The sequence below is a fragment of the Pelodiscus sinensis genome, chromosome 5 (genome assembly GCF_052426305.1).
Source record: "Pelodiscus sinensis isolate ZL-2025 chromosome 5, ASM5242630v1, whole genome shotgun sequence".
Lineage (NCBI taxonomy): Eukaryota > Metazoa > Chordata > Testudines > Trionychidae > Pelodiscus > Pelodiscus sinensis.
Genome location: NC_143056.1, coordinates 8,114,491 through 8,186,579, shown reverse-complemented (window position 1 = coordinate 8,186,579; position 72,089 = coordinate 8,114,491). Strand labels below are relative to the sequence as shown.

General features: G+C 44.5%; 1 long non-coding RNA gene across 1 annotated transcript; it reads left to right on the top strand.

The window, feature by feature from the left end:
• The first annotated feature begins 29,793 nt into the window (after nucleotides 1–29,793).
• LOC142829050 (uncharacterized) lies at nucleotides 29,794–57,963 on the top strand. Its single transcript, XR_012903247.2, has 4 exons — nucleotides 29,794–30,339; nucleotides 31,765–31,957; nucleotides 33,776–33,888; nucleotides 50,253–57,963. It is a non-coding gene; the product is annotated as an uncharacterized LOC142829050 (long non-coding RNA).
• The last annotated feature ends 14,126 nt before the right edge of the window (nucleotides 57,964–72,089 follow it).

Below are 72,089 nucleotides of genomic sequence, written 5' to 3'. Positions count from 1 at the left end.
CTCAAAGTAATGAAGCTTCTCTACTTGATTAATGTTGGTCACGTTCTAATGCTACATAATCAGCTGTGGGTAGTATGTACAAAGATCATTAGAAGCATCACCAAAAAGTCCTTTTTTATCACGTTTTTTATTGTATTGGATTCTAAATCTAGGGCCAGATTTTCATGGCTGACCATATACAAATACCTGGTTTAGCAATGCACATTGGATAACTCCCTATGAGTATGTCTACACTACCCCCCTAGTTCGAACTAGGGCAGGTAAAATAGTCATACGGAGTTGCAAATGAAGCCCGGGATTTGAATTTCCCGGGCTTCATTTGCATAAAGCCGGCCGGCACCATTTTTAAATGCCAGCTAGTTCGGACCCCGTGCCGCGCGGCTACACGCGGCACGAACTAGCTAGTTCGGATTAGGCTTCCTAATATGAACTAGCTGTATGCCTCGTGGAACGAGGAAGCCTAATCCGAACTAGCTAGTCCATGCCGCGTGTAGCTGCGCAGCACGGGGTCCAAACTAGCCGGCATTTAAAAAAGGCGCCGGCCGACTTTATGCAAATGAAGCCCGGGAAATTCAAATCCCAGGCTTCATTTGCAACTCCGTATGACTACATTACCCCCCCTAGTTCGAACTAGGGGGATAATGTAGACAGACCCTATGTCACATTGATTTTCACAAACAGATATGTGCAGTTCCATTCACTTGACTCTGCAAATGGTCCATCTTCATCTTTGTTGCCATAGAGCTAATTTGTGGCTATGAGCAGATCCATGAGGAAAGGGCAGTCCGAAGGCTCCACTAGCCCAGGAGTCATCTCAAGAGGCACTACTCCTGAGATACACCCCTCTTACTCAAATCATATTTCTCCTGTTTCCTCCTTGGCTTTGGGTGGAAGGGCTGGTGACAATTTGTCCCTGGCCTGTACCAACCGTATATATTAGCAGTCCCCACAATAGATTAGCAAGCAATGCCTGAAACACAAATCTCACCTTTTTCTCCATCTCATTCCATTCCACCCTCACCTGCTCTAGAGAGAGAATCAGCGGCTATGTCGCCCCACTTCTTCTTGCATTCTCAGAGCCAAAATAAGTCATTTTACAGGAAAGGAGACTCTTATGTTGGGAAGCAGTGACTATGAAAACCATTTGGATGTCATGGTGAATCATCAGCTGAACCTGAGCTCCCAGTGTGACACTGCGGCCAAAAGTACCAGGGCAATTCTGGGATGCACGGAGAGAAGAATCCAGAGAATGAGCAGATAGGTGGCTTTACCTCTGTATTTGGCAGTGGTGCAACTGCAAGTGGAATAGGGTGTCCAGTTCTGGTGCTCACAATTTAAGAAGAACAGATAAAGTTGAGACACTGAAGAGGGTTAAGAGGAGAGCCATGAAAATGATCAAAAATTAGAACATTTGCCTTATGGTGATAGAGTCAAAAAGCTCAATTTTTAACAAAGGGAAAGTTAAGAGGTGACGATTACAGTCTATCAGTACCTACTGGGCTCTTCAGTCTAGAAGAGAAAGATTCCAATGGCTCAAAGTTGAAGCTAGACCAATTCAGAGTGGAAATCAGGCACATTTGTTAAATAGTGAGAATAATTAGCCATCAAAACAACTAACCACAGATCATGGTGGATTCTCCATCACTGGCAATTTTAAAACCAAGGACATAAAAACATCAGAACAGCCACAGTGAGTCAGACCAAAGGCCCATCTAGCGCAGTCTCCTGTCCTCCAACAGTGACCAGTGCCAGGTGCCCCAGAGGGAATGTAATCATCAAATGATCCATCCCTTATCGCCTGTTCCCCCCTTTTGGCAAACAGAGGCTAGGAATATTATTCCGAATAGCCATCAATGGACCTATCCTCCATTAATTTATCAGGCTCTTTTTTGAACCCTGTTATAGTCTTGGCCTTCACAACATCCTCTGGCAGGGAGTTCCACATGTGGACTGTACATTGTATGAAAAAGTGCTTGCTTTTGTTTGTTTTAAATCTGCTGCCTATTCATTTCATTTGGTGATCCCCTCGTTCTTGTGTTCTAAGAAGGAGTAAATAACAATTCCTTATTTACTTTCTCCACACAGGTCATGATTTTATAGACCTCTATCATATTAGTCCTTAATTGTCTCTTTTCCAAACTGAAATGTCCCAGTCTTATTAATCTTTCCTCATGAAAAGCTGTTCCATACCCTTAATCATTTTTGTTGCCTTTTTCTGAACCTTTTTCCAATTCCAATGTATCTTTTATGAGACGAGACAACCACATATGCACACATATTGAAGATATGTGTAGCACAAATTGCGTATCTTATTTTCGTGTTTAGGGTGATGTACAGACGCAGCCTCAGTAACAGTTAGTCAAACAACAAAAAACACTGTTTGTACGTCAATTATTTGAGGGTAAAAATTCCCCAATTCATCAGATACATTAAGAATCCAGCCAACTAGCCCTCTACCAGTTAGACAGGCAGATGGAATGCTGGTTTTTAGTAAGATTTCCCCGTAGCTCGCTGTATTTCTTCTGTCATATGACCAGTTCTTGGAGGTTGTTGAGTTGAATTGTGATTTGATACTGGGTCCTGGGATTGTAGGAATGAGCAATTGCTAGCCGTGATTGATTGCTTTACTGCTAAATTCTGATTGATGTTTCCTTCAAAACCTTTCTCTGCCATTGTGATATGCTATCCATCAGCTTGTGCCATGTCTTGTTATGATAGTCTTCTTAGTGTCTACTGGTTCTTGCTAGGATAGGAGCTGGGTAATTAGAGTTATCTAAATGTGTGAATAATTGAGAGGTTGTGCTATATTACATGCCTCATCAAGTTTCCTATTCAAGTCTCGGGAACATATTTAAAGCTCAATACTGTGTCTCAATTATGTTTGAACTTCTGGCAGAAACAAGCCACATTAAGAAAGCTGTCAAAACCACACTCTGCCTAAAGTTTCCTGGGACAAGGTGACAATGGATCTTGTTCATTTGTTCAAGGCTTTACTTCATATGGTGCACATTCTGCTATAAAAAGGACCTTGAATTTATTAAGTTTCTTTCTTGCATGCTCCCAGAAAGTAGGGCAGAAACTTGATCTTGATAACATTAGATTGCAAAACTAGTTATATGTATTACATGTATATAATAAATTCAGTAACACTGATACAGGGAGAATAGTGATAGAAATGTAGCCGTGTTAGTCTGGTTGTTTCTGATTCAGGGAGAATAATTGTGATACCTACTGAGCACAGCCTACAGGGGCCTCTGTAAATTACAAAGGTCTGCAATAAATATTTGGTACGGTGAATAAAATGCAATATTGTAGTTAGTGAATTCTAGTCCTTTAACAGCAGTGTAGAGCCACGGATAGGACTCCAAATCGTACCCTCCTGAGATATTGTATAAAATGTAGAACACATACTTTTTGCCACAAAAACGTTGTCGTCTAGATCTACCCAAAGAGAGAAAGACCTGGCTTCTTTCTTGGAGAGGGGAAATAAGCTGTTACAAAATCCTGCAATGACAAGTATGTGGTGAACCAGTGAAGTTGTCTCTGTGATTCATCTGGGAGCTCTTTCTGTTTGCATCTGGGCTTGAAAGAAAAACAAGAAGCCTCCGATCCTTAAGATGTGATTCTCTTTTGAGGCGAGGGGCTGTGCAGTTGATAATTCACAGATTCGTAGATTCCCAGGCCAGAAGGGATCATCTGGTCTGACCTCCTGTCCAACACAGGTCATAGATTTCCCTCTAAACACCTCCTAGAGCAGAGCTTTCAGAAAAACATCCAATCTCGATTTTAAAATGGTCACTGATGGACATGAGTGCCGACAGCTTCCACAGGCCCATTGGCAAGGGAGGGGGACTCCAGCTCCGCCCTCCTGGAAGGGGCGGAGCCTTGGGTAGAAGGGGCAGGAACAAGGCAGCCAGCCCTCCGTGCCACCAGGAGCGCAGCGTCCCTTCTTCCCAGCCTTCGAAGCCCCATGAAGCGTGGCTTTTAACAACTCTGTTGTTAAAAATGTTATGCCTTGTTTCCAGTCAGAATTAGGGTTGTAATAGTATGGTCAATGAACCAATTAACTGATAAGCAAAAGCTTATAGGTTGATGCTATAGACTATGTGCATTTCTCCCCCTCCCCCACGAGTAAAGTTTTTAGCAGGCTGGCCAGCAGCCTGGCTCAGTCCTGGCTTGCAATGGGTCTGGGACCTGTGCATTTAAAGTGTTTTAGGAGCTAGGTGGGCAGGCAGCCTGGCTCAGTTCTGGCTCGTGTTGTGTCTGGGAGCTCTGACCCCCTCTCCCCGTCTACCCCAGACAGGGGCTGCCGCCACTCCATGCTGCTGCCTCTGTATCAGAGGCAGCAGCATAGGATGACAGGCAGACAGTCCACAAGGGGAGCTGGTTTTTAAACTGGCTGCTGCCCCTGCCTCCGGGGACTATAGAATAGTCGAGTAAGCAATAAGAATTCATGAGGTTACTCGACTATTCAATTAACCGATATCTAACATCCCTAGTCTGAATTTTTCTAGCTGCAGCACCCAGCTATTGGATTGCAATAGACCTTTCTCTGCTATTACTTCTTTCTTGCATGATGAAATGTTTGTTCCCTGTGTAAATACGCAGGTTGTGATCAAGTCGCTCCTTAATCTTTTTGGTAAGCTAAATAGACTCTGGGCGTTCTGTCTGTCACTATGCAAAGAAGGAAAAGGGCTAGGGGAATAATAGACAGCTCTTACACAGTGTTTTCCCTCAAGAGAGCTCAAAAGTGCTTTACAAAGGAAGTCAATATCGTTAGCCCTATTAAACACATGTGGAAACTGAGGCACGGAGACATGAAATAATTTACCGAAGGTCACAGACAGGAATAGAACCTAATTCTCCTCATTATTTAAGAGTCTAGAAATGTTGGACAGGGCTATTGAACTTGCAAAGTGACCCCCCAACAGCCCACCTGATTCACTGGCACCAATATAAATCAGAAGCAATTCCACTCAAGTCGATGGTGTTACATTGGTGCAGGTTGAAAGTAGCATAAGGCCACCTCAGTATAAGAAAATAAGCATGGCACTGATTATCATTGCTGTTTAACTGCTTGTATTGGGTTTCATAGACTCTATAGGGCTAGAAGGGACAGCTTGGTTTCTTTGTGGGGCCTTTATCGACCTATGCAGACTGTTAACACTCCTTGATAACCAATGATTAATAGTTTAGCATGCACTTAAGTGCTGTCCTATGCAAGGGATTAGATTTAAGCACATGCTTAATTGCTTTCCTGAATCATGGCCTATATCACTACCTTCCAGGGAGATCTGGTTAAGCCAAGACAAATTATTTACCACCCTTTGGCTTTCTGGTGGCTTATATAAGAGACAGAACTGGCCTCATTCCAATTTCTAGTGGAGAGATGTTCCATTGGCATCTTTTCTGTGGGTAAATGGAGAACTTCACTGTTGTTGGTTTTGGCCCCCTTCACTCACATTAAGAAAAACAGTAGGATAAAGAGAGGCCAACACCAAGGTGTATCTAAAATTAGGCAGCTAAGTAAGTTATCTCATTGTCAGCATCCCTGACAACCAGGAATATTACTAAGGTAAGTAGACAACAAGATCCACGTTTTAACATTAAGTACCTAGCTTTCAAAACATCAGTCATAGTTCATGTTATTTTCAGCGAACTCCATGGAAAATGAAATTACTTTGCTTATCTTACTGGACTAAAACTTGCACATGGCTCATATTTGCTGCTATCTTTTTTGTTTTTATCTTTGAATCAAAACATTAGGAATGGTGTAGCAATAGTTCTTTATTATAATCAGAGGCTGATGTAGGGATGTTGGTTGTCCCAAAACCAATGTAAGGTTATTGTTCTCTCTTTTCTAGTAGATATATATTGAAATAACTTGCATGCAACTTAAATATTTCTCCCTATTTTGGGAAAAGACCATGCCCCTTTGTTGCTCTAATATGTATATTTACCAGTAATTTAGACTACTGCTTATTGAGATAAAGTCCTGGAATTAAACTGAATTATCTGTATTAAAATGCAAAATCAAAATGCTGTTCAAGATATAAAGTCAATACAAACGCCTTCCGTTTTGTTTAGTAATGGAATATCTTGCAACTCTTCCTCAGAAAAGTCAAAAACCATGTGTGTCTTGTAATTGGATCTAAATGATTATGAAATTTCGGGAAATTGGTGTTTATGACACCTGCTGGGGTAGGCTTCCTTCTCCAGCTGTGAGAAGACATTGCGCTAGCCTAAACCATCTGACCTCCTCCTGACCCATGACAGAACCACTCAGGACAATGAACTTAAAAAAGTGATGGGCTCCCAGTTGTTTGTTGAACTGGAGAAAATCTGTTGGACTTTCAAGTACTAATCTGCATTGTTTTGTGGTTTACTTTTGGGAAAAATCTGGGGTGGCTGTGAAGTCACAGGTGATGTGACCCATTGAAACCTGGATTTAAACATTGATTTTATGCAGCAGATGGATAAGCTATCAGTCACTTGCCTGTAGGTGGAAAATCTTTGCTTAAACCATTAACACTCCCAAGAGTAATACTACCTGTATTAAGCACAGGGAAATCTGTTTTCTTGCTGTGATTTGATATTGAGAAATAACAGGCAGAGATAAGCTTTATAACAGCACTGAAAAAAATCTTTGCCCTAACAAAGGAGGCACACGGAGCAAAACTGGCCAAGCTGTTTGGGCGGTGACAGGTCAAGATGTCTGACAGGTCGGTCCCAGCAGGCCATGTCCCCTTCACCTCCTAAGAGCAAGAGGGCAAGATAGAAAGAAGACGAAAGAAGCTGGAAACAGGATGGGGCTAGAGAGCAGAGGAATAAGTAGCATATCTGACTAGATTCTTCCTCTGCTCTTACGTTCCTATGGTATTCCTGTTATTCCCGTGCTCAGTAAGGAGTCCCCCCTCCCCAACTAATGGGGCAATGTCATATTTTGCAAAGGCAACAATAGTGATTGCATTAATAGTACTTGCCTTTCATGGAGAACTCAGCCGTAGCTCTCAAATATCATTAAGGTGAATGCTGTTTTACTGGAAAAACTGTGCCTTTCGATGGCCTCTTTGTTTTCAGTGGAATATGAATGTTCCAAGAGGAGAATTTGTTTCAAGGAGAGGATACACAGATGCTGGGAAAATCCAGAGATGGGGGTCATTATAAATATTGCAGCTATGTAGGTAGACGTCTTATTCAATAAACTTATGCTTCTGGTCTGTAGGCTTGATCCAATATTCACTGAAGTCAGTGGAAAGTCTCAAGATTTTTATGAGCTTTGGATCAAATATATGCTTTGACTGAGGAAAAAGCCGTTTCTGTTTCCTTGAAATGCACTTGCTTAAGAAGACCTTGGTCAGCCCATCCACAACGCAATCCAATCTCTTCTTAGTTTTCCACAGTTTGTGGCTGCCATTCTTTAAACAATGCCATACTTAAAAGATTAGATTACGTGGTTCATTTTAGTTGTCACTTGCTAGAAATTATTAATTCCTTTTTTAGTAACTTGTGGACATAATGGTTTATTTTCTGGTTTTCTCTGCTGTTTCCCTGTCCTGTCTCCCCCAACCTACCCCGTAACTATGCTACATTTAACACCATGCTTTGCTCTTCGATTCAAATGTGCAGTCCATGCTTAAATGAATGGAACCTGTGCACACAGAACAAAAGACTTTGGTCGTGTATTTGATTGTTTACCTTTCAAATAGAGGGCCATTCCAACCCCACTTGTTTTTTCCACTGGACTGGCTGCTTAACTATTTTCTCTACTACTCTCAATTCACAAAATTGTTCCTCCAAGGAACAATAAAAAACCCTTCTTGGTTTCTCTCTTTCCTTATGGCACATCTGTATTAAAGATTTCCTTAAAGGAATCGTGAGTACGGTTCCCCAGTTCATGGCTGAATCCTACCTTCAGTAGGACTTTTGCCACTGATTTAAATAGAAGCAGGATTGCTCTCTTCGGGTATGTCTACACAGCAGCGTTATTTCAGAATAACTGACGTTTATTTCGAAGTAACAAAATGCGCGTTCACACAGCAAGCCGTTATTTCAAAATAATGTCGAGCTGGAGGACTTCTTACTCTGACTCCTGTAACCCTCATTTCACGAGGAGTAAGAGAAGTTCTCTTGAAATGGACTTCCACTGTTTGTGGAAACAGCACCAAAAGTCGAATGAAGCTATTTCGACTTCAGCTATGCAATTGATGTAGCTGAAGTTGCATATCTTAATTTGACTTTTGCCCTGCTGTGTAGATGTGGCCTTACAGAACTTCCTTACTTGAAAGGATCTAGGACACTGAACCAGCAACCTTTACATGAATCCTCCCATTGGCTTTAAAAGTGCTGCTCTCAGAAGGTCTGCAGGATAAGGCCCGTAACTGATTGCTTTTGCACAAAGAAAAACGTATTCAATATTCATGTGCACGTGCAATCATGAAGCCCATCCAAGACGTTTATATATTTCAGCTGAAGCTGCCAACGTTGGATGCAATGCTGTGGCTTCTTCTTTCCTCTTGTGAGATATACTTTCACTTCCTTATGGGCAAGCCTGCAGTGAGATGCTCAACGTGGCTGTAGTTGTCTGTATATATATGGCTTGCCCCTTGCATTCTGAGCCCCAATGGTTCAGGACTCTCCCCCAACCCAGATGGCCACACAGGTGGAAACTTTCTGTCTGTGCCACAGGCGAATTGCCTACATACGCATGACTGGACTTGCGGATCTGGGCACCGATTGTGATATATTCCTCAAAGGCAGAATATGTGCGTGCACAGTCATGATCCTCAGCAGAGAGAATAGACACGTAGGTAAGTTACAAGGAACAGGAGGTTAGATTGTAATTTAAGACTATGTGCCTACCCAGAAAGGGAGTAAGTGCTAGGGGAGTGCTAAGCAAAAGAGATAGAGCTATGCAGAGTGCCATCTACTGGCCTATAACATATAGTGTCGTTTTATGTTGGTAGGTTCAATAAAGTTGTTATTACACCCTGCAAACGGATTCCAGATTCCACCCTTTAACCCTAAGAGCTGCCTGACACTTATAATAGGTCCAGAGCCAGCATACAAGAGTAAGTGGGACTATCGGTCTGGTTCCTATCTCCCTGCAACAGGGCTGGGAGTGAGGAAGGGGTGAGGAATGGCCATAATCTTGGACTATTTGACATATTCGGTGGCCAGCATAGATGGGCTGGGTTAGCAAATCACTGCTGGGCCAGGCCAGTAGCAAACGACTACCCTGCATTTCAGCCCCAGAGCAAGGAAGAGAGCAAGGAGGGAGGAGTACCTCAGTGCCTCCCCTTCCTCGGGGCTATCCCTAAAGGCAAAAATCAAACCCAGACCTAAGACGCCAAAGCTCATTCCTCTTAGCCCAAATAATATTTACATTGACTTATACGGAGTTACCTACATTTATACATTATAGCAAACTGGGATCAAATAGCAACACCAAGCACTCAAACAGCCCTTCTCTCTTGCAGACCAGTGTGTTGTACTAAGGGGAGTAAGTTGCCTCATTCCTATTCCACAGATGGGGAAACCCAGGGAGTTTCAGAGCAAATGTGGTGACTGATTTTAGACAGCTGGGTTTTGGTTTTGGTTTTTGTGGGTTTTTTTGTTTTTGGCACCCAAATTTCCAAGTGGCTGAGCATCCATGCACTCCACTGCAGTATCCACTGCAGCTGCATGCACTCATCCCCCACCCTTTAAGGATCCATCCCAATGCATCTTCAGTTGGGCGCCCAACAACGGAAGGGCCCTGAACGGGTGGTTACTTATGAAAATATCGGCCTAAGTTACTTCCTGAAAGTCTCTCTCACACAGCTCAGACTAGAGATGGGCCCTCCCGACTCCCACTTCCATGCTTATTCACTGTATCTGTGGGCCACAACATCTCTAAGGCTACATCTACATGGCAGTGCTATTTCGGGATACATCTGGTAGCCCAAAATAGCTATTCCACGTCTTTTGAGAGTACCCATTATTTCAAAATATAACGGGTTCACTATTCTGATGTCCCTGTAAACCTCATTCCACGAGGAGTAAGGGACATTTCGAAATAGCGCTTTATTTCAAAATAAGTGCTGTGTAGACAGCGCCAAATTTTGAAATAAGCTATTTTGAAATCGACCGAAATTAGCGGCGCAATTTGCGTAGCTCAGATGGTGTTGCTTATTTTGAGCTATGGGTGCAGTGTAGATGCACCCTAAGTGAATAGCTTCCTTGGCACTGGGAGGCATGATCCTCAACTCACGTAGAAATACCCATACAAGCTATGCTTGAGCTAGTGCACCAAAAATAGCTGTGTAGCCAGGGTATCATGGGGTGGCCCAGGCTTGTCACCTGAGTATATGTCCGAGAGATCAAGGTGGCTATGTACTTGGACAGCTAGGTCAAGCCTCTGCTTTGGTTACCCTGGCTCGCTAGCTTGAGCTGGAGCAGAATTAGCGCAGGTGCATCTATGCAAGCCGGGAATCACACCTCTCTCCCAGCTCCAGCGGAGATGTACCCCGGCGTTCTAACTACACAGCAATCAGAGGTGCAGCTGCTGAACATGTCGCCATCTCAGAGCTAGTGCTGATCTAGGTAGCTCGAATAATAGCAATGTAGCATATAGCCAGGGTCCTAAGTGGGCTTGTACATCCCACGCTGATGGGGCTTCACTGATTGTTTTCTGAGCTTGCTAGATCAAAACTGGTTCATATATATTTACATATGTTGCAGTTACATGTTTGGTTTCCATGTAGACATACCCTAAGATACATATTTGGTATGTTACTAACATGTGTCATCATAGGTGTTGGAACAAGGGGTTCTGAAAGTACTATAGCACCCCCAGGGTATACTGGTTTCTGTACAGTTTCACAGGGTTCACAGTTTGGTTCAATGGCACTCGGCACCCCTACTAGAGAAATTGTTCCAGCACCTCTGCAAAGTTGTTCTTGGTCTTGACTGCAACTGTTATTAAGTATGCATGTTTCTTAATCTTAAAAGGAATATTTCTGACATAATTGGCAAAAGAAACAGTTCTGAAAGCCAGATGCACTAGAAAGAGGTCACACTCAATGCTCACAGACTCAGATTTAACTCTTTCCCTAAATATTACTTTTTTCCAACCACAGTTCCCTCGACACTGTAGAAAGATTACGAGCCTCCACAATCTGCAGTAAGAAAGCACATTTTGCCCACAGACAGAGCCCCAGCTGGAGACTGGCACTTGGTTAGAGCATCTGGATTTCTAGTGTTGGAACCTATAGCTGTGTAATTAGTTGATAAGGACAGTTAGTTGACCTTTTTGTCTGCTCCTGCTTTGGGAGAGCACCGTAAGGGTACATCTACACAGCAACATTATTTCAAAATAACTAGCGTTATTTAGAAATAACTCAGTCCACCTCTGCACAGCAGGCAGTTATTTCGAAATAATGTCGAAATGCTGTCAAGCTGGACGACTTCTTACGCCAACTCCTGTAGATGCACCCTCAGGGCTTACCCCGAAATAAGCTACAAAAATTGAGCTACGTCGATTGTGTAGCTTATTTCGAAATAGCTTATTTCAAAGTTGGGAGCATCTACACAGCACTTATTTCAAAGTAGAGCACTCTTCCTCCAACTTCTCTTACTCCCCCTACAATGAGGGTTACAGGAATCAGAGTAAGAAGCCCTCCAGCTTGACAGCATTTCAACATTATTTCAAAATAACTGCCTGCTGTGTAGACGCACACTGAGTTATTTCAAAACAATGTTGCTGTGTAGACGCACCCAAACTGACTAGTAAGACGTCTGATGCCGCCTTCCTTCTTGCTCACACACTTGCACACAGCATGTTCTTCTATTCCACCCCTCTGCATTTGAGTGGTGAATATCCTTCTTACTGCCCCCCCTCATTGGGGTGAACCCTTCTTTGAGCATGGATTGTTTTTAATAGATCCCTTACCAATGGATTGAATTTTTGGGGAGAGTGGGACTGGGATTTAGAAAAAGTGGCTGCCATCCAGCACTCATGAGCAACCCCGAATTAAAAAAGCAGCAGAAACACTATGCATGGTGGACCAGACCGAGGAGGGTGTATTTACAATGGAATAACAGACTTATGTCATGGCCCTGGCTAGCTTGCTCAGACTTTCAGGCTCTGGCTGGATCCCAGACACTAGGACCCTCCCTCCTCACAGTATCCCACAGCTCAGGGTCCAGACTAAGCCTGAACCTCTCTATACAGCAGTTTTATAGCCCAACAGCCCAAGCTCTGCAAGTCCAGGTTTGACCCTGGCCTGTTGCAGGTATTTAATTGCTGGGTGGACATAACCCTGAGAGGCTGTGCTAGGGGACTCTGTTCTCTATGCACAACCGAGATTTGCTCTACAGCAATGCAATTGACCCCAGCAGAGGCGGGGGCTGATGGAGGCGGTTTGGCCCAGTGTAGGCAGAGAAGTGAAGAAGCAAGTATGAAAAGCCACAGTACGTGGGGGACACCGAGATTGCAGAGTCTGGTGCTTTGGTCCTTAGCACAGAATTGTGAGTGGGAATGTTTCCATGCGCCCTCCAGGTCCATGTAACCAGCCCTGTGTAAAACCTGTTTATTAAGGCTTTACTGGAAGAACTGGTCTTTGGCCTTGGAGTGACTATAAAGAAAACGAATCCCTTTATTCAAGGAGATGGATTTCAGTAGTGTGCCCCCAAAGCACCCCTAGACTAAGCAGTTAGCATGCTCACACTACACCCCACCATGCGCCTCTGGACACTACGCCAGGTGTTTCACATCAGCCTGCTCACGCTGCTCTGCAGAGTTAAATCATTCAATGACAGGACTAGGGAGTAACCACAGAGGGAGAGGCACAAGGCAGGGACAGGACATATCTGTTGAGCTGAGATATGAAAAAAGCTGCCAGGCTGTGTCAGAGCTCAGCTGGGTGCACCTCTGTAGTTGAGGATGGCAAAGATGGCTCTAAGGGTTTGTCTGCTCTGCAGTGTAAGGCCACGGTTAGTAGAATTTGAGTTAGTAGATACTGGGTTTGTTCACCTAGGGCTTGAGCTTCTATACTTATTTGTAACCCCAAGTTAGGAACGATTGAATGCTGGGTTACCAGGGTCCCCACTGTAGTATGCTGGCCTTCGTGCACTCTAGATTTCTCAGTATCCGCTCAAAATGTGGCTGCTCTAGACATGGTGCAGTGTGGGAAAACCTGGCTGCCCAGAGGATGAACAAAGTCAGCTCAGGGGATTGTGGGACACTTGGTGGACTCTCAGAGCACATGGGACTGTGTTTACATTGCAAAGCAATAGGACTTCAACCCTGGGTCCCAGCATGACTCAGGCTTGGATCTTCTACCGTGGTGGCTCTGGGTCAGCCCGATTTGTGCATAGACAGAAGGGCGGTTTGGCTTGAGCCTGAATTCAAGCCCTGGGCTTACATTGCAGTGTGGACATACACTAAGCCATATTTGTGCTTTCTCCGGGGCTGAGGCTGAACTGGTCCCTGACACAAACCCCAGTCACCCAAAAGCTGCCCTGGTGAAGTACAGGGGCTGTTAATGCACCACACTTGGCCACAGAACAATGTCCCAGTGTAGACACAGTCTATGGGCCACCTCTACTGACTAGATGCTGGCCCCAGCTAAGCCTAATGGGTGAAGTGGGCATGAGTTCATAGTTAAGAGAATCAGGGAAAATTCAGATTGGAAGAGACCTCAGGGGGGTCATTGTGTCCAACCCCCTGCCCAAAGCAGAACCAATCCCAACAAATTCATCCCAGCCAGGGCTTTGTCAAGGTGCCTTTAAAAACCTCTAAGGATGGAGATTCCACCTCCTCCCTAGGGAACCCATCCCAGTGCTTCACCACCCTCCTAGGGAAATAGTTTTCCCCTAATATCCCATTTAGACCTTCCCCTCTGCAACTTAGAATCATAGAACTGGAAGGGACCTCGAGAAATCATCAAGTTCAGTCCCCTGCCCTCACAGCAGGACCAAGCACCGTCTAGATCATCCCTGACACATCAGGGTCTAACCTGCTCTGAAATATCTCCAGTGATGGAGATTCCACAACACCCCTAGGCAATTTATTCCCGTGCTTAACCACCCCGACAGTTAGAAAGTTTTTCCTAACGTCCAACCTAAACCTCCCTTGCTGCAATTTAAGCCCATTGCTTCTTGTCCTATCCTCAGAGGCCAAGGAGAACAATTTTGCTCCCTCCTCCTTGTAACACCCTTTTAGATATTTGAAAACCGCTCTCACGTCCCCTCTCAGTCTTCTCTTTTCTACACTAAACAAGCCCAATTCTTTCAGTCTTCCCTCATAGGTCATGTTCTCTAGACCTTTCATCTTTTTTGTTGCTCTTCTCTGGACCCTCTCCAATTTCTCCAGTCTTTCTTGAAATGTGGTGCCCAGAACTGGACACAATACTCCAACTGAGGCCTAACCAGTGCAGAGTAGAGTGGAAGAATGACTTCCCTTGTCTTGCTCACAACACTCCTCTTAATAACTTGAGACCATTGCTCCTCATTCTGTCGTCTGCCAGCACTGAGAACAGCCTCTCTCCATCCTCTTTGGAACCTCCCCTGCAGGTAGTTGAAGGCTGCTATCGAATCCTCCCCTCATGGCTCAGAGATATCTGGGCTGCAGTACATCCTTTATTAGGGTACCTAGGGAACTGAGATTTAGCAGTGAGGGGCAGCTCTTCTTTAAACCATGGGCCGTTTTGACCTAGGAGCAGTCCAGAATCTATCCTTCTGTTTGTACCAGGTTCAGGTTGGCAGGCCTTCTGGGGCTGTGGGCTGTGCGGTTTCTCTATCTCAGGGACAGAAGTGCACAGCAGTGCTACTGGGTGTAGCTTTTCCAATTGCAGTGCAAACATTCTGAATCACTGCCCACTGGTACACTGGTTCCTTCACCACACTGGGGGCCAAATCCATAGCTGGGGTATATCAGCACAGCTACACTGTAGCCAATGGAGCTATCCTGGTTTACTCGCTACATCTACACTGGCATGAATTTCCGGAAATGCTTAAAACGGAATAGTTTTCCGTTATAAGTATTTCCGGAAAAAGAGCGTCTACATTGGCAAGATGCTTTTCCGGAAAAGCCCTTTTTCCGGAAAAGCGTCTGTGGCCAATGTAGACGCGCTTTTCCGGAAAAAAGCCCCGATTGTCATTTTCGCGATCGGGGCTTTTTTCCAGAAAAGACTACTGGGCTGTCTACACTTGCCCTTTTCCGAAACAGTTTTCCGGAAAAAGGACTTTTGCCCAAGCGGGAGCAGCATAGTTTTTCCAGAAAAGCAGCTGATTTCTTACAGTAAATCATCAGTGCTTTTCCGGAAATTCAAGGGGCCAGTGTAGACAGCTCACAGCTTATTCCGGAAAAGCGGCTGCTTTTCCGGAATAAGTGGCCCAGTGTAGACACAGCCCAGCTGAAGATCTGACCCAATGATCCATAATGCACTGTATTGATATATATGGACTTTCTATATTTTGGAAAAATGTGGCCCTGGACTTCTGCATAAGGATGTTCTCACGGTCCTTTTGTAGGCAAACAAGGAGGGCCCAGATGTGTCTTTCTGATTATCTGTCTTCTTAGCAAAGACCTTATCTCTCTGCTTGGTAAGACTGCACATGTGATACTGCAATTGTCCTGTACAGATTACACATGCTGGACCATGACACATATTCATCGGAGGTGTCCCCAAAGTAGATCACAAGTTTACTCTCTCTCTCTTTCTCCCCTTTTCCACCCCTGTTTTCAGTCATGCATTGCCTGGGCAATGTAGTGGTCAGGCAAGAACTGGAGTCAAGATTTATGGGAATTAGATGTAACCAGGCGTCTCCCGGAGGTTTGGGGAAAACAGCTGGAGTCTGGCACTTTGCATCAGGACAAGCACTATTAAAAATTAAGAGTTGAACCAAAAAGGAGACTGGGGATGGAGGAGTGAATATTTAGGGTTAAAATGCAAAACAAGCCTGTGTAATATGCAAGGCATCTGCACGGGGGAGGGTATGGGGGCAGATCTGAGAGCAAACAGCGTTCACAGCTGCTTCTTAGTTCAGAAACCTCTTCAGAAACAAGCGGTTAAAAAAAATGATTTTAGTGCGAGGGCTGTGCTAGGATTCAAAGTCCGGAATGGAGGGAATCTGTTCTCCTTCTGTGCTGTCTGGAGGCGATTCTACCCTGCTCGCCCCACCCGGTGCTGATGTAATGCACACCCGCCGGCTGTGTTTGTTGAGATTCCTACACCGTGCAAACGAGCATCCCTCCTGAGCCTGGCAGGGAAGGCACTCTGAGAGGGAGGGAGGGAGGGGGACAGAAATGATGCAGGGAAATTTGAAAGCTGGGAGTGCCTCTTCCAGGCCAGAAATGCTGAGCAAAAGGTAAACTGTGGGATTTGATCGCCCCCTGTTCTGGGAGAGAAATAGGATTCAGCTAAAGGAATCACCCCAGTCTGGATTTTCTGTTCCCAGCCTCACTCTAGGGGGCGCTGCAGAGCCAGGTCATTCTAAGAGATGCTGCCGGACCCTTCAGGTCCTGAGGCCGTTCACATGCTGTATCCCATGTCTGAGGATGGTGCTCTGTAGGCCCTTCGTTCCTATGCTATAGAGCAGAGCTTCAGTGCAACTTGGAGGCTTTTGGGGGGTAGGGGCTAAGTGCTTCCCTGGCAGCATGTAGAAGCTGCAAGTGCACCAGCCCCTGTTGTTAGGGGTGTAAGGCTGTGGTCCCCGTTTGTGCACCCGCAGAATGGTCAAGCACGGCTCAGCTTCTGGTTGGCGCTTCCCCTCTTGAGTTTAAAATTTGTCTTGTTTAGGTTCTGGCATAGGTGCATAGAGAGGACGACGCCGCTGGGAGTACTTCTCCCCAGGACAGAGTTCCCATCATGATCTGACTGCCTCATTTCATCCTGTTTTCCCCCTGTCAACATACGTCATCCTTTTAAAAAACATTTGCAAACATTCTCCACCTTCATCATGTCTTCCGCTGTTGCGCAAAGAGCCCAGGAGATGGGAGCCGCGCAGGAATAGAAGGAAAAAGGGGCAACTCCTTTAATGAGCACTGTCAGTGCCCATCACAAAGATGAGGCAACAAGATTTCCTTTCTCCCCTTCTCTCTGGGCTCAGTGCAGGGCGGGCCCAGGGACATCTCAGCTTTCCGTGCTGGCTGGAGACTAAAACTCGGTTTCCAAGTTCTCAATGTCTGCACCAAATCACGGCTGGGTGAAGATGCAACATGTTCTGCTGTTCTGTCTTGCCACAAAGGATGGGATTTCTGAAAGCACACAGTGTTGGTCTGTCTCTGCTCCCGGTGCCAGTTTTAAATTCCTGCCCTAGATACTATGTAATTATTGGAGCTTGCTGTGTTCCTGCTAACTAAGACCAGACCAGACCTCTCCTGCCTACTTGAGGCCACATCTATACTTACCATGCTAGAGATTGATCTTCTGGCACTCAATTTAGCGGGTCTAGTAAGGACCCACTAAATCAAATGCTGAGGGTCAGTGACAGTACTCCCCAATTCATGAGGAGTATGAGATGTTGATGGGTGCTTTTTCTCCTGTTGACCTCCTGCTGTGGCGCCAAGCTTAGCGTAAGGTACTTCGACTGCAGCTACATTACTTATGCAGCTGGATTTGTGTGTCTTAAGCTGACATTCCAGGTCTGGTATAGACCTGGCCTGAGAGAAATAGACTTGCTAGGCCTCCAGACCACTTCTCCTGTTTTGTCTCTCCATTTCTGCTTCCTGCACTTGTGTGTTGCTCTCACTTCACCTACAATGGCAGACGGAGAGAAAAACTGACTTAGTGCAGGCTCTGAAGCAGAAAAATAAAGATGGTGGTGCTTTCCTATGCTCCACCCACAAAATAAACTCCATCCACAAGTCTCCAGAAAGAGATTCCTCTCCATCATGCAATTGTTCAAAACAATCTCATGTCTCTCCAAGGTCCAATGCACCCTATGAACTTAGCTCTCCCTCCTCGACAGGGCTCAGATATCTTGCAGGACTTTGCAGGCTCTGGGACTTTGCTACACCTTGATGGAGTGCAGATACTCTGCTTGGCTCCTGGTTGATTAGAGGGAAAGTATGTGATGGTATCTCCCAAAACCCATTCATTCATGGTACTACAATGAGATATCATGCAAAATGAATTGTGCACCACTGTAACCCTCCCTCTCCTTTCTTACATGCTTTCATGTGGAATGATGCACTGATCAAAGTTAGCATATGAATGAGCCTCTCTGGGTATCTGAGTTGCAACCTCCCTGAAATGAACTGGGCAGTTTTCATAGCACCGAGTTGCTGTTGCAGATTCAAAGGGGTTGCAGCATTCCTCACACATTTAGGATTCGTCTACGCTACAAGCGCTACTGGGGTTCAGCTGTAGCTCTGTAGTGTAGACACTTGCTGCAATGAAGAAAGGGTATTTTCCATCAATGCTGCAGTGACTGAAGGATTTTTTCATCACTGTTAACTTTTTTTAAGAGGCAGTAGCAAGGAAGGCAGAAGAATTCTTCTGTCCGCCGAACTGCACCTACAATAAGAATTAGATTGAATCCACAGGTACTGATTCTGGGGGTGCTCCAGAGCTGGAGAACCCACAGGGAAAAAATAGTAGGTGCTTAGCACCCATTGGCAACCAGCTTTCCCCTCCCTCGCAACCTTCATACATGCTGCTATCAGCTGATCCACAGCGTGTGGGAGGTGCTGCAGGGGGGAGGAAGGGGCAGAAGTAAGTGGGAAGAGTCAGGGTGGGGGTGAGGCTTGGGAGAAGAGATGGAGTGGGGCCAGGGTCTGGGGCAGAGCAGGAATTGAGTGCCCTCTGGGGAAGATGGAAGCCATTGCCTGAGGTTGACTAAATCATGTCACACAAGGCAGGAAACTTTTCACAATCCCGAGCGACATAGCTGGGTTGCCCCAGGTTTTAGTGGTAGACCAGGCCTTTGTTCACATTTTCAATTCTTTCGTTGCTACCATAACTGCTAGAGAATGACTTTTTTTAGCTGTGAAAGCTGGGATTCTGGGCAATACGATAGCCGCTTAGGAGAGGCGTTGGCATGCCAGACTAACGATATCAGCCCAATCCAAGCTCTGACTATTGGACATTAACTCAGATTGGTGGATGCAGCCCCAGAATAGGAGGCAGAAGCTGTGAGGCTGTGGGAATGAGGGGTATGGCCTCAGTGTGCCTTGGTTTCCCCATCCATAGGGTGGGATGACAGTACGTACCACCTATCTTCAGTATTGTGATGCCCTTGGATTAAAAAGTCCTCATACAAACACAAAGTAGCACTGGAAATAACTAGTGCTGCCTGCCCAAAGAATATGTGTAGTGCTTGTGTTGCCATGCCAAGGTTACTAAGGCTATGCGTAGACTGCAGGCTTCTTTTAGAAGAAGCTTTTCTGGAAGAGATCTTCCAAAAAAAACTTCTTCCGAAAGAGAGCATCCACACTGCCAAAGCACATCGAAAAAGCAATCTGCTTTTTCAACAGATAGCGTCCATTCAGTGTGGATGCTATCTCACATGTAAGCTGTGATTACTATGGACAGAGTGGCCACCAGGGCACCTGTGCTTTTTCCTCGTTCCTCTTCTTTTGAAAGAAATCCCTCTTCCCCGTCCACACACCTCTTTTTCCAAAAGAGCTCTTTCGGAAAAAGGCTTCTTCCTTGTAGAAAGAGGTTTACCAGTGTCGGGAAAAACCCCTCTGTTCTTTCAATTATTTTTCAAAAGAACGCGGTTGTAGTGTGGATGTAAGTGAAGTTTTTTGGAAAAAAACAGCCCTTTTTCCAAAAAATTCTCTGTAGTGTAGACATAGCCTACGTGATACCATAGTAACCTCAGTGAATTGTAATGGACCGGGTTGCTCGACATGGTGAAGCATCTTGTTAAGTGACACAAGCTACTGAAAAGCTCCTAGTACCTGCAAGCAGTCTGGGCCCAAGTGGTGACAAATCTTAGCTGTGCAGTGGGTACAGATATCCAACTATCCCCAGGCTTGTTATAAGTTCCCTGATTTCCTCCCTCTCTCCACAGTGACCAGATGGCTTTTGGCCATGGCCTTTTAGAGCTGTAAATTTTTAATTTGCAGGAAAAACCATTCCTCTTATCTGCTGCGCTGCTAGCAGGCCTGTTGTATCAGCCACATTTACTATAGTAATAATTTATTGTGCAGAATGGAATCATGCACAAGCTAAGAATCCCCCTTCCAACCTTTTCTCCTGGTGATGTTTTGGAATCACGCTGTTAAAATGCCAAAATTTGTCCATTGCTTGGTCTCGTTCTGACAAATTTTTGAACGGGAGTTAATCAGTTTTGATAACAGCCCTCAACTTCCTGAAGGGAGGTTCCAAAGAGGCTGTAGAGAGGCTGTTCACAGTAGTGACAGATGGCAGAACAAGGAACAATGGTCTCAAGTTGTGGTGGGAGAGGTCCAGGTTGGATATTAGGAAAAACTATTCCATTAGGAGGGTAGTGAAGCACTGGAATGGGTTACCTCAAGAAGTAGTGGAGTCTCCATCCTTAGAGGTGTTTAAGTCTCAGCTTGACAAAGCCCTGGCTGGGTTGATTTAATTGGGATTGGTCCTGCCTAGAACAGGGGGCTGGAATTGATGGCCTTCTAAGGTCTCTCCCAACTCTATGGTTCTATGATTCTATGAGTTACAGGTGGAGAAGATAACAAATTAAAATATTATGGACCAAATCCTCATTGCCTAGATGTGTAAATCAGTGCAGCATTTATCCTTTTGTGCACTCTGTGTTAATTGCTACCTTGTGGCAAATGAAATTAAATGAAGTCCCTTGCAGATGAGTTATATTATTGCTGACGCATGCTCTTCTATAGGGACCTATTTCATAGTTTCATAGATTTTAAGGCCAGAAGGTGGCATTACACCATTAAGTCTGGGCATTAAATTGCATGCGGGGACCCCTGTGTTAAGCCCAATGGCTTTAGTTAGACCAATACATTTCAGTCCTTGGTAGACGAAATCGTTGTGTACCACAGAAAGGGAACCAGGGGGCCAAAGCGCCACCAAGACTGAGGCCCCTGCAGTGGCAGGGAATTGATTAGGGGAGATTTGTCTGGATGATCCCACACACTATGGCTACATCTAGACTGGCATGATTTTCCGCAAATGCTTTTAACGGAAAAGTTTTCCGTTAAAAGCCTTTGCGGAAAAGAGCGTCTAGATCGGCACGGACGCTTTTCCGCAAAAGCACTTTTTGCAGAAAAGTGTCCGTGCCAATCTAGACGCGGTTTTGCACAAGAAAGCCCCAATCTCCATTTTCGTGATTGGGGCTTTTTTGCGCAAAACAATACCACGTTGTCTACACTGGCACTCTTGTGCATTTGCACAAGAGGGTTTTTGCCTGAACGGGAGCAGCATAGCATTTCCGCAAGAAGCACTGATTTCAGACAGTAGGTAGTCAGTGTTCTTGCGGAAATTCAAGCAGCCAGTGTAGACAGCTGGCAAGTTTTTCCGCAAAAGCAACTGCTTTTGCGGAAAAACTTGCCAGTCTAGACGCAGCCTATGCTTCAGAGGAAGATGAAAAAACTCCAAAGTCCCTACCGGTCTGACCAAGGGAAACATTCCTTCTTCCATCCATCGACAAGGACTGCATGCATAAATTTCAAAGCACCCACCTGGGATGTAGTGCTCTGTACCTCAAACCAGCCAGCTATATAACCCTCCCACCTGCTGGAGAGAAGCACAACTGGAGCCCTTTATATAGAGTTAATGACATCACCCAATGTTCTGTTTTCCTTTCTCCAGCTGTTGGATAGAAGGGGGCATTACTCAGGTTAAGTATCAGAGAAATCTTTCTATCGGGATAGATAAACACTGGCACCGATTATCTAAAGGGGCTGTGGACTCCCTGTAATTGGAGGCTTTCTAAGAACAGGCAAGACAAACACCTGCCAGGAATAATGTGAGTATATTTAATTCAGCCTCAGCACAGGGAGGATGGACTAGATCGGTGGTTCTCAACCAGGAGTCTTCCATGGGTACATCAACTCATCTAGATATTTGCCTAGTTCAGTCCATTGACTTTCTTGGTTTTGGGGAGATAATTTGCCCCTGTGTGATTAAGACCAAGAGAAATTCTTCCTCCCAGTAAGAATGCCTGGGTCTCCATGTGTGTGGGATACAGCCTGCTGGCCCCTCCCACGCTCTCCAAGACAAAACCCAGAGCCAAGATTGATAGCGCTAAAAAGTAGCAAAAATACAAAAGTAAAATAAATAAGTGAGTCATCAATCAAGGCTCCCAACAATGTAATAGAAGAGAACAAGAATCCCAGACTGGATAATTAAACACAGGGTCCCAAATGAGAGGGTAAGCAGTAAGCGGGAGAGAGAGAATTCAGGCTTCATCTTCTAAAAAAAAAACCCACACAAAATAAAAAGAGGAATACCTCCCACCCCATTTTTAAGCAGAGTTATAACCCTGAGTTTCAATCATTCTCCCCAGTCAAGGCCTGGCTGGCTTGTAAAATTTCCGTTTCATGAAAAAAATAACAAAAAGAGATCTTTTAGAAATACACTGAGTTTTAAATAAAGTATTTCTAGAGCAGTGTTTTTATTAGAGGAACAGCTAGAGACCACTACTCTAAAATAACTGGAGAGAGATGTTATTTGGGGCCATACATGCATTCAGCGCCCACACCAACAAATACAGTGCAGCATCAAGCCAAGTATAGGCTAGGAAATGTTGCCAGTAGAGCAATATCGCTAAGGGAAGTGATTTCTTTTGCTAGCAGAAGTAAGCCATAGTGTAGGCAGTTATATCAATAAAACCATGATTCTGCTGGTACAATATATTTCACTGAGGCACTGAAGTAAGTTATATTGGTAAAAGAACATGTTTTCCTTGGGTAATCTGTGTCTATACTGTGAGGCTACATCTACATTGGCATGATCTTGTGCAAATACTCTTTAACACAAGAGTTCTTGCATTAAAATATTTGCGCAAGAGAGCATCTACACTGGCATGTGCCTTTGCGCAATAGATGTGCTTTTGCGCAAGAGCATCTGTGCCAGTGTAGACACTCTCTTGCGCAAGAAAGCTCCAACAGCCATTTTAGCCATCGGACTTTCTTGCTCAAGAAATTCATGTTGCCTGTCTACGCTGGCCTCTTGCGCAAGAACAGGTGCGCAAGAGGGCTTATTCCTGAGCAGGAGCATCATAGTTCTTGCGCAAGAAGCACTGATTTCACACATTAGAACATCGGTGTTCTTGCGCAAGAACTCCCCGCCAGTGTAGACAGGCAGCATGTTTTTGCGCAAAAGCGGCTGCTTTTGCGCAAGATCATGCCAATGTAGACACCACCTGAGAGTATACTGGTACTGCTATGCCATCCAACGTTCTCTAGGTAGACTCAAGCCTCTGTTTAATGTCTGCTAAGTTATCTAATGGAGATATACATTGGTCACCCAAGGGAGTTGGTCTTATAGAACTTTATCTCCAGCTATTATGATCCTAGCAAGGATGTACTTCTGCATGAGTTTGGGTATGTCTACACTACCCCGCTAGTTCGAACTAGCGGGGTAATGTATGCATACCGCACTTGCTAATGAAGCCCGGGATTTGAATTTCCCGGGCTTCATTAGCATAAGCGGGGAGCCGCCATTTTTAAATCCCCGCTGCTTCGAACCCCGTGTAGCGCGGCTACACGGGGCTCGAACTAGGTAGTTCGGACTAGGGTGCCTATTCCGAACTACCGGTACACCTCGTTTCACGAGGAGTACCGGTAGTTCGGAATAGGCACCCTAGTCCGAACTACCTAGTTCGAGCCCCGTGTAACCGCGCTACACGGGGTTCGAAGCAGCGGGGATTTAAAAATGGCGGCTCCCCGCTTATGCTAATGAAGCCCGGGAAATTCAAATCCCGGGCTTCATTAGCAAGTGCGGTATGCATACATTACCCCGCTAGTTCGAACTAGCGGGGTAGTGTAGACATACCCCGAGTGACAGTATCTCCCAAATCAGAATGAAGAATTAAACTGTGTGCATCTTTTTGAGATTTAGTTTTATTTTCAAAGGGCTAATCTATGCTCTCACACCTTACAGTAATATATTGCTGTGATCACTCAGAATAGCTCTCAATGGGTAGCACTACAGCTGGCTGAAAAATGGAAACATGATTTTCATGAAAAATCTTGACATGTTTTCCATTTCACAGAATGGAACTTGTTTCCAATTTTTTGTGATTTCTGTCTGCGTGTGTTTTCTAAATCAAAACCATTTTTGGAACTTTAATTTTCTCGAAGTCTCTTTCAATAACTAAAATTGGGAATCCAATAAATTTATTTTTTTATAATTTTTGTTAAAATCTAGAAAATTTATTGAAAATATATAATTTCAAGAACTTTACCAAAAAAAAGTGTTGACTACCTTTCATTTGGAAGGTGAGCTATTTGTTGGCAAAACTTTTCTCAGGGACAGTTTTGAATAGTACTAGACATATCTTAGGTTGGATCCCAAAGAATATGCCCAGTTCTTTAAGAGAAAGGTTATGCACCACAATCATACTTGCTCTGAGTTGGACTTTCTCCATGGGTTTTGCAATATGAGGTATTGCTCAGTGTGTGACAATGAGGCAGAATGAGGCCAATTGGACTTTCATGAAAACTTTTAGCTTGATACTAATGTCATTGTGTGTGTTGAGCAATGCTGACAAAGAAAGGATGCTTTGTGGTGAAGAAATACAAGGAGCACATGTTTGGTCAAAACAGTGGGAAAAATGTTTCTTAATTGTCAAGACTGGACATGCTTAGGTATACTCAGGAAATCTCTGTGGGATACTAGAAAAGCCTGATTTAAACCTGGGTGATTAAAACAAGCTGGTGCCTTATGTAAATATTTCCATTATTAGCCAATATTTCAAGTTAATGACTCAGAATCATTTTGGATAAGAGGTTTGATGTCAGTAATCTCATCTCAACTACGAGGCTCCTAGTATACCTCCAACCTCTATTAGATGAGGGTTACGATATACAGGCAGTCCCCGGGTTACGTACAAGATAGGAACTGTAGGTTTGTTCTTAAGTTGAATCTGTATGTAAGTCGGAACTGGCGTCAGCCGCTGCTGAAACTGATCAGTTTCAACCGCGGCTGAATCTGGACACCAGTTCTGACTTACATACAGATTCAACTTAAGAAACCCAGGCGTCCCCAAGTCAGCTGCTGCTGAAACTGATCAGCGGCTGATTCCAGGACGCCTGGGGCAGAGCAGCTGGGGTGCTGCTGAGTTGCTCCAGTAGCGCGGCTCCTCGGCGCTACTGGAGCAACCCAGCAGCAACCCAGCTGCTCTGCCCCAGGCGTCCTGATTCAGCCGCTGCTGAAACTGACCAGCAGCGGCTGAATCAGGACGCCTGGGGCAGAGCAGCTGGGGTGCTGCCGGGTTGGTCCGGAGTGGCGCTGCGGACCCAACCCGGCAGCCCCCAGCTGCTCTACCCCAGGGGTAGGCAAGAAAAGCCTGGTCTGGTGGGGGGGGGCACTAGCTGCACTCCCCCCCCAGCAGACCAGGGAGACGGGGGTGGTGGGACCACCCAAGTCCTCCACGGCTTTGCTCCATCTCCCTGGTTTGCTGACCTGGGAGACGTGGAGCAAAGCCGCGGAGCACGCCCGCAGCGGGACAGCCCAAGCGCGCCTGGGCTGTCCTGCTGCGGGTGTGCTCCAAGGTTTTGCTCCCCATCTCCCTGCAGACCAAGGAGACGGGGAGCAGCTTTTCTTGCCCCGGAGGACGGGGGCGGTGGACCGCGGCGCATCTGGGCATCCCACCACTCCCGTCCTCCGGGGCAAGAAAAGCCCCGTTCGTAACTGCGAATCCGACATAAGTCGGATCCGCGTAACTCGGGGACTGCCTGTACTGCAGTATGGATTTGCCTGGGTAATTTCATAAAACATTCAGGTTAAATGATACATGAGGAAAGGAATAAGGGAACAAGCTGCAATGGGATTTTCACCTGTTCTCATTTGGATCCAGTGTGATGCTTATGAAATTGCATTATTCCAGTCCTGTGCCAATGGCAGAAAAACTCTCGACGGTGGTTTTGTACTGGAGACAAATTCACCCTAGGGGCAAGACCGCCACATTAATTGTCATGCAGGTTTGGCGTGTGATTTAAAACTAAGGTATTTGGATATAATAGGCTTGTGCATTTAACTCTGTGCAGCATCAAGTTCATTGTGAAGTATTGGTTGTTTTGGTTAAGATTGGGATTTTGAGTCACTGCCAGCATTGAGGGAGAGATGAGAGGGGTCTGCACACCAGTGGGTTATCTGAAATAGGTGCAGTGTCCTACCTGGCTAACTTTTCTGCATGGCTGCGAGGGGGTCACTCACCACCGTAGCGAGGGTCCCGTCGTCTGTCCCCGGAATCAGTCCATTCCGCCCGTCCGGGCCTCCGCTCACGTGGCGTTTCCCCTCCAGAATCCTTCGGTCACGTCGTTCTCTTCACCACACTGCCCTCCGGCAGTGCTCAAGTCACTCGCTCTGAGCCCCCCTTCCGGGGGTTGGTGTCTCTCCAGCAGGCCTTGCCACAGGCCTAGCAGGCTGGCCGGTTGGCTGTCCGAGCGCCCTGGCCCAGCCTGACTCTCTAGCCCTGCCCTAGCTCCAGGGAGCGTCCTGCTCCCTCGGCAGCCAGGCTCATGGCCTTGCCGCAGACCTAGCAGGCTGGCCGGTTGGCTGTCCGAGCGCCCTGGCCCAGCCTGACTCTCTAGCCCTGCCCTAGCTCCAGGAAGCGTCCTGCTCTCTCGGCAGCCAGGCTCACACTACCTTTGCTGAAGCAGCCCTTCCCTTTTATGGCTCCCAGCTGGGCCTTAATTGGCCAACACCGCCCAGCTGGGCTGAACTCCCCGGGCCTGCTCCAGGCTGGGGTTTGGGCTCTTAAAGGGCAGTACAGGGCAATTGCCCTGTTACAATGGCACACCCATGCCAATTGCAGTCTGCTGGTTACCGATCTGTATTAGAAAACTCTGGACTTTACATGCCTATAAAACACAGGTATTTGGATGTGAGATGTCTGATTGGTCTTCCTGTGCTGAAGACTACAGCCTCATTTCTTTACTTCAGTGTTTTATAACTCCCTTCCCCTCCCAAAATAAAGAGGAGATTGTGTGTAAAGTAAGCCAAGGTAAAGTGCATTAGGGAATTATTACAAAATCAAGGAATTTGAGGTAGAGAGGTGTCATACAAATGAAGCAATGAAAAAAAAAGTGATATTCAACAGGCTTGAAGCCCCGAACAGCTTAATTAAACTCTGGCCTTATCAAATAATTCAAGCTGAGGAGAGCCCCATGCAAAGACATAAGATGATGACTGATGGTGGCTGCGGCCTATAGGTGCTCCACAATGCTTTTGCGGAGGACAGCTGAGGAGTCCCTTGATGATGTCATTTGGGAAAGAAGAGAGCTGCATGTGATTCAGAGATCCAGGTAAGTAGATGATATTTCAGTGATGGATAATGGGTGGGATGTCTCTTTCTATTCCTCCTCACGAGCAATGATGGCGGTCCTCGATGATGAGTGTGATTTAAAATTGGAAAAAAGACCCATGCTCTTGCTACCTCTGGGGTGGACAGCAGTGACTGACATCCCACACAGTCTTATATAAGCTTCTTGGCGGGAAACCTGAGGTGAGTGGAACTCTCGCCAAGGCGGGAAAATCTGGTTAGAACCAGTTCTCCAACAGTCTCTGAATGTTCCAGAGGGAGAGGGCAAAGCCCAAGATGGAGCCCAGGAGTTAAAGGTGTCCGACTCCATTTTGTTACACATAAAATTACTGTTTTAACATTAAAATCATGAACATATGATCATAAACATACAGTACAATTATGTATTCCAGATTGACCATTAACAGGTAGAAGGTAGTAATAAGGTTCCTTATCTTCACTGTGCACCATACCATAGCAGGCAGGAACACTCAGTCATGGACACTGTGCCTGCATGGAGCATGCTGCAGGTTTGGGGACAAAGATAAGAACACAAGAGTTGTGCCTGGGTCTTTGTATCTGCACTTTATGCCTTCTACTTGTGCAGCATATAGGCAAGGTGTTGCTAAATACCCCCTTCTACTTCAGTTTGTGAACATTCTTGGTTAAAGTCCTACTTCAGCCCCATTTCTACAAATCGTGTTTTATCCATTTAAGTGGCAGTGGGGCGCTCTTTGTAAGAGGTCATCTTTGGAGAAGCCATGCAAAATAGATAATTTCTGCCTTTCCCTGATGGCTGTCCAATGAGTAGCTGAAGCTCTTTACTGCCATTTTCAAAGCTCCTCTTTGGATAACACAGCTTCCAATGTTCAAGGTTATTGCCAAGTGATATATTTATTTCTTCCATACAGAGTCCTTGCAATGTAATTATCTAGTATATAATTTTGAAAAGCACAATGATAAATTTCAATATTAAGAAGCACTTTTTAAAAGACTGAATTATAATCTACTTTTTTTTAATTCTTTTGAATAACTTTAAAAGCAAATTAATGTATCAAAGCAAAAAAACAAAAAATTGTATTGCAGTTATAAAAAGTCTTCCTAGATACTTGTTCCATTTCAAAAATTATTTGTAGCATATCCCAGATTTTTTTGTCTGGTCTCTCCTTTTAAAGATTTTTGCCTTTTCACATGTGAACTGTAAACAGACTGACAGATGGAATTCTTTTGTATAAACCATTTCAGATACACTATTCCTCCATGGCTGTGTCAGTTGTTTACAGTATCAAAAAGCCACAGATATGCCTAAAAGTAAGGCAAGTCAGTATTTCTGCCAGACATTTGCACACCATCCATCCCATAGTTTGTAGCCCGGGTGCAACAGAGTGTTACTGATAAATTTCATTTCTAAAGTCTTATTCATGAGACATGTGTGTGAGGAAGAGCAATGAAAGTTGTCTCTTCTAAAGAAAGAAGCTGTTTCTTCTTTGTGTCACCACGACGGCTAGTGAATATCTTCCTGTGCATTGGCCACAACATTTCACAAGAGACAGACGATTGAGAGGACATACCGGTAATTTCTAGAGTGCTCCAGTTTGGGTGGTAGAAGAAACAGTCATCTTCAGTCTTTCTACGACTATGTCTACACTACAAAGATAAATCAGAAAAAGAAATGTATCTTTTTCCGATTTACTTCTGAAAAAGGCTTTTCTGAAATTTGGCCGGTCTACACTGGGCCAAATCTCAGAAAAACCCCGCCTTTGGAACATCCCTTCTTTCTCATAAAATTAGGTTTACAGGGATGCCGAAAAAATATGTCCACTTTTCCAACTTTTTTTTTTCGGAAAAGCAGATGCGGTATCCCGGAAAAGCTCTGCAGTCTAGACACAGCCTATGTGTGATAAGGTGACTCTGGAGGAAGAAAAGAAAGAGAGAGAGAGAGAGAGAGAGAGAGAGAGAGAGAGAGAGAGAGAGAGCATTAAACAAAGCACAAAGAGGAGACAAGGTGAAAAGAGAAAAAATGGAGAAGAGGCAAGAGAAAGAATAGAGAAATAGAGGGGTGGGAAAAAAGAAAGGCAAATGCACACACCCACAGTCATTAGGGAAAGGGAAGCAAAGAAAGCAAAGCACAGTTATGTCATCGATGTGGAGGAAGCTGCAATCTTCTCCCAAAACAGTGCCACAGAACACCTGAGGTGCGATTACACTGCACCTTTAGCTCAAAATAAGCGACACGGTTATGCAAATTGCACAGCTTATTTTGAGTTAATTTTGAAATAGCTTGTTTCGTCATTTGGCATTTTCTACAAAGTGCCAAATTTTGAAATAAACCGCTATTCCAAAACGTCCCTTAATCCTCATGGAATGAAGTTTACAGAGACGTCGGAATAGTGAGTCTGTTATATTTCAAAATAATGGGCTTGCTTAAAAGATGCAGAATAGCTATTTTGGGATACCAGAAGTATCCCAAAATAGAGCCACAATGTAGACCTACTCCTGGAGTGAGACATTCTGGGTCCAGAAATGATCAGGGAAAGTATTGGGCATAAGTAGAAGTTATATTGACTCACACAAACTCTGTCAATCTCAACATGGCCCAATCTGGGTGCCTATTTTTGTCTCCAGGAACATACCTACCATGCAGAACACTGTGTATTATTAGATGAACATGCATGTCTGAGGAGATCCTGCCAAAGTACTTGAGAGAGAAGCAAAGAGTTCACTCCATGAGACAGGCGTACGATGAGCAGACCCTTCATGGCATATTGGAAACAGGTTTCTTCTTTGCAACCATGCCCAGACATGATTTCTTTGGAAAGACAGCCTTTGACTGCATCGAAGAAATTGCTTTTGTAAAGGGTTTCCACTGAGCTGCAGTAAGGAAAGAAATTATGCAGCAGAGCAGCTGATAGGATCTTTTGCATTACTTTATAAATGGTGAGTGTTTAGTGCTTTTTTTATTAAACTGATTTTCACAAGAATTTCGGGTTACTTTCAGTTTTCTGACAAAAAGATCAAAGTGGCCATTTTCGGGGAGGGGACTTACCCTTAACAACGTCTTATTTCCTTCAGTTCAATTTTTTAATGGAAAATAAAATACATTTCCTGAGTAGCCACATACAGGCAGTCCCCGACTTATGTCGGATCCGCACTTACGAACAGGGCTTTTCTCGCCCCGGAGCTCGCAGGCGGCGGGACCGCCCAGAGCGCAGTGGTCCCGCCACCGCGTCCTCTGGGGCGAGAAAAGCTGCTCCGGGTCTCCCTGGTATGCTGGGGGAGGACTCCCCCCCCAGCACAGCAGGGAGACCCGAGCAAAGCCGCAGAGGTGGCGGGGTTCCCCGCCTCTGCGGCTTTGCTCCTGTCTCCCTGCTGTGTTGGGGGGGACCCCGCTGCCCGTGCGGCTTTGCTCCTTTGCCCTGGATGGGCACCTGATGTGGCCAAAGATGCTGTCGGTTGATGGGCACCTGATGTGGCCAAAAAGCCCCTAACACGTTTTCTTAAAGGAGCAGAGCTTTTTTTTTTTTTTTTGCTTGACCAAATGCGACTGGGGACTCCTTTTAAAGGGGCAAAAGGGTCTTCCTTTTTTTTTTCCCTCAACAACTTTGCCTCAGCTCTTCACACTGGATCCACTGATATCTTGGCTCTTTGCCCAGAATGGGTTGGCCACCCCTGAACTTGAGTGTTCCCTGACCACCTCATACAAACCTTTATTTCATTAGCTTGTGTAAAAGCCTCCCAAATATGTGGTGATACCCCTTCATCTCTGATAAACCCACACAGAGTAATAACTAAGCCACGAGTCAAGCCTCAGTTTTCATCGTTCATCACAGGCAGCACCGAAGGTAAAGTCCCTGTGTGAACAGAAAGGGATACAATGACTATGCACTGGGACATACACTGTGTTCCCTGTAAACTGTGCACGTGGGCAGCCATTCAGGAGGGATTCAAATGCCACTCTGCTGATTAGCGGAGCCCCCACGGCTGGCAGCAGTCGGCAACATGTGTTTCTATTGCTGGTTTTGCTTTTTGGAGTGAGGGGGACCTAAAACCAGAACACATTTGGGCTTTTTTGGTTCATATCCAGACCTTTCCACAACATTGGTGATTTAAGCCAGGCCTTGACAATGAATTGGTCTCTAATATTTTGGCTTTACAGGGTTACAGTGATCAATTTGCTGACATACTGTATCATATATACAGACTTTTGCCTTGGCCGCACGACTCTCCCTCTCACGTAGACATCTTGTTGATTAGGACGGAGATTTGAAGTGGACAGATATCATTCTGTCCTTCTGGTTAATGCTGTAAATCTGGGAAACAAATGGAATTTAATTTAAAATCTTGACTTACTTCCTTGCACAGGGAAAGAAGAATCCAAGCAGCTATTGCTGCCAGAGAACCCTATCTGGAAATCTTTATTCCAGCACAACACAATGGACCCCAACAGAAATTTGGCCCTCGTGGATACAAACCAAGCCCCAGCAGCTCGTGAAGTTCTAGGACTGTTTTGTGCATAGTAGAGTTGCTATCCCTTGGAGAGGAGTCAGGCTCGATGGTGAGGAGTGGGGAAAACCACCAGGGAGATGGTAAAATGTGTACTCCTACGGATTTGGGTATAGAATCATAGAACTGGAAGGGACCTCGAGAGGTCATCGAGTCCAGTCCCCTGCCCCCATGGCAGGACCAAATACCGTCTAGACCATCCCTGATAGACATTTATCTAACCTGCTCTTAAACATCTCCAGAGATGGGGATTCCACAACCTCCCTGGGCAATTTATTCCAGTGTTTAATCACCCTGACAGTTAGGAACTTTTTCCTAATGTCCAACCTAAACCTCCCTTGCTGCAGTTTAAGCCCATTGCTTCTTGTTCTATCCTCAGAGGCCAAGATGAACAAGTTTTCTCCCTCCTCCTTATGACACCCTTTTAGATACCTGAAAACGGCTATCGTGTCCCCCCCCTCCCCCCCGTCTTCTCTTTTCTAAACTAAACAAACCCAGTTCTTTCAGCCTTCCTTCATAGGTCATGTTTTCTAGACCTTTCATCATTCTCGTTGCTCTTCTCTGGACCCTCTCCAATTTCTCCACTATAGAGGAGAACAAGATCACAAGAGCATGGATCATGGGTCTGGGGTGTGTAGCAAAAGAGACAGGGCATGGTTGCAAGGTGATACCTGAAAGCTGGGTGTCCCACAGACTTCACCAGGCCCTGGACAAGGAGGGAGGCAGCTCTGGCCTTCCAGAAGGGGCAGAGCCTCAGGTAGAAGGGTGGAGCCTCAGGAGGAAGGGGCAGGTCTGGGGTAGCCTCCCCCAGCCAGTCCTTCAGCACTGCCTGGGCTTCCGGTGGCAATTTAAAGGGCCAGAGACTCCAGTTACTGCAGTAGTGGTGGTGGCTGGAAGCCCCAGGCCCTTTTAAATTGCTAGGCTCTGGAGAAGCTGGCCTCTTGGCCCCACCCCATTACCGTCCCTGCCTGAAAGCTGTATAATGGGGTATCTCCCCAAAGAAATCCAGCTGAATATTGCCAGGCCATGTTTGCCTGGGTCAGGAGCTTGCAGGGAAAACGGTCCTGAGCCTGCAATCGGATCGGCGCCCGTCCATGAAGAATCAGTGTGCTGCCTGTCAGTTCATGCAGTTGCAGTTACAGAAGGAATTCCATATGCTGTCTACAACTGTACAGGGAATGCAATCAAAGCTGAAAGGCTCTCTGCCCCTCCATCCCTTCTCCCGCTTCATGCAACACTCACCCACTCCCCAATAAATCCCATTCGATTTTAAATACATTCCATCATGCATTAAAACTCCTACAATCCCGAAGAAACAGTATATGCGCTACTTCTTCACTTTGGTCTCTCTGAAGGGCTATTAAGTGCTGCAGTGTGGCCACAGACGGGTACCTGCAAATAACAGGATCAAGGCAACAGTACAAAGCTTTGTCTCACAGTCTTAACCCAGGTGTGAGAGAGACAAACCAGGTGGCTAAAAGGCTTCTTTGTTTGAAGCTGTCAGGAAGAGAAGCTGATTAATCTCATGCCCCATCCCTAAACTCTCTTTTAACCGTGGCAGGACATCTCCTCCCATCAGGAAGTCTGCAATGACATGGCTATGTGCTAAGCTCTGTTAATGTGGTCCGAGGTTTAAACACTTCAGGTCGAAAGTGGATAATTGGCAGGAGTGGATTCTGAAAGCTCACACAGGTGTCTTTGAAAAGAGGTCAGAAGTCAAGTGCGCCTCTCCTGTGCGCGATGGTGAGCCTTTCCTGAGGAGATCAAAATTCTTTTCCACGGAGCCCCAGGGCCTTGTAAGAACTGTTATTAATTTAGTTCTGTATGTTCCAAATAATAGGAAAACGATACCACATGTGTCTCTTCCTAGGAACCTGGGCATGTTCGCTCCAGAGAGATAGATTTTCACCTGGCACTTCTGGAGCGGCAGTGAAGTAATCCACTTTCAGTTGAAACAGAAACGGAACAAGAGTTCATGTGAGGGTAAGAGATTTTGCAAACCGGGGGCAACTAACTGAGGAAAAACAAGCATTAATTAGTAGCTTGCTGCAGGGGGAGGGAGAGAGGACTTCTGTTAAAACAGAGGCCGTAGAGCTGGGGTGAAGTCTTGGCCTCAGTGACAGGAGTGTGGATTTTGTCATTGAGGTCAGCGGTCTAGAGACTGCATCCATGGAATTTTATTTAGTTTGAGATTTTCAAAGGGAACTAAGGGAGTTAGGCACAGATTCCATAGGAATTCAGTGCTTCCCCCCAGAGGCACTTTTGAAAAGCCCTTGCCAGCGTGCTTTTATCATTTTCAAACCCGTGCCCAATGCTCTATGCATTGTCATTGCCAGGTGGCAAGTTCCTTGGGGCCAGGGCTGTATTCCCTATTGTAAAGTTAAGAGCAATTCAATGACCTGGCCTCAGCTGCAGACGTAGGCCCGGATCCTTCAAACGATGAGGCACATGCTTACCTTTCGATATGCGCGTAGGCCTACTGAATTGCTTGTGGCTACTCACACCCACCACTGTGAGCTGGATCGGGGCCTTTCTCACTAACCTTATCGGCACAAATGCCAAACAGAAAGGCACTTTGAACAAATCTACATTAAGAAAACGTGGAATCAAATGAAACTTAACCACTTCAAGTCCTTGTTGATGGCAACTCTCTTGCTCTCATAGAATGACAGACACAAATATATATGGGACATACAGGCCCACCGACAGGCAGGCAAAGTTGCCCAGGCTCTTTAAATCACCACCAGAGCACCATGCTAAGTGCTCCATGCAGCTCTGAGGGCTGGGAGGCGCACTGCGTTCTGTAACATATGGACAGACGGCTGCCCCAAGCCCTGCCCCTTCTGCCCGAGGTCCTGCCCCTTCTGGGAGCACGAAGCTGCTCCCCACCTCCCCACATATCTTGCCCGGGGCCTACCGAAGCTGTTGGCTCCCCTGGAGACATGCATCTAGATCATAGAAATTTTGCAGCAATGCTATCGAGTTCCAAGCAAAGGCCCTGATCTTGCAGTAGCGGGGGCATCCTGAGAGGGGAGGGAAGAGCTGTGCATGACAGCCACGTACAGCCACGCTGAGTGGGCCAGAGGTGCTGGTGGAGCGGGCTGTGGCTCTTGCAGCAGGGGGAGTTGTGTTACTTGGCCCCAGCGGTGCTCCTGGGCAAGGGGACACTAGGGCAGAAAGCCTGGGTGGGAGGGGTTTGAGGCAGGGAGTGCACTTACCTGGGCCAGTGGCCGATAAGATGGCAAGCCTCATCCACAGCTGGCAACTCCCTTCCTGGTGCAGCTGCCCCCCAGTGGTCACTCTGCAATATAGCTATCCCCCACACTCACTGCAGCCACTGGTCATTCTGAAGTATCACAGTCAGACCCCTCCTTTTCCATGTTATGGAAAACAATTACATTCCACACACACCCTATTTTCCTGGCACAATCAACCCCTGACCTTGCTTTAAGTTAGGACATGCAGAAGCTGTCTGCAAAATGTGATGGTCCTAGCAGTTTCCACTTAGGAGGAGTTCTTGAACAAACAGACTCACAGACAGACAAATGGACGCACAGATGGACAGAGGTACAAATCTCTAAAATATATAGAGAAAGCTTGTTTGTTGGTCATGCTGTTTTCATGGCACAGAAGTCAATTGGCACATTAGGGGAAACGTTGTTTCCCTTCTTGAACAAATGTAGTGACTGGCATGACTTCAGAATAACCCTATTGTCTGTCATCTTCTCCAAATACACTGTAAAAGCACTATTAGAAGGGAAGATAACATTTTCTAAGCATACGTCAAATGCCGAACTCCCCTTTTTAAAGCTGGTTGCCGTGAATTAATGGTGTCAGATCTCCTGTTTTAAACACATTTAGCCAGGTTTTCTATAGGCACCTCATTTATCTTGCAACTCTTTCATCTATTATCTAACCGTAAGCTTGTTCGTAGCTCATCAGCCATACTGATTTTGACAGAGGATCCTGATGATGTGCAGCCAACAGCACACTGTGTCAGATGTATAAGTATCTTTGGAACTAATGGGATGGGAAACAGCTAACCTTCTGCAACTCCTCGTTGCACTCACTGAAAACAAAAATAGAGCCTCATGTCATCGCACATCCAGCACTGAGGCATGTCATTGCGGGGCTTTTATGGAGTTCGCACTTCCAGCAAAAAGCACTGCTTGACAAGTCCTTGGTGTCTGGAGCTTCCAACACCAATTCACCTGTTGGAGTGAGTATCCACCCACCACTCATGGTTATTTGTAAGAAATACCACGTCTTGGGCCCAGAGTTGGATCTCACTTTTATCCATGTCAATCTGGAGTAAGTCCTCTCAAACAAGGGGTTTAATCCAGTCAGTAGTGGCATGGGACATCAGATTTGTGGTTTCGGTATCACCCTGAACATAATTATTGGTCATGGTGTATGTTTGCATTCCAGGATCCTGTCCCATTTTGTAATCCAAAGGGATTGTGTGTACTCCGATCTCCCCACTACTGCACATAAGCAGGGCTCAGCTGCCTCTGTTCCCTAGAATGTCCCTCTATGGAGCTGGGTTGGGTTGGGGCTTGGGGCTAGATAGGGGGCAGGTTGGAGAGAGGGGGATGGGGAGCAGGAAGTGCATCAGGAGAGGACAAGACAGGCCAGAGGTGATGTATGTTGTTCCCTCTCCAACCCCATGAAGCATTCCTGGAAAAGATAATGCAGAGACATACTGTACTGCCCTTTCCATAGGGCTGCCTCAGCCAGCGATGTCCACAGAATGGAGTCTGGAGGGCCGGGACATACCAGGGCCACTGCTTGGGCAGAGATACAGAACCTCCTTGTGAACGGCCCTTTCCTTTCAGGGCTACAGTATGCATTAAGACTAGGGTTTGAGCCCAGGCCCCCTTCCAGCAGCACACTAATCAGTCTGTTTAGTGCAGTTGGGCTTGGAAACTGAGCCCACAAGGTGAAGCCTGCAGGATCCAAATTTACAATGCAGTGTAGACATATCCTTACAGATGTGACAGGATCATTCAGATGTAAGGCCTGTTTGGTCATGGGGCTATTGTGTGTGTGAAGGGGGAAACTCTACAAATAATAATCTTTTGAGGGAGGTTAGGGAGACTCCTGTGGAGAATTGCTCCTTCCCTCATCCCTCCCCCCCCTCAGCATCTCCTCATAAGTCATGTGCTCCAGCACCTTAATCTTTTTTGTTGCCCTCTGCAGGACTCTCGCCAATGCAACCACATCCTTTCTGTAATGGGGAGGGGAAGGGGGGCAGAATTGGATGCGATACTCCAGATGTATCCTCACCAGTGCCAAATAAAGGGGAATAATCACTTACCTAGATCTGCTGGCAATGCTCCTATTAATGCACCCCAATATGCCATTAGCCTTCTTGGCTAGAAGGACACACTGTTGACTCATATCCAGTTTCTCGTCCACTGTAACCCCCAGGTCCTTTTCTGCAGAACTACTACTTAGCCAGTCGGTAGCAGTGTTTGGGATCCTTCTGTCCCAAGTGCAGGACTCTGCACTTGTCCTTGTTCAACCTCTTCAGATTTCTTTTCACCCAATCCTCCAATTTGTCTAGATCCCTCTGGACCCTATCTCTGCCCTCCAATGTATCTACCTCTCCCCCTATCTTAGTGTCATCTGCAAACTTGCTGAGGGTGCCATCCATTCCCTCATCCAGATCATTAATATAGATGTTGAACAAAACCAATCTTTGATACTGACCGCCAACCAGACATCCAGCCGTTGATCATGATCCCGCGGAGCCCAGTATTCTAGCAGGCTTTCTATCCACCTAAGAATTTCTGTTGCTGAGTGTTTTAACACTACAAACATTGTGAGGTGTCACTTTTGTTAATGACATCTTTATCCAAAGTGAGAAGAGGGGCCGGGTGTGAAATAAAGATGTCCTTGTCTAGAAAGGACAGGATATGAAGGACCAGCTTTACACAGAATTTGGCCCACTATCCATGTGTAACCCACACACCTGGTGGGTGTGGCCTACTGTCCCATGTAGTGGCATTTTGATCACTTACAGAGACAAAGAATGAGTTTGCTCTACTGCCTTATCTGAGCACCAGCTGGCTTTTAGCTCATACGCTATAGGCTCATGCACTAAACTTCCCAGGTTCAGTTCCGTCTGTCAGTGTTATGCATGTAGAGGAAGCATTTTGGAATTCTGATCCAAAGCAACCCTCTGTTTGAGCAGTGAGGTTTCTGCAAATGTTAAAACCTTCCATCTTCCAGTTTAGACATACTAGAATATTTTGAATAACTGTAAGAGCTCTTGGAAAGTTTGTCACAATAACACTGGCAGTTTATACATTTTGAGAATAAAACAGAAGCTTTATTCAATTAGACTTTGCACATTAGTTGGCAAGACGTTACTGATTGTCAAGAATTAAGCAGTCCCAAGTGGTCTAACATGGGCAGCCTATCAGAGACTCGTTTACCATTCAGCTAATTATTATTGGTTAGAATAAGAAAACAAGCCTATTGAAATAGAAGCTTTAGCTTGCAAATATAAGCACAGCTGTGAAGTCAAAGGGTCTTATTGATTTCAATGGGTTTGTGAATATGCTCTACACAATCACTTTAAATATCTCGCTCACATTTATATGACTATCTTTGGAGTCTCTCTCTCCTCCTTCCCACTCCATGCGAAGAGTTGACATAATAATTGCTAGTGTATAAAGAAAAGATCCAACCTTTTATTTAAGTCTAATAGTGCATCAGGGCAGTAATACTCAGACCAAGGCAAGTGGCTCTTTAATATGTCTCATTTGGCTCTTTGCAGCACACGATATTAAAACACTGTGTGATTTAATTATTAACTAGTTATTATCTCTTTGCATGTGTTCATACAGGCTACGTCTAGACTACATGGCTCCGTCGACGGAGCCATGTAAAATAGTTTATTCGGCATAGTCAAAGAAGTGGGGATTTAAATAATCCCCGCTTCATTAAAATAAAAATGACCGCCGTGCTGTGCCGACGATCAGCTGATCCGGCACAGTGCGGCAATCTAGTTGCGGCACAGTCGACAAAGGAAGCCTTTGTTGACCGCTCCGGTATGCCTCGGAGCAGTCAATAAAGGCTTCCTTTGTTGACCGCGCTGCGTCTAGACTGCCCCGCTCTGCCGGATCAGCTGATCGTCGGCACAGCACGGCAGATATTTTTATTTTAATGAAGTGGGGATTATTTAAATCCACGCTTCTTTGACTATGCCGAATAAACTATTTTACATGGCTCCATCGACAGAGCCATGTAGTCTAGACGTAGCCACAGTAAATAGCATAGTGGGGTCTTGATCCCAATTTTGGACCATGGGTGCTACTGTAATAAATGCTGAATAACTGTTATAATTAATTAGTGAGGAAAAGCTAGTCTTGGGTTGCAGCCTGTAGACTAGGATTCGGGACATCATCATGGTTCATCTTCCAGCTCGGTATGTATCCCAAAGTTTAACATATATGGCTACTGCTACACTGCCGTTTTTTTGTGGAAGGCGGTATGCAAATGGTGCTCTCATTTGCATATCTTCTTCCGATTTTTGCAGACGAGGTTTTGCCAATAAAAAGCCCCGTGCAGATGGGGCCATTTCTAGGGAAAAAACCCTTTTTTGCAAGATCCCTTATTCCTCAAAAATCGAGGTTTACAGGATCTTGCGAAAAAGGGTTTTTTCCTGACAAATGTGGCCCCGTTTACACAAGGCTTTTAATCAGTAAAAACTTTTCTGCAAAAGAATCGGAAGAAGATATGCAAATGAGAGCACCATTTGCATAGCCACTTCTGCAAAAAAACAGCAGTGTAGCCGTAGCCATAGAGACTCAGAGTTTTTGAAATCTCATGATGTTGGGAGGAGCAGGGGGAGCTGATGCATGATTTTTTTTTTCTAAATGCTCACAGTTGGGCAGTATTGACTCCTGTTATAAATGATGAGCAGCATCTTACTCCATGTGTGGACAGCTGAAATGAACGGAACTGCTAACAGAAGGTGCTGCTATTTAACATTCATTATATGAAAATCTGGCTCATGACATTTGGGAGTAAAAATTTGACTTTTGGATCTGGTTCCTATGTAGGTTTTTTTCCTTTTTATAGAATTTGGTTTCTATGTGGCTGTTGTTGTATTTATGTTCAGCATGGAAGGCAAAGTGCTCTTGGCTATTCTTTTTCTTAGGGGCAAAAGTTGCTCATTCATAACTGGACTAGTCTCATTCTGCTTTAGTACCAGATAATGTTCATTATGAGCCAGGAAGGGGAGGCTGGTCCAGTGGTTAGGGCACTCATCTAGGGCTTACAAGATCTGTCTTCAATTCCTTTCTGCCACAGATTTGAGTGTAACCATAAGTAAGTATCTGAATTCCCCCATTCGTGGGCTCTGTGAGGACAGGAGCCGTAGAAATAGATAGGTTCATTGGGTCAGATGCATATCCCAGAAATGAAGGCAGCCCTAGCTAATAAAATGCAATTGCTTCATAATGCTAAGATAGCGATGCAGAAAAATGCTTAAAAGAGAGATGCTCAGATCTCAGTAGTTCAGGAGCCAAATTAGCAATCAATGTTAACCAAAAGAATCACAGTAGTGTGAATTCATTGATTCATTTACTGAAATACTATATATTCTGATATAAACAGTATGATGGAGAATATTAGGTTTTATATACACAAAAATTATTTCACAGAGGTTAGTAATACAGTAAAAGCATCCTGATTGGTCAATAACTTAGATAGCTAATAACTAAATCAGACAGTGTTTTAATATCATATGCTACAAAGAGCTGAGGGAGACACAGTAAAGAGCCACTTGCAGCTCACAAGCTGCAGTCTGCATATCACTGGCTTAAAATATGCTGTTAGGAAATACAATCATTTTAATCTCGGCTATATTTTTTCCAGTGAATGTTTTTTTGATGAATGACAGCTTGCCAGCTTCCATGTAAACAGCATTCAAGAAAGATCTCATTCAGTTTCCAACAGACTTTAATTGTCCATTTTATTTTATGGCACAAGGAATACCATTTTCAGTGGCTCTTCTACACTGCTAATACACTTGTCAAAATCCTTTTCATATTCCCCCAGAATGCAACTAACTCCAGCAGACTTGGGTTTCTGTTGCTGCTGGACTGTAAGGTATTTTACATACTTTGGTTACAGAACCAGTCCCGTGTTTACTGTTTCAGCAATGAAATTCACTTTCATGTCATGCATCATGTCTTCCCCCACTATCATTGTTTTTTTGGATACTCTAAAGGAATAATTCAGGGAACTCTCTAAAATTTGTGAGCAACTAGTTGCAAATGAATCATTTCCTATTTGGCCATTTGTTCTAAACCTTTAGTGGGTAGTTGGGTTTTGTTTTGTGTTTTTTTTGTTTTTGTTTTTGTTACCAAGAAGCTGTCCTCACATTGGTATGGGAAAACATTATCTCAGCTCGTTCCTGAACCAGAGTGCATGCAGATCAAACTGATTTTATAAACATCCTTTGAAAGTTAAAATCTTTTCCCAAGAGCCCTATCCAATGAAGGGGGGCTTATGTTGGCATTCGTGAAGACTACTGTGTGTGTTTCTGCATTGCGTTAGCCACAAATCTGTCCGTTTCAGTCTTGGAGTTAGCACACTGGGGAAAATAGGTGGTTTTTAAATGACCTCATCCCAGGATTTAGGCAGAAATCAGTCCAGGTACATGTTCCAGTCTGGAATGTTAGTGGGACCTCATTCATAAACTTCCTTGCCATTCCTTTACACTCAAAGGCAGGAATAAAACTCAGCCAAAACAAGCAAGAATGGTGTTTCTGAGCTAACAGAAGAGGAAAATATATTGAAGCACTTTTCCATTTTATTGGGTTATTCTTGAATCAGGATGCTTTTAACCATCTGTATGAAACTTTTTGTGGTAGTACATTCACATTCAGTTTTGGACTGGGCTCCAGACTCTTAAGCTTTTTTGAAGTCACTCTTCTTGTAAACCTCTTCCTTATACCACCTCTTTTGTGCTACTGAAAATTTAGGTCCTGGGAAGCCTGCTATGAATAAAGATGGCTTTATTTAGCACAAAAGAAAAATCTTAATGTAATTACATGTGTGTGTTGTAATTAGAATGTTGAATATAAGCCCCCTAAATTAATTAGCAGTTTTCTGTGTAAAAGTGCTAAATTAGGATTACTGTGATGGGGGCTGGGGGGGAGAAAGAAAGGAACATGTTTGTATAGAGATTAGTACAGTGGGCTCCAAAAAATCCATGTATTTTAACATGATGAAATATTACTTATGTTACAGTAGCCCCTAGTAATCTAGCCATGTATGAACCCATGCTGCACTGTTCAGACAAACAGTTATAAAGGTACATCTACACAGCAACATTATTTCGAAATAACTTAATGCACGTCTACATAGCAGACAGTTATTTCGAAATAATATCTATAATAAGAAAGGACTTCTTACTCCAACTCCTGTAACCCTCATGGTATGAGGAGTAAGGGACGTCAGAGGAAGAGTGCTCTATTTTGAAATAAGTGCTGTGTAGACACTCCCAATTTTGAAATAAGCTATTTCAAAATAAGCTACACAATTGACGTAGCTCAATTTGTGGCGCTTATTTCGAGTTAAGCCCTGCTGTGTAGACACGGACTGAGTTCTCTACCTGAAGAGCTCTGCTTCTGAATGGACAACCCAGACAGTTCTCTTCAGATGATGGGGGAGTTGTGCTGAGTAGATTGGAGAGGCAGTGTATGTGTGGTACTGTCTTGTGTTATGAAAAACCCACAAGGTTGTTTTAAGACAAAAGAATGAAGAAGTCACATGGCCACTAGACACAAGGGAGATCACATCTCACCTGGACAGTTAACAGACATATAAAAAAACTCGGGTCATCTGAAGAAGTGGGTTGCGCCCACGAAAGCTCATGATACCATCTACATGTTTTGTTAGTCTTTATGGTTCTACTAGTCTATTTGTTGGTTTTTTTAAGTTTTTCCTGTTACAGACTAACTCAGCTACCCTACTGAAGCTACTAGACATAGGGGCTGTGTCTACACTGGGCCACTTATTCCGGAAAATCAGCCGCTTTTCCAGAATAAGCTGCGAGCTGTCTACACTGGCCCTTGAATTTCTGGAAAAGCAACGATGCTCTACTGTACAAAATCAGCCGCTATTCCGGAAAAACTATTCTGCTCCCGCTCGGGCATAAGTCCTTATTCTGGAACACTGTTCCGGAAAAGGGCCAGTGTAGACAGCCCAGTAGTCTTTTCCGGAAAAAAGCCCCTATCGCGAAAATGGCGATCAGGGCTCTTTTCCGGAAAAGGGTGTCTACATTGGCCACAGACGCTTTTCCGGAAAAAGGGCTTTTCCGGAAAAGCAGCCTGCCAATGTAGACGCTCCTTTTCCGGAAAAACTGAAAACGGAATAGTATTCCGTTTTAAGCATTTCCGGAAATTCATGCCAGTGTAGACACAGCCCTAGTGAGTATGGGGCAGTAAATTATGTCCTAGAGCTCATTAGCAGGAGCAACGAGAGCAACTGGAGAAGAGAGGTTGTAAAAGAAGTTAGATTAGAAAGAAAGTCACCTGACATGTCCCTCATTCTAGAATAAGAATGGGCAGGGAATTATAAGTAGAGCTGTGTGGGAATTTTTCAACAAAATGTTTGGGGTTTTTTTTGTTGGCAAATGCCAATTTATTGAAACTGAAACTTTTCAGGAGAATGTACCAGTTTTGACAAAATTTTAGTTGGGAAAGATTTCTCAGATCGAGGGTGGAATGTCTGACCAAAACCAGAGAGAGAGAGAGAGACCCCAAAATAGCCAATAGTCTAGTGCTTTCACTTGGGATGCAGGATTGTGGGAGAGCAGGGACTTGAAGCTGGGTTGGTCTTGGTTTCATTCCAGTGAAGAACAGGAAAATGTTTGAAATCTCAAAGATTCCTGGGATAGGAAAACTGTTTCCTACCCATCTCTAATGCTAAAGAGCTTCAATGTGTGGCAGGGAAGACAGTGAAGAATGGATGGGTTTTATGTTAGGAACTTGTAGAGGAAATGGAGGATTTATGGCGAGGACATGAACTCTAGCCAAGTCATAAAGCAACCATATTGCTAGCAATGAGATTTTCAGAGCAGACATGGAGACTTTGACCCTGAAGGAAGGCATTCGTATACAGAGGACATGTGTCTAAATCCTTTTAACTGCTTTGAAAATCTCAGCCTACATTTTTGAGTGATTATTTAAACTGAGAGTGGAGGAGTGTTAGAGAAGCATTTATTTCAGGCCATAAACATATAGGTGGCTAGACTTAGTTGAAGGAGCTTTGAAAGAAGGATTCATTAGGAAATATTGAATTTCTAGGGGCCATAACAATACAAAGTACTGAGGTAAAGACACCACTCCAAACAGAAGCAGTCTGTCACATAGTGGGCTGAACAGCAATGGGTTTAACCACCAAACATGGTAAGAGAGCTGTACTATTTAGCTTGGCAAGAGAGAGGTGACATATCAGAGACGTGGTCGGATGTTGTAAATTAATGGGGCAGAGCAATCCCTGGCTATTAACAATACAGGAAGCTCAGGATACTTTGCGGGGTTGGAGAAAGCGAGAAGCTGAATGATCCCAAACGAATGCCATTAAAAGATCATTCCAGCATGGAGGCAACCTTGCAGTAGAACCTCTTTGGTTACAAATTCCAGGTAAAATGATACGTAGGCCATGTAAATGTAGCAGTGTCAGTCTCAGGATATTGGAGAGACACTGTGGGCGAGGTAATAGCTTTGATTGGACCCACTTCTGTTGCTGAGAGAGCCAAGCTTTCGAGCCATGCGGAGCTCGCACAGCAGTCGGTCCAATCAATGATATTACCTCACCCACCTTGTCTGGGTTAAAATGATAGGAATATCCTGCAGACCTCCCAAGCAACGATTAGAGTCTTTGTCTTTTAAGGGAGATGCAAACTTTACTGGTACAGAGTAAAGCGTCAAGGACTGAGGACAAAGACGGCTGGTGCGACAGGGCTTGTACGCAGGGCCAGCTTTAGGCCGATTCGCCCGATTCCCCCGAATCGGACCCCGCGCCTAAAAGGGCCCCGTGCCCTAAAGCCAGAGGGCCCCATGCCCTAAACCCAGAAGTGTGCCAGGCGTGCTGTGGGAGGGGGCGTCGGCCCTGGAGGAGTAGCATGGCGGCTTCCGTGCGCCGTGGGAGGGGGAGTCGGCGTTTGGCTGGAAGGTGGGACTCTGTAGCCAGTGACTTAAAGGGGCTGTGAGTTGTTTGTTTGTGTGCTGGGTTTTTTTTTTTTAGCTCAACCAAAATTTGGTTCGAATTGGGCCCTGCACTTTCTAAAGTGACAAGAATGATTAAAGGTTTAGAGAACATGACCTACGAAGCCAGGCTTCATGAACTGGGCTTGTTTAGTTTGGAAAAAAGAAGATTAAGGAGGGACATGATAGCGGTTTTCAAATATCTAAAAGGGTGTCACAAGGAGGAAGGAGAAAATTTGTTCCTCTTGGTTTCTGAGGACAGGACAAGGAGTAATGGGCTTAAAGTGCAGCAGGGGAGGTTTAGATTGGACATTAGGAAAAAAATCCTAACTGTCAGGGTGGTCAAATATTGGAATAAATTGCCAAGGGAGGTGGTGGAATCTCCCTCTCTGGAGATATTTAAGAACAGGTTAGATAGACATCTGTCAGGGATGGTGTAGACAGAGCTTGGGCCTGCCTTGAGGGCGGGGGGCTGGACTCGATGACCTCTCGAGGACCCTTCCAGTCCTATGATTCTATGATTCTATGAAAGCCGGCCCTGCTTGTACGTTACAAGAGGTAGCAGAAATCAGGATTATTTAGTCTGATAAAATGAAGAGCTGAAGTTAATTTGTCTGCACAGAGTTGTAATGGGCATTTATGGGCACAAGCTGTAAGTCATCTAAGTACTGTACTCACTGTGAAACTGATCAGACTCTCCTTGTTGTTTGGTCCTATTACACAAACGCAAGGTTTCATTTGATTGAGTCGGAGGTTCTCAAACTTTTTGGGCTCCGGAGCCCTTTACATGCGTAAAAATGTATGTGGCGCCTCAGCAGTCCACTGATTGTATGTGCTGTACCAATCAATTCTCAATTATGCTTTTGAAGGTTTTCCAGTTTGTCAACCTCGCGGAGCCCCTGGAGATGTCTCGTGGATCCTGGGGCTCCGTGGAGCACACTTTGAGAAACACTGGATTAAGAAAGTGAAAGAAACAAAAGGAAATTCTACTTCATATTATTCCAGATTCTACCATCCGTACTTATGTCAGGTAGTACTTGACTCTCTGGGTACCTTATACAACTCAATCTTAAGTCTATTTTTATTCATTTTTGGAGATTTGAGAACTCATAGACTTTAGGTACAGAAGATACCAACATGATCAATTAGCCTGACCTGCACATTGCAGAAACTGGCTCATCCACTCCTTAAATAGAACCCTAACTTCCGGCTGAGTCACTGAGATCTGCAAATAGTGGTTTTAAAGACTTCAAGTTACAGAGAATCCACCATTTATACTAGCTTAACCCTGTAAGTGACCCATGCCCCCTGCAGATGGCAGCGAAAATCCCCCAGGGTCTCTGCCAATCTGACCCATGGGAAAATTCCTTCCCATTCCAAATATGGTGATCAGTTAGATGCTGAGCATATGGGCAAAACCTGGGAAAGAATTCTCTGTAGTAACTCCCCAACTAATGTCGCCTCACCAGCAATTGGAAATATTTGCTGCTAGCAGTCACATCCCATCATCCCATCTCCTCCATAATCTTATCAAAGGGTATGTCTATACTAGCCCCCTAGTTCGAACTAAGGAGGCTAATGTAGGCATTCAAAGTTGCAAATGAAGTCCAGGATTTAAATATCCCGGGCTTTATTTGCATCTTCCCGTCCGGTCACCATTTTTAAATCCCCTTAGTCCAAACTAACTGCCCGCGGCTACACGCGGCAGTCAAACATTAACTCAAACTAAGTCCTTAGTTCGAGTTAACTGTTACACCTCGTGGAATGAGGTATAACAGTTAACTCAAACTAAGGACTTAGTTCGAGTTAATGTTTGACTGCCGCGTGTAGCCGCGGGCAGTTAGTTTGGACTAAGGGGATTTAAAAATGGTGACCGGACGGGAAGATGCAAATAAAGCCCGGGATATTTAAATCCCAGGCTTCATTCGCAACTTCGAATGCCTACATTAGCCTCCCTAGTTCGAACTAGGGGGCTAGTGTAGACATACCCAAAGTCACTCTCAAAGTCAGTTAAGATTTTTGCCACCACTGGACAAGGGGAAAATATTTCACATGTGCCTCTTCTGGTTACCCAGTCTGACCTCCTGGTTAACCACAAGCCATAGTATTTCACCCAATAATTTCTGCCTCAGTCTCAGCCTGCCTTTGATTTGTCATAATTTTTGGAAGGATATCCAGCCTTGATTTAGACTTCAAAAGATGGATAATCCATCACATCCCTAAGCAAGTTGTTGCAATGTCTAATTAACCACACAAAAAAGAAATGTGTACCTTATTTCTCATTTGAATGTGTCTAATTTCCGTTTCCAACTATTGGATCTTATTATGCCTTTTGCTGCTCATCCATTTAGCTCTCCAGAAATATCCTCCCCATGTACATACTGGAGAAATACAAGAGGCCGTATAGTAGAAATGTGGAAGAACAGAACAGTCTATCCATTAATAAAATTCTTCTTAAGCCAGTTTTCTTCTGGCTGAAATGGGTAAAAGCTTAGTCTGACAATCTTTAAACACATTATAATTGATGGATCACAGGGGATCAAGTCAGGTCTTATCAGCTGATATGATACAATCTAGCCCAACTTGTTCAGAGATGGCAGTAGCCAAATGAACTACTCGAAGAGACAGCTGCAAAAAGTTCCTCTCTTAATTGCAGTTGCCTGGAATAGTTTCTGGTAGTTCAAATAATGTGTAATACATCTACATCCTGATCCAAAGCCCACTAAAATCCATGTAAAGTCTCATTTTTTTAAACGGGTTTTCAGTCAACCCCTTAACTCCTTGAAATGACAGTTGTACCTCTAACTAAACATAGAACAATTTAATTTGGCAAAAAAAACCTACATAATTCCCTTTCATTGGTACAATCTAGAGATAATCAGATGACAAGTTCTATCTAAGTGCAAATTTTTAATTATAAATAATTAGTATATGTAAATATAATGCAGTATTTATTGGTGACATCAATTTTAGACACGTCAGCCTATTCATGTGGGAATACGATGAGGGCTGTCAGTTGCGGGTGGAAAGACCTGCACTACAGAAGATGTTTACAGAGCATCACACAAAGTTCTACTGGGTCTACAAAACCCAGGAATTATGACATATATTCTTGAGTGCCATCTACTGGCACCTTGTCTAGTGACTATTTACATATATACAGACCTCTCTTAGAACAAAGGGCAGCTGTTAGATCTCTAGGGGCATGTCTACACTGGGGAGCTATTTCAAAATAATAAACAGCATCCACACTGCCACGGCTTTTATTTCGAAATAATAACTCCTGCTTTCCTTGGGGAATACGATTATTTCGAAATAGTTATGTTGGGAGTTATTATTTCAAAATAACGTATTTTGAAATAATCTTGTCATGTAGACATAGCCAAGGGAGGGCATGTAAATTAGAGAAGGCACCCTCTTCTTTGTCAGTTATCAGCTGAAACATGGAGCAACGCCAGGGATTGCCTTTGGTCATTCTAATAGTCTTCCCTCTAGAGTAGTCTGTTCCTGTTCCTCTGCTGAAACTTGACAGAACACTAAGATGTAACACTTTCTCAGGGAGCCTAGAATTGTAAAGCCATGTCTGCACTAGGAAACTATTTCCAAATAACCAAAATCGATTTAATTACTTCCAAATTAACAAAATCAAAGTAGCATGTCTATACCACAGGGAAGCCTCAAAATCAGTCCGAGGTAGGCTCCATTAATGTGGATGTGCTACCTCGACTTACAGCCCCAGGAAGCACTGGGGGGTAATTAGTTCGAATTACTCTGGGGAGTAGTTATTTCAAAATAGCAGCACCAGAGCATCCACACTAACACTATTTTGAAATAGCGTTATTCCCCGAGAAAAGCAGGAGTACAGATTTAGAAATATGCAGCCCATTATTTCAAAATAACAGGCTTTTTAGTGTAGATGCTCCATTTATTAATTCAACCTAAGGGAGGTTATTTTGGAAAAAAAAACCTAGTGTAGACCAGGGCTAAGTGGCACATGCTGGTGCTGCCTCATGCCCCAGCCTGCCACTCACCTTATCTTTTCAGGGCTCTGCCGGTCCTTATTTTCTTGTGCAAAATAACAGTGGGTGCACCCCAACCTCCAAGTTCCTCTGCAGCATTTCCCTGTAGTTCTGGCCCTGTCACTGGATACTTCCAGTGATGAGCAGGATCCAGCTTGATTTATCTAACACAGGATCAGGTTCTCTATAATACCACTGCACTGAGATATAATGCAAGTGAAAACAACCACATGTTTATTAATAAAGGTTAAGAGATCCCGGGTAAAGTTAAAAGAAATAGAAATGGTTTCAAATAAAACAAAAGCATAGCACAGTTTTTAGAATCTAAATGTAACTTTAACAGGCTAACATCTTTGTCAGGTTTCTCTCCTGATTTACACATAGGGGCTATGTCTAGACTGGCATGATTTTCTGGAAAATGATTTTAACGGAAAAGTTTTCCGTTAAAAACATTTTCAGAAAAAAGCGTCTAGATTGGCATGGATGCTTTTCCACAAAAGCACTTTTTGCGAAAAAGCGTCCGTACCAATCTAGACGCTTTTTTCCGCAAAAAAGCCCCGATCGCCATTTTTGCGATCAGAGCTTTTTTGCGGAAAACAAAGCTGAGCTGTCTATACTGGCCCTTTTGCGCAAAAGGACTTTTGCCCGAACGGGAACAGCATAGTATTTCCACAAGAACACTGACAATCTTACATGAGATCGTCAGTGCTTTTGTGGAAATTCAAGCGGCCAGTGTAGACAGCTGGCAAGTTTTTCCAGAAAAGCGGCTGATTTTCCAGAAAAACTGGCCAGTCTAGACACAGCCAGGGAGAAGGCAGCAATGAGAGTGACATTCCCAACGTCACTCTGCAACAGTCAGACTGAGTGGGTCCTGCCATGAGGGCAGGGGACTGGACTCGATGGCCTCTCGAGGTCCCTTCCTATTTTTCTGTTCTACGATTCTATGATAAGTCTTTCCCTTCCCACCCCTGTTTTTGCACCACCTGACTGTTCCTACTGGGTTCATGCCATCATCTGCATTTTGATGTAATTCTTGATTTTTGTGGTGTATGCCATTTGGGATCCAGCGATCTCTTTAATTTTCTGTCTCTTGCAGCTTTAAAGTTCTCAGAACGTGGCCTGTGAGCAGAGACGGCAGCTATTTTGTTCTCAGACTCGTTGCAGCCCATTGCAAAGGAGGGACACACACACTGTGCACTCTTGGGAAGACTTTGCTGGTCTTTTTTCATGTTGTTTTTTCTTTACTCTAAATCTATGCAGAGTGAAAATATGTTTTTCTTCTTTGTGCATAGGGAACTGCTCGTTTATAACCTATTTTAAACACTGCACATAACCAAACAGCAAAACAATTAGTTATGAGCTTAAGATCTTGCAAAGGCTGATACATTGGATAATTATGCCAATCCCAATCATCATCTCACAACATTAATCTATGTGAAGCACATGTAAAGTGCCTAACACCATAATACCAAAGCATAGATACTAAATTACTTTATCATTTCCACTATATATTCCTTCATCCACTTACTATCAGGAGTATTTATATTAAGGTAGAGGCTATATGCTAGGTGCTGTACTTACATATACATATAGGAATAGATAGCCCTTCCCCCCCGCCTCCCCCCTCAAGTTTACAATCTTAATAGACAAAAAAGTATTATCCCCATTTTACAAACAGGAACCACAGAAAGATTAAGTGACTTGCCCAAGGACATACATAAAGTTCATGGCAGAGCTGGGAATTGAGCCCCAATCCAGTGCCTTAGTTATAAGTCTTCTTTTCTTGAAATAACCTTTTATTTACACAACTATTTGTGTGTGAGCTAAGCACACAACACCAGTGTTAAGACATTCCAAAGAGGTGGGCTGTATGGAGCAACAAGGCTGAAGGGACACAGGAACTGTGGCGCTGAGCACACCACAAGCAAAGAGAGCTTGTGTTTATTGTATTCTTACATTATAAAACTAACCTGAGCTCATTAGTAGCTGGGGACTTCTGCTTCTTGTTCCGTCCTGCATATCCAGAGGCACACCTGCCAATATCAAGGGTGGCCATTTTGAAGTCTCTACTCACACCCACATCCTACCAAAGGAATTGCCAGACTGCATGTTACTAGTGGTCTATCTGCTCTAGTATCCAGTCTCCAACAATGAATAGTAACAGATGTTGCAGAGAAAGGTATGAGAAGCTCTGTATGGAATAACCAGCCCATCTGGGAATTTTTCCTTATCCAAACCAGTGCTTGTTTTATGCCCTGAAGTTAAAGGATGTATATTCCTTACTCCATTTTATTGTATATAATATGCAGGATTTGTGGGTGTTTGTTATTACTTACATAAATTTCCATTTATTCATTGACTCCTACTAATAGCTAGGTGTTAGTAATATCATGTGGCAGTGAGTTCCACAGAGTCTGTGTGTCTGTAAATGATTGTGGTGATTAGGACAAACATGCGTAAGTGTGAAGATGCTGTCAGCTTCCTCGTTTGTCATGGGAAAAAAATCATTGCTGTCTTTGATCCCTTTTTATATAACACAGTTGCTGATTGTTGGCACGAAAAGCCATGTTTTCTCCAAAGGTTGACCTTCAAAACTCTGACTTCCTACATGTTCATGTTCGCAGATTTCAGAATGCCTCTGCTGACAAGGAGAGGATGTGCTTTCTAATGCCAGATTTTTGAGAAGTGAAATGCCCAAATTTGCAGTGAAAATCCCTTCTAATTACTCCTTCCTGGTCTCAGTCTATGAAAGCCACCATCCAGTTCGACTGAGGTCACCAGAAAGAAGTTCTGAGATGAGTTTGCCATACAAAGCTAAGGCAGTCCGTGCAAGTGGGCAGTATTTGGATTTGTGGCCTGCTTCAGCACAGTCTGATAAGCCAAGTTGGAGTCTGCCCAACATCCACCTCCACATCCTCTGCTGCTGCTTTGCTTTTAAATGTGGAACTCGGCTGGGATACAACAAGGACAGTTCTACATGCCAAGCCAAGGAAAATCAATCTGTTCCCCCCCCAACCACCACCCAAACAAGCTGCTACCGAAAAAGACAAATAAACACTACTACCTACAGAGGCACCATGACACTGCATCTGTGGGGAAGGTGCCAAAAATGACTGGAGAGTGAAAGAAGAGATGTACTGCATGTCTGCCCTGGAATATGAAAGGAAAGACATCGAGGAAGTCAAACATGAAAGGAGAGTGTACGTTTCCTCCCCAAAGTGGCAGTCGTTATGTATGTTCAAACAGGTGGGGAGAAGGGACATCAGATGAAAGGCACATTTATGGATTTAGTCATAGAGAGATGGTTATGGATTATAAACCTTCTAGGGCAGGGGCTGTGTCTTTCCAGGGGGTTTGTACAGCACCTAACACAGTGGGGCCCTGGTCTGAACCACGGCAGGCAGTAGGGGAGATTCCCAGCACAGACTGACTTGGGCTCGCTCAAACTCCAGCTCGTGCCCTAAAAACAGCAGCATGGCTGTTGCGGCGCTGGTGGTAGCTGGAGGAAGACAGAGTCTAAGTCCATAATCTACTCACAGAGTCCACGCTGATGGGGGGGTTGCCCTCGCTTACCCCACTTTGCGCACATGCCTGCCTGCCGTTGCTGCAATATTTTCACACTGCTATTTGCAGCACCCTCATGGGATCTAAACTACCCAGCACGCGTCTGTCCACCCAGGCTCGGAATCATATCTCCCCGCTGCTGTGGGCTACTGCACAATAGGAAACAGAGATCCTCTATACTATTATAAAAGGAGAGGTGTCCATCACGCCATCTGTCACAGAGAACATTGGAGAAGACTTGAGAAGTTTCTAGGGGAGGCAGGCCCTTAGCCCCACCTACAGCCCCGCCCCCTCTGCTGAGGCCCCACGCCCACCACGGGGAGGGGAAGAGCGTGCACCCCAGCATCGTAGAATATTGCACATATTTATGTGCCCATTCACTGTCTGGTTCTGTTCAAAGGTGCAAGCTCCTGTCGCAAATATCTGGAAGGAAAGGCTGACTTAAAGCCTGTGAGATGTCATGTGCCCTATTGACAGTCCGGTCCTGCCACCCTTCCACGTGTGGAGTAGTACCTTGCTACATTGGCAGGACCGGCCCACAACATTTTGGCACCTGAGGCGGGGAGCTCAAATGACATTCCCATATGCACATATGCACCAGCAGCAGACACAATTTTCTACACTCTGGGTCCTAGTGGCACCCCCCCTCCCCGCCCCTCCACAGTCTGGCACCTGGGGCAGCCACCTCAGTTCACCTCATGGTAAGACCAGCCCTGGAACACTGACCACCCCATTCACCAGCCTCAGTTTTCCTTATTCATGGAGGAAAGTGGTATTTAGTAAGGATAACAGAATCTGGCCCTAAATGGCTTGTATCTCAGCTTCTTCTCTGTGACAGTGAGCAAGACACTTGATCTCTCTTCCCCAGTTTCCAGTCTGCAGAGGAGGGATAATACTATTATTTTATCTCATGGAGCTGTTGTAAGGATGAATGAATGAATAGCCGTGAGGTGCTCAGCTACCGAAGTGGTGTGTTCCATGCACTTAGGCAGAAGGAGGTAGAATAGAGAGAAAATCCCACGCTTTTTTAGAACAATCGCACACCAGAAATAATAATAATAAAGTGAAAAGTTCGCCCACACCCCAGAGACTGAAATCTGGTTGCAGTGATTATCCAGGAAATGCTTGTGAATATGAAATACCTTTGCAGAAATCGGAGTTGATTCATAAACAGAGGCTATGTGTACACTACGCTTTTTTTTTTTTTGAGGAAGAGCAGATGCGCTCTTTTGGAAGCCCTGTCTTCCTCCTCCCACGAAGAAGAAGGGCTCTTCCAAAAAAGGAGGTTTTTCCGAAATTTGGCCCAGTGTAGACAGGCCAAATTTCGGAAAAGCCTTTCCGATAGATCATTGTAGTGCAGACATAGCCAGACAGACACTAAATTCATCAGCTATGGTAGCCCTACTTGACCTTCTGTGATCACAACTTAAACAGGACTTTTGCTAAAAAAAAAAAAAAATCCTTCCTTCCTTCCTCTTTCTCTCTCTTCCTCCACTAATAAATAAAAAACTTTCCTGCAAAAATCTCAAGCTTGACTGGGCTAGTTGTCAAGGTGGTCAGTGGCATATTGCTAAGATGGAAAAAAATCTGAGTTTCAGGACTACATTTTTGCTGCAACAAACCGGTTCAACTCCATTGACTTCAGCAAAGCAGGCGTGAAATTTTGGCCCACCTCATCAGTGAATTTCTAAACATTTTTGTGGAGTCTAAGACAGCCCTACCCATTTTGCACCAACGCACAATCATTCTCGCATAGTGCTCTTCATCAACAGATCTCCAAGCCAAGGAGGACAATATTATTCCCATTTTACTGGGCTATGTCTACACTGCAGGCTTCTTGCACAAGAGAGCATCCACACTGCAAAAACGCATAAAAAAAGCGATGCACTTTTGCGCAAGAAAGCATCCAGACTGCATGGACGCTCTCTGGAAAGAAACGATGATTGCTATCCACAGAATAGCCACCAGGGCACCTGTGCTTTTTCCTCTTTCCTGTTTTTGTGCAAAAAACCCCCCCGTTGCCCATCCACACACGCCTTTTTGTGCAAGAGCTCTTGTGCAAAAAGGAGTTATTCCTCGTAGAAAGAGGAATACCTATACCACAAAAAACGCTCTGTTCTGTTGATTCACTGTAAATTTACTTGCGCAAAAATGCAATTGAAGTGTGGATGCTCCGCGGGTTTTTGCGCAAAAGCCTTGTAGTGTAGACGTAGCTAGAGGGGGAAACTGAAGCCCAGAGAGAACATGTGACTTGCTCCAGATCACCCAGCCAATCTGTGGTAGAGCTGAGATTAAAACCTTCCTGACATTTTTCTGGCAGCACCTGACCTAGAGAGGACAAATGGATGAACCTTTCCCACTCAATCCTGCGTAGCAGAGGCAAGTCAACTTCCCGCAAATATTTCCTAGAGCAGAACTCTTACTTAGACAAACTTCCAACCTTGATTTAAAAGTTGTCAGCGATGGAGAATCCACCAATGGTTAATTACACTCAGGCTACATCTACACTGGCATGATTTTCCGGAAATGCTTTTAATGGCAAAGTGTTCCGTTAAAAGCATTTTTGGAAAAGCACGTCTAGATTGGCAGGACGCTTTTCCGGAAAAGCACTTTTTGCGGAAAAGCATCCATGGCCAATCTAGACGTGCTTTTCCACAAAAAAAAGCCCCGATCGTCATTTTCGTGATCGGGGCTTTTTTGCGGAAAGCATTACTGTGCTGTCTACACTGGCTCTTTTCCGGAACAGTTTTCCGGAAAAAGACTTTTGCCCAAACGGGAGCAGCATAGTTTTTCCGGAAAAGCACTGATGATTTTACATTAGATCGTCAGTGCTTTTCTGGAAATTCAAGCAACCAGTGCAGACAGCTGGCAAGTTTTTCCGGAGGAGCAGCTGATTTTCTGGAATAGCTTGCCAGTGTAGACACAGCCTCAGTGTTAAAAACATACGTCTTATTTCCAGTCTGCATTCATCTTGCTTCAGCTTCCATCCATTGGATCCATCATTTATACTTTGACTGAAGAGCCCATTATTAAATATTTGTTCCCCATGTAAATACTTATAGACTGTAACCACGTCACCCCTTCACCTATTAGTGCCCCTGAAACACTTATCCCAGCAAGTTCTATTATTATTGCAGTGTAACTCTTTTTGCTTTTAGAGTTCACTGTTCCCAAGCCATCATGTTAAGATGTTTCTGGTGGGGCCTGATTCAAAGTCCTTGAAGTCAATGGGAGCCAGTCCATTCACTTCAGGGGGCACTGGATCAGGCTTCTCAGAACAATCCTCTCACAATGAAAAACCACGTCCCGCAGGAACATAATAATGAAAAAGGTATTAACTATGGTTTTCCTTCTGTTTTACTGATGCTTTGCCTATCTTGAAACACATTATACATTTTATGGCATAGCATTATAGCTCTTTCTCAACTTCCCTTTCATTTCTGCCGCAGGATCCCTTCCCCCCTCCATTCCCACGGCCCTGGCCCTAAATTTAGTGGCTCTTTGCCATCAGCACCTGGGCTACTTTCAGTCTTTTGTTTGGGTGAAACTAAACTGGGAGCTGATCCTGCTGTCATCCTTAGTCCCCCTTTGTTGGCTGGATTTATTACTGTATGGGGAGAGGTTTTACCCACCGGAGATATTTATCCTTTAAAACCAGATCAGTTTACTGCAAAATATGAAAGTAAATGTTCACACCGTGCACACACAAAAAGGCCATGATTTCCCAAACTCCAGCCTTGTTTGCCTGGCATTATTTCAGATCGCTCTATTCTGTACAGTAATATAGGAGATCAAAATCTGCAGATGCAAAAGACTAGCAGAGAATTATAAAATAAGAGAATTGGTTTACTCCCCTTGGGGCACAGTTTGTTTAACAATCCCTGTTTCCAATCCTTGCCCCTTTAAACACTTCCCAGCACCCTGTGCAAGGACTCGATAAATCTGTGTGTTGTGCAGCTGAAGGAAGTCAGAGGTATTTTATTGGAACAAATTCACATCAGCGTCTCCTTTGCCAAATGCGAAGTGTTCATCCCATTATGATGATGCGTTTCGGAGCTCCTTCATGTTTCCTGCCCTCCTTCTGAGCTCACAGGTTAATACTCCCACCCCACCCTCCCCCGTAGCAGAAGAAACGGCCAAACGCATTCCTCAGGCTAACGGCCTCTCTCTTGAAAAGTAATTTCCTTACTCACTACCCAGTTGTATTAACTCATTACAGCTGACCCCGCTGCCACTCTGTAAAAGGTCCCCACTTAACATTTGACAGGGATGTCAACAATTCAGACACTTAATGAAGCTGAGTTACCTGGTTAAATGTGCCATAACTCTGCACACAGTCTAAAGACTCTGAGCAGGACTGCTGTACTTCTCATACCACAGAGAGCTCTAGAAACAGGGGTGTCACAGAACTGTAGAGCTAGAAGGGCCTTCAAGTTGTCGTCTAGGCCCAAATCCACAGCGGGATTTAGGAAGCTAGGAGCCTTTGTCATCTGGGTGTTGAGGCAGGATTAAGTCCACCTGAAATTCTCATCAGGCCTTCAATATTTGCCCTCTGTGGCAAATGTTAGCTAATAAACACACAAAGGATAAGCGTATGGTTAGATGCCTTGGCTTGGGCTGGGATCAGTTCCTGGCTCTACTAGGGTGCATCTACACAGCACCCTTCGCTCAAAATAAGCTACGCAATTTGCTTTTGAGTGTATTGCAAACTGGCTTCTTTTGTAATTGGCACCGTCTATACAGTGCCAAATTTTGAAATAACTCGCTATTCCAAAATGCCCCTTAACCTTTGTGCAACAAGGGTTACCGGTACATCAGAATAAGCCACCCATTATTTCGAAATCTATTTCGAAATAATGGGCTGCTTCAATAGACACGGAATAACTATTTTGGGATACTTCCAGGATTCCAAAGTAGCTCCGCTGTATAGACATACCCCTACAGGCTACCGGTGGGACCTTGGGCAACTCACATAATCTCTCCCTCAGCCTCAAATACAGTCAGTGCTCTGTGTGTTAAGTGAGTAGCACAAAGGACTCCCAGTATTATCTGGGACCTCTAGGGACTACCATAGTAATAATAATTTGCTGCTCCGGATAGTCCATCAGCAACATTGGCTTGAAATTTTGGCCATTTGTTTGTGACCCTGAAAAGAAGTCCTTCCAAACAAGACTTTTGGATTTCAGTCTATTGCCTTCTAAAGAATCTCCATGTTAGAAAAGTCTGCTTCAAAGTTTACTCATCTGCGGGGGGGGGGGGGGGGGGGACACTAGAAAGTATATTTATTTCTAATCTGGCCATTACACAGCACAAGGAACCAACACAATACATTAAACAGACAAAATTATGTTCTGGAATGATCTGGGGGGTTTTAAAGATCTGTGAGAAGGCCCCAATGAGCCATCTAAACGGGATGTTATCACTTTATATGTTTCAGACAATAGGATAGATTTTTCTACCATTGTTGCCCTAACAGCTGGGAGCATTTGTATAAACCAGACACCATAATCTTGGCACAATTGAATTGCTATTGTTTTATAAGTGACTGCTTATACCAATGTTTATTTTTCACCAGTGTTTTAGATTATCATCATCATCAATTTTCACAGTTGTGAGAAAGTGGGGGGGGGGGGTAGAGACAATGATTTAATAGTAATTGACACTGAGATTTAAAAAGTTAAAGCTTCACCGACTGCTAAAACATAAATTATCAACCTCTTATGTCAAAATATACAAAGTAAATATACTCAAAGCAACTAATCATAGTTGTTTTCACAATTGGGTTCCTAGTCCATTTGTAATAAGTGTCATTTGAAAGTTTAGATTTTGACTCTTAAAATGCTCAAGCAGCATTTTTTTTTCTTACTTTTCCTGTCTGCAAATTTCAATTGTTTTTGATGGCAATGGATATTTGTCGGTTTGTGAGTGTGCGGTGAATGTATGGTTTGTGAGTATCGATGCGTAGCCACAGTCACTGATAAAAATCTCATTCTTCCCATCCTACTCATAACTATTCCAATCAGAGTTACACCAAAGCTGAGTCAAAGCCTGGGGCTGCCTAAAACCTTTTCTCCACTAGCACTCCCGTTACTGCTTTTCTCGGTGGATCTGAACTGGCGGTGCCAACGATGGGGAATTCTGGGCAAAAAGTCTGATCACAGGAAAGGCTTAGAAGCTGGGGTGAGCTGTATCTGTTCTTTGCACTGTGCTATCAGCTAAAGAAGGAGTGGGTGAAGATTCACTTGTTCCACAAGAAAATATAAAGCCAGGGGCTACTTTGAGACACATCTGGGGCCTGACCCAAAGGTCACTGAAATCAATGGGAATCTTTCCACTAACTTCAAGAGGCTGTGGATTGGGCCACTATTTTTTTCCATTATTTGATACCATGTTTGTGGAATGTTAAGTCGTACAGATCTTTCATATACAGGTAACCCCTGCATTTACAACCTAATTGGTTCCTGGAGAAACATCGTAAGTCAAGCCGTCGTAATTTGAACCCTTATTTCCCATAGGCGCCATGTTATAAATGGTGGTTCTGTTCCTGGAAACCCATTTCATACCCTAAAAATACCAACATTGACAATGGAAATGGAGGAAAACTAAACTAAATAATTTTAATAATACATAAAATAACTTAAAAGTGAAGACCGATGTGGTGGAGATGTGCACGGTTCAAGCAGCAGCTGCATACTGGCAAGTATGACTGACCTTGTGCATTTCCTGTTTGAGATGATGCGTGGAGTCTGCGTCATACGCCGTCGTAAATGTGAGCTGCGGATGTAAATTGGGGGGGTTTAGGAGCTATCTCTCATGAAAAAAATGGTCGTAAATGTGGGGGGTCGTAAGCTGGGTGGTCGTATGTCAGGGCTCACCTGTACCATTAAATTGGGAGGGAGAGGGAGGAGAACATGGACCTGGAAGATCAGCACATGTGGCAAGTGTGCAGCTGTCACTGTGTCTATAAGAATTGCTGGTTTCTGTAACTGATTACATCCTTATAACACAAATGACCATAGAGGCGCTGTCTGTCACTCCACAGCTTATTGGCACAGAAGAAGAAACCTCTGAACAACATCCTTCAAGGTAAGAGAGCTTTCTCCCCATTGTTTTTACCAAGATACTGTAGACTCACTAAGATAAATGTAATTCTTGGGCAGCCAGGAAATACAAAGGGGCAAATACATAAGTTGGGACAAAATAATAAATGATTATCTCGGTTTCTTGATGCTCCGTGTAAAGCTACCAGATAGGTGAGAAATATCCCCTCATTTTTGGGGTGCAGTAAATCTGTAATGTCCTGGAAAGACTGAGACTCATCTCCTTTCTCTTTAGTATCCTGAGGATAGTTTTAGGAATCTGAACTCTCACTTTAAGCAAGCAAAAAAAGCAGGCAACCCCCGTGGGTTGCCTATACACCCAAGCTTACAGTCCAGCTGGGTGAGCAGTTGTACATGTGCTTATCTGTTTTGGTTATCCAAGGGACATATTTTCTCTATCTGCCATGGGAAACTCATTTTGAAAGCAGGAAGGAAATGAAGTTGTGCTTGACTGATGAAGTGCTTTGCGTATATCTTCTTCCCACTCGTCCAGAGTGTTCAATGAAGTCACACAACCACTGGGAATATTAACTCATGTTGGTACGGAGGTACCCCGGCACATTCATTTCATGCATTTCAGTAGAGCGAACATTTGCTCCCAGCTTCTTAACAGCAATGCCGAACAAGAAGCAGGAGAATGCTAGGCACTGGTTTTGTTTCTCCACCCAAGCTTAGAACAGGAGAGAGCTTTTTTCCCCCGGATAGCTTAGTTTGTATTGCTTTTTTTTAATTGCAGGCAAATTTGGGAAAGAGGCTAAGAGCATAGTCATGACATGAACGCCACTGCTACATAACCATTTCTCAATGCACTTCGATTCGAATTTATAGCTCCTCTGCTAGCCTAAGCCTGTGTGGACCTTGTTGGGGTGCAATTTTCTAGTGTGTGTTAGTGTAGTCTCATATTGCATTAACGTATTCTAGAGCAGCAGTTCTCAACTGGGAGGCCAAAAGTCATTTCAGGGGATCTGCCAAGTAGGCCCAGTTGGAGCCTCATACTCTATCTAAGCTCTGGGAACCACTAGCGCATACCAACATGATTCATGCAGGCCACTTAGGCTACGTCTACACTGCAGCACTATTTTGGGATACCTCTGGTATAGCTATTCTGCATCTTTAGAGCAAGCCCGTTATTTCAAAATATAATGGGCTCACTATTCCAACATCCCTGTAAACCTCATTCCCCAAGGAGTAAGGGACATTTCGGAATAAATACACCTCAAAACCAAAACCCTACCAAAACACAACACTCAACTGAACACTCCATTCCCAGTTCCCTGAAAGAGGATAAGAAAGAGAATGACCTACATGGGACAGATGTGAATTATTTGTCTAATGCATGTCTGAAAGGTGCTCAGATATCATGGTGGTCAGGACAGAGTAAGAACCTATATGGAATAGATTTACCAAGACAGACAAAGTATTTTGGATAAACACGTAGGCAGGGCTAGGAAGTGATGCCAGGTTGGACTTGTAGGCAGGTTTCCAGAGGTGAAACACCAGTGTACTTATGGGCTACGTCTAGACTGGCATGATTTTCCGGAAATGCTTTTAACGGAAAAGTTTTCCGTTAAAAGCATTTTTGGAAAAGAGCATCTAGATTGGCACGGACGCTTTTCCGCAAAAGCACTTTTTGCTGAAAAGCGTCCGTGGCCAATCTACGCAAAACAAATCTCAGCTGTCTACACTGGCCCTTTTACGCAAAAGTTTTGCGCAAAAGGACTTTTGCCCAAACGGGAGCAGCATAGTATTTCCGCGAAAAGCACTGATTTCTTACAGTAGGAAGTCAGTGCTTTTGCGGAAATTCAAGAGGCCAGTGTAGACAGCTGGCAAGTTTTTCCAGAAAAGCGGCTGATTTTCCGGAAAAACTGGCCAGTCTAGACACAGCCATGGGGTTCCAATTTTCCAGCCTGCAGTAGGTACTTCTCAAATCCACTGCAGCCAGAGCAGAAAGGTCAGAAGGTCCATGTTAAGATCAGGCCCTTTGTATAGTCAAGGTAAAGAGGAGAAAAACCTTATTTGTGGCATTGTTTAGCTACCTGTTAGATTAAACGCTTATGCAGTTTGCATGATGCAGGTTAGGAATGGAAAGGACTTTGAGGCCATGTGAATGCAGTCTAATTTTAATGACAGGTCTTTCATCGCTTCCCTTGAGACACTATTCCACAGCATAGTAAATCTCATCTTGGGAAGATTTTCATGTTATTCCTCATGAATTAGCAGTTTCTCCTAGTTATACACCTCCTTAATACTTGTAACATTTAGATATCTGTGGCTATATGTCTCCTCCTTAATCACTGCTTACTCAGTTTAATTATTTTAGTCACCCTTTGCAAATATCCATTTTTCCCAACTGAATCTATTTGTTTCTTTCTCCTGGTTTTCCTTGTTTCTCTAGGTCCTTTTGCTCCATCTCTCTGTCCTTGCAGTTGGTCAATGCTCCATCCAATTTAACGTAAGCTGTGAATTAGATTAAAATGCTGTTTGCTCCCTCTCCTAGTTTCATAAATGGAGATGTTAAATACAGAGGCATCCATTCAAGCTTACCGTCAATGACCACATATTAGTGGTTGATTATTTCCTATCCCAAGTGTACAGTGCAGGATCTCAGATGTCCCAATGGGGTAACTATTAATAGGTAACTTATTACTGAATAACGCAGTCAGCTAGTCGAAAGGAGAGTTTGGACAAACTACAGCTCTGTGTCCCCCCTTTTCTTTTATCCCAACACGAGGGGCAATGACAAAGAGCTACACCATTTGTGAGTATTGCTTTCAAGTTGTCTGTCATTGCCTCATTTCATAATAAAAGCTAATGGAAATATTTGTTCTTCCTTGTATTGCCCAACAGATAAGAGCAATCTACACGGGGCTGAGTCTTTGCTGGGGTGCCTTCTTGTGGCTTGCCTAGGGATAAGCTCCCCACTTTTCAATGGGGAAGGGATATCTCAGTGGTTTGAACATTGGCTTACTAAACCAAGGATTGTGAGCTCAGCCCTTGAGGGGGCCATTTAGGGATCTGGGGCAAATCTGTCAGCAATGGTGCTTAGTCCTGCCAGGAAGGCAGGGGACTGGACTCAATGACCTCTCAAGGTCCCTTCTAGCTCTATGAGATGGGTGTGTCTCCATATCTATCTCACACTCTCCCTGGTTGCTCATGTTGCTCTTTGTGACTGAGCCCTTGTCAAGGATCATGGGTCTCGAACCTCAGTCTATAGTATGCTTTGTCTTCTCTGGCAGAAAATATGCTAATGAGAGACTCATTAGCATAAGTCACAATCTCATTAGCATATCTTCCGCCAGAAGAACTGCCAGTGAAGATGCAGCCCTTGGCGCTAACAGGTTCCAGCCTGCCACTAAAGGAGCTGCTAACCTCTGTAAGAATAAGAGCTGATTTCAGACAGAGGACCCAGACCTGGGCACTAACTGGCAGGATGTGGGGGACCCCTCACTGGTCCACAGCCACTATTTAAACCCAGCACAAAAACAGGAAGTTGTCCATGCCAGTGGCATCCACCTTACTCTGGACTATGTGTTTTCTATTCGCTCTCTCCTGGGCATCCCATCCTGGCCTGACATCAGTTACTGAGCCGTAGTGCTGCTCTCAAGTTTGTCTCCTGCTTCTGACCTGCCTGGCTCCTGACTCAACTCTCAGTTTGCTCTCTGGCCCATCTTGACGCTGACCTCCTGGTATCTGAGCCAGCCTGACTCACAGCTCCTGCTTTGAGCAGTAGATCAAGCCACTCCTGTCCTGGTGGTCACAACCCTCCAGCCAGGTCACTATGTAGTCCTCCCGATCCAAAGCCCACTGGATCAGCTGTCCTCACCGGCTCCAGACAACCTTGCAGGAGGCATAAGGGATCTGTCGAAAAAGGCTTTCTTTCTCGACAGATCCCCCTCTAGACTGCCGCTTTTTGCTGACAAAGTGCCCTGTCGGCAAAAAGAGGTGGTCATTTTTATGCAAATGAGGTATGGGATATTTAAATCCCCACTTTATTTGCAATGTCAACCTGCCTAATCTGCATCCCTCTGCCACTCTCCCTCCCCCCCCTCCCACACACACACACATACATACATATACCCTCCAGATTTACCAGCCCAAACTCCCTCCTTCCAAGGAATCAGCTCACTTAATTCTATTACCCCAAATACACCCCACTTCTCCCAGGGAATGACTGTCGACTATATTCCCTGCAGCCCTTTTCTGCTGCCAGCTTCCTGGCACCAAAGCCACTGCTCCCTCTCAGCTGCTCTCTATCTTCAATCAGCTTTTCAGTCTCTGGTTCTCCCCCATGTGGAGCCTATCAGGTTAACTGACCTAATTTAACTTGCTCTCCTTTGTGTGGGGTGGGTGTATCATTATGTACCTGCCCTATTAAGATGATCACTCTGGGATATGGGTACCACCTGCCTTGCATTTGTTATAACTGGGCACTCAAGTCTTCTTTGTTGTGCTCGGTCAACTGCCAAGAGAAAGGATACTTCTGGTACTTCTATTGGAACTCTAGGTCTTGCAGAGCTATCAGATGGTCTTTCTCTGTGGCTGTCAAGTTCTCCGATAGCCCATTCCCTTTCTCCATATCTTCCCCAGCAATCTTTCCTTCAGGGCCTGAGTTCCCACCATCTCCTGTCTAGTTTCTATATTTATCCTGGTATCTTTCAACTGTATATTTTTGGGACTTTTTTGTCGTTCCCCCCCCCCCCCCGCCCCCCGCCATCATTATTTGTCTCTTTGGCCTTCTCCACTTTTGTTCCCAAGTTGCGGACCTCTGTCACTTCCCTCTGCTCCTTTATGGAGCAAGATTACGGAAACAACAGAAGCCACTATCCAAGGCACTAGATCATCTGGGAAGCCCTGAGCAAGAAGTAACTCAGGAAGAGTAAGAGGAATTTCCCTGGGAACTGTTTTCAAATGCAGAGGCAGGCACATTGACTGGACTGCATCCAGGTGTGGATAGCTGTCAAAAGCAGAAAGCAGCCAGAGAAACCAGGAGAAAAGAGCCAGAGAAGCACTAGCAGTGTGGCCCTGAAGGGAATCCAAGAAAGAAAACTTCTGTGGGTCAGAGAGCTGGCTAGAGTGGAAGATTTGGGACTGTGAGCCTCATTAGCCACGTAGTCTACTAATGGAAACAACCCAGCAAGGCCCCAAATTTTCACCTTGTGCTTGGGCTAAAAAGGGCACCACTTCTTACAATTAGAGGCCAGACCATCAGCTGATATAAATCAACATAAATTGAAATCACCTGAAGCTCTGGGTTTCTGTAATTATCCCAAAATTACTGTTTTAATGGACCTATTGTAATTTAAGCTAACATACTACAGTAATTAAAAAATACACGTGATAGAATTTGACTCAGATCACCGTCTTTCCTGGTTTCCCTTTACTACAAAGGGAATTAGTGGGTAAGATGTACATGTTTATTGGTTTCCCTCATTGTGCTTTTACAAGTATTTTTCTCTTTGGTGATTTAAACCATATGTTGAGGTACTTTGGAGGATTATTTTATCAGTTCCTCGGCAGAATGAGAGAAATACCAGGGCAGAACCCATACGTTTACACATATACCAGTAAATCATCCCTTGTTCTTGAGTAGCCAAGCTGCCATATTGATAAATAGAGCATGTCACATTAATTTAATTCTGAATCACTCAGAGACATAGTTTTGTTACAAGTATAAATTCTGTGGTGTAATGGAATGTGTTAAGCCTTTAACAAATGAACTTTTAATGGCCGCTCATGAACAACATAAATAATCAGAAATAAAATTAACAGGATTGGTAATGAGCTTAATAAATATTGCATCATGGCTCACTTAGCAAAGGCAGGGATGTTGTTGCTTCACAGGATAGGTGGGGGAAGCCCTGGCATACACTCCCTGTTTCAGGTGTCAGGACCGGGTTATAAATATCTGACCAGGATTGAAACTTGACATACAAAACTTCTAGAGGACTTCCTTTTGGGAAAAAGAGGTAATAATTGGGGTATGTCTATACTGCTGTTTTTTTCGGAAAAACAACTGTTTTTCCGAAAAAACTTCCCTCACATCCACACTGCAATCATGTTCTTTCGAAAAAAAATCAAAAGAACAGAGGGATTTTTCTGACATTGGTAAACCTCTTTCTACGAGGAAGAAGCCTTTTTCCAAAAGAGCTATTTTGGGAAAAGGCATGTGTGGACGGGGAAGAGGGAGTTCTTTCAAAAGAAGAGGAAAGAGGGAAAAGCACAGGTACCCTGGTGACCACTCTGTCCACTGTAATCACAGCTTACATGCGAGAGAGCGTCCATTCAGTGTGGATGCTATCTGTCGAAAAAGCAGATTGCTTTTTCCATGCACTTTTTCTGTGTGGACACTCTTTCAGAAGAAGTTTTTTCAAACAATCTCTTCCAGAGAAGCTTCTTCTGAAAGAAGCCTGCAAGGCCATTTCTGGTTATAGTGTAACCCACACACCTAGTGTGGTTCGCTGTCCCATGTAGTGGCACTTAGACCACTTAGAGCGCATGATAAGAACAAGGGAGTTCTACAGCCTAAGTTGAGCACCAGCTGGCTTCATAGCTCAACCTGGAGCAGCTCCTACACTGAGGTCCCAGGTTCAAATCCACCCAGTGGTGGTTACAATGGCAGAAAGAAAAGATTCTTCCTTGTACCTGCCATCTTTTCTCCTTCTCTTTCCATTCCCTCCCTTACCCACTTCCCTTCAATTGTCTTCTCTCTAGTCCTTTGTCCTTCCTTCCATTCTCTTCCACTCCTTAAAAAATGTCACCAACTCCCCAACCCCTGGGGGGAAAAATCAAGGCATGAATAATATATTTGCTGGGCACTACTTTGCCTCCCCCATTTGCATGGTCTATCCCTTTCCCCTTCAGTTGGCAGTTTAGGGGGACAGCTTATTGCGCTAGCACAAGGAGGGCTTAAGATAGGTTGGGGGGGACCCTAGGGGCTACCACAATGCAAAGGCCAGCTCCGCACATGGTTGCAATTCCTCCCGGCTTCAAAAGAAGTGCTGGCCATTGACTTGATAGTAGAAGGACAGGCATGGAACTGATTCCTGGGTGAATACAGATGGTCACATTCCGCCTGTGGTTATACACGTACTTGCAATTGGCATCACATGGGTTTCACTTTATATCTCAGAGCAATGGGCTCAGAGAAGCTGCGGTGAAGTATCTGTGTATATTGCTGCACTGGAAAAGGCAGACAGACAGACACAATTAGCCCTTACGCAGGAGAAGGAGACATAAGAACAGCCAGACTGGGTCAGACCAAAGATCCATCTAGCCCAGTATCCTGTCTGCCGACAGTGGCCAATGCCAGATGCCCCAGAGGGAGGGATCACAACAGGTAATGCTCCTGTGATCCTCCCCTGTCACCCACTTTCAGAGAAACAGAGGCTAGGGACACCATTCCTACCCATCCTGGCTAATAGCCATTGATGGACCTAACCTCCATGAATCTATCTAGTTCTTTTTGGAACCCTGTTAAGGTTCTAGCTTTCACCGTGTTGCTCTAGAGATAAAGCTAGCCCTGGGCAATGGTGCAGCTAAAGGTACAGGGCAGGCAATGCCTGCTGTTCACGCTGACTTCCCCACTGTGGCAAGTCACTGCATGGTTGGGAAGTGACCTGTTAGGAGTCACACACAAACACAGTCCTATGCAGAACACTCACGGATCCACCCAAGAGTTAGCACTGCTTCCAGCTGAATTAATGCACCCTCTGCACCTTCTAGCCCCTTGTGGGACAAAAAGATAGAGCCAATAGTAGCACAACTCACTCGGGAGCTCAGCTGGGATGAGCTGAGGCTCCCCTCAGAGTGGCTGGCTTTCTTGTCGTCTGTACAACCCCCGGATAAATGGGGCTGCAGCTTGCTTTTCCCCACCCAGTATGGGCTTAACTTGCACCATCTTCTCCCAGACAGCTGTTAGAACCCCCGTCTACTGCAGATGAATGGAAAGGGATCCTCTAGTGGTGGCCACAGGTGCAGGGCAGTGACGGTCGAGAAAATTAAATGACTAGAGCTGCCCAAATTATTAATAAAAATGCTATTTCTGAAACAACTTGCACCAAAACTTTGGTTTTTTGAAGAAACTTCTTGGGTTTTAAAAAAAATTAAACTAGAAAACAAAAATATTTCCTTTTTGTTTCCTTCCTCTTCTTCAATTTTCATTTTGTCACTGAGAAGTGGTGGGGAGAGAAAGAAGAGAACCAGAATGTGAAACATTTCTAAACTGAAAAATGTCATGCAAACTTTAATCCACAAAAACTGTTCCTTTTTTAAAATGGGTAGATTAAATATTGTCATAGAAAACTCCATTTTTGACCTACTGGTCTTGTGACTTAAACTTTTAAAAGAAGGAAAATTCTGAGCTAAGTCTGCTTGTTCCAGACAATTCAGGGGACATTACATGATTATTTCATAGTATGCTATAAGAGTATTACTTTAATATCTAGATTTTGAACTCATTATGCCATTCATTCACAACATCTTATGCTGTGAGTTTTAAACATTTCAGGGTAGCTGCTGGCTTTGTTAAATTGCATGGAATGCACTGTACTTGGAAAGACTTATGTGCAGAAAAACAGGATTAAGTTTTAAATCCACTGCTTTCCTTCCAAAAGGGTAGTTAATATTTTCCTTTTGCAACTTAATGACCAAAAGTGACAGGTAGCCCACATGCACTTTGTAGGGTTGTTTCCTATTTGGCAATGGATTTTATAGATAGCAAGACTGAAAATACATCCTTAGAATGTTATGCTTCTTTTCAACCTTGAGTCTATTAGTTATTTGCTCTAATGTGGTATAGTTGGGTGACTTGCAGTAGCAGACTTCTTTAGACATTTCAGTGACTTTCTCCTAAAAGGGCTATACTATAATTACCCACTTTATTTCCCTATTACATACAATGCTGCTTAGCTTAAGTGTTAATTTTCTCATAATAAAATAATCCTTGCTGTATTGCTTTCTCACAGTCTTACTGCCAAGCAAAGTAGTAAGTGTTTGTTTGGTAGACAATCTAACTTTAGCTGTCTAATGTACACGGGCACAAGCTGAATGGTGCTCAAGTGTAGCATTCATTTAACACTATTAAAAACTCATTTGCAAGTCTTTATATGTTGAAACTGTTATTGCCATTTGGAGTATTGTTTCAACTTCTCAAGGCCTTGCAAACACTTCAGTGTATAATTAAGCATGTGAATAAGTGTTTGCATGATCAGTGGTGATTGCAAGATGGGACTTTTCATGTTTGCCCCTTTTGGGAATTAATTGAATGAAGCTGAAATGCATTTTGAAGACATCAGAATTTTTCTCTAGAGCCACAAGCACTTTTGCATTATACCAAGTACTAGCAAAATCAAACTTAAAAGAAAAACCACCCTCTGTGGCACAAACCTGGAGTACAAGACCTCATTTTTGTTATTCCAAATATCAAGGGACTGATTTAGCATTTATGGGATGCTTCTCTGGATGCTATTGTGTTAATTTGACTTAGCATTTATATAATGGTATTAATGTGCACTTCAGCTGTGCTCACAATAGTAACTTTCACAAACATTTTGTGAGATAGTTATGGGTGTGTTCTCTCCTCTTTGGAGATGGAAAGATTTAGACCCAGAGGTTAAGTATATACATAGATCTTAAGGCCAGAAGAGACCATTAGATCAATCTGACCTGCTATATATAGCATGGGCCACTTCACCCAGTAACTTGTGTTTGGCTAAAGCATAACTTCAGGAAGGCATCTGGGCTTTATCTGCCACCCTTGAGAGACAGAGAACCCCAATGTCCCTTGGTAGTTGGTGCCAGTGGTTAATCATTCTCACTAGTTAACATTGGTGCCTGATTTTTTATTTGAATTTCAGTGACTTCAGCTTCCAGACAGTGGTTCTTGCCATGCCTTTCTGTGCTAGACTAAGATGTCCTTTACAACTCAGTGTTTTCACTCTCTGACTTGCCCAGAAACATAAAAGATAGCAAAATGCTCAAATTGAAACTAAGCCATTCATAGCACCACCCTTTGCATTAAAAAAAATCTTAAATTCTCTCTCTTTAATGCTCTTCCCCTCAATACAATCCTATGCCACTGAGCACATAGCAAATTCTCCTACCACCACCCCCAGCTTTCAGAAACACCTTCCTCACCAGCTTCCTGCCCCTAGTAGCCCTTTTAAGGGCAAGGTTACTCTCCCTCACAGGCTCTCTGTTCCCAACATGCCTTGCTGGACTAGCCCTTTATATCTGGCAGAGTTAAGCAGCAAGACTCCTAAAGAAGCCATTTTGTAACTCTTGGCTGCATGTTGCTGCTTTCTTCTAAGTAAGTAAGTATCCTGAGATCCTGCACTTGGTTCCTATCTCTGAGGTGATGGGGTTTTCTCACAATTCATTTCAAATTGATTTGTTTGGTTTTGCTTGAGATTTGAAAGTTTTACTTAACCCACTGTGCTTTTCACCATGAATGTGGTTCAGGGGATATTTAGGGCTTGGAGTTTCCATCTCCCAGTGATAAAAATAGGATATTTTCTTCCCTCGTACCTAGTACATTGTTGACCCTGTACAGTCCAAATGACCAGACAGGTGTTGCTAAGGCACAGCTTTCCTGGCAAAAAGACTGCTTTGAAGGTGCTTATCTACAAATAATTTCTGTAAGAGATTAATAGAATGAAAGCTGTCCTATTGGTTAGGGAACCAATAGGTTGATGAACTATGTGACAGGATAGATTCAGGCCAATAGAGGGCAGTAGTGAATACTTGGCAAATAAGTAGCTAACCCCATTGCTCTCGTTGTTGTTACTATTATGTGGCAAAATCTTGCTTTTTTTAAATCATAGGGCTGAAAGAGACCTCAGGAATCATCAAGTCCAACCCCCTGCCCAAGGCAGGACCAATCCCAATTAACTCATCCCAGCCACGGCTTTGTCAAGCTGAGACTTAAAAACCCATAAGACTGGAGATTCCACCCCCTCCCCAGGTTAGTCTATGAGGGTGTGTCTAGACTACATGGCTCCATCGACGGAGCCGTGTAGATTAGGCTGATCAGCAAAGGGAAATGAAACCGCAATTTAAATAATCCCTGCATCATTAAAATAAAAATGGCCACCGCGCTGTGCCGCCAATCAGCTGATCCGGCACAGCGGGGCAGTCTAGACATAGATCGGTCGACAAGGGAAGCCTTTGTCGACCACTCCCTTATGCCTTGTGAAATGTGGTTTACAGGGTGTGACGGCGCGTTGGGGGTTCCCCGTCTCCTGCACCCCGAAATGGCACAAACAGACTGCACCAGCCGGTGGAATAGAGGAAGTTTATTGCCTCTCCAGGATACAGCACAGCACAGATGTAGTCTGGTCACAGAGCTGGGCTAGGATGCCTCAGGCCCCCTTGAGATGGGGGAGACTGGGCCCCTAAACTCCAGCCCCTTCTCCTAGGCTCTCCTCCATGCTCTCCCACAGTAACTAACTAAATTCCCTTCCAGCCCTGCCCCCCAGCCAGGGCAGCATTCCACCTTCCTTTGTTCCTCTCCATGGGGGGTGTTTGGCCCCTGGCTCAACAAGTTTGGCATTACCTCTGCCTAGCGAGGTTTTCCCTGCTGGGTCTTGCTCCAGACAGCAGGGGTCACCACAGCCCAGCAAGTACCCCCACTACGTCACACAGGAGCAGTTGACAAAGGCTTCCCTTGTTGACCGATCTGCATCTAGACTGCTGCACTGTGCCGGATCAGCTGATTGGCAGCACAGTGCAGCGGCCATTTTTATTTTAATGAAGCGGGGTTTATTTAAATCCCCGCTTCATTGACTATGTGGGTAAACTACTTTGCATGGCTCCATCAATGGAACCATGTAGTCTAGACACACCCTGAGTATTTTGCTGTTCATTTTAATGGAAGTAGATCACTGCAGAAACAGGCTAATCATTGGGAAGAGGGGAAATGAAGCTGACCGTTGGCCTGGTTTACACCAGTTTAATTCCTGTGACTTCAGTGGAATCAGGGTCAGAGCAGAATCCAGCCCGAGGCCTTCTCGTCAACCAGGCAGTTCTGAATTTGGGACGTTCCCTAAAGAATTAAGCCAAGAGTCTCAGAAGCGACGCGTGATGTCAGAAACTCCAACTTTCAGCAGAGAGATCTTTAAAAGATGCTTCTCGCCCAGCCTTGAAAATGAGGGTGTCCTGGCGGGCTCTCCAGGTCACTTCTGAAATTCAGGTCCTATATTTATTGTCAACTGACCAGCAATTTTTCCCTTAGGAAAAAATAAAGAAACAGAACGGAGTAGATCCTAGCCTGC